At 48.1% G+C, this 69,380-nt stretch overlaps 2 protein-coding genes across 2 annotated transcripts; one reads left to right on the top strand and one right to left on the bottom strand.

Moving 5' to 3' along the window:
* The first annotated feature begins 4,971 nt into the window (after nt 1–4,971).
* Nucleotides 4,972–30,193, top strand: rab1a (RAB1A, member RAS oncogene family). Its single transcript, XM_033026332.1, has 6 exons — nt 4,972–5,172; nt 18,706–18,778; nt 22,700–22,795; nt 23,449–23,544; nt 26,519–26,650; nt 28,762–30,193. Exons 1-6 carry the CDS (start codon nt 5,150–5,152, stop codon nt 28,957–28,959), a joined length of 618 nt encoding a protein of 205 aa, XP_032882223.1. The 5' UTR covers nt 4,972–5,149; the 3' UTR covers nt 28,960–30,193.
* Nucleotides 30,194–32,220: 2,027 nt separating this feature from the next.
* On the bottom strand, nt 32,221–56,592 carry cep68 (centrosomal protein 68). The gene is made up of 7 exons (XM_033026333.1): nt 56,476–56,592; nt 51,810–52,009; nt 46,451–47,869; nt 43,903–44,025; nt 42,101–42,197; nt 38,366–38,532; nt 32,221–34,030 (listed from the first exon to the last, which is right to left on the bottom strand). The coding sequence occupies exons 2-7, from the start codon at nt 51,840–51,842 to the stop codon at nt 34,007–34,009; spliced, it is 1,863 nt and encodes a 620-aa protein (XP_032882224.1). The 5' UTR covers nt 51,843–52,009; nt 56,476–56,592; the 3' UTR covers nt 32,221–34,006.
* Between the last annotated feature and the right edge of the window lie 12,788 nt (nt 56,593–69,380).

Genomic DNA, 69,380 nt, shown 5'->3' on the forward strand with positions numbered 1-69,380 from the left:
GTCTCTTGCCCAGAGTAGGGGAATCTAGGACCAGAGGACATAGGTTTAAGGTGAAGGGGAAATATTTAATAGGAATCTGAGGAGTAACTTCTTCACACAAAGGGTGATGGGTGTATGGAACAAGCTGCCAGAGGAGGTAGATGAGACAGGGATTATCCCAACCTTTAACATAGAAACATAGAAATTAGGTGCAGGAGTAGGCCATTCGGCCCTTCGAGCCTGCACCGCCATTCAATATGATCATGGCTGATCATCCAACTCAGTATCCCGTACCTGCCTTCTCTCCAAACCCTCTGATCCCCTTAGCCACAAGGGCCACATCTAACTCCCTCTTAAATATAGCCAATGAACTGGCCTCGACTACCCTCTGTGGCAGGGAGTTCCAGAGATTCACCACTCTCTGTGTGAAAAAAGTTCTTCTCATCTCGGTTTTAAAGGATTTCCCCCTTGTCCTGGACTTCCCCAACATCGGGAGCAATCTTCCTGCATCTAGCCTGTCCAACCCCTTAAGAATTTTGTAAGTTTCTATAAGATCCCCTCTCAATCTCCTAAATTCTAGAGTATAAACCAAGTCTATCCAGTCTTTCTTCATAAGACAGTCCTGACATCCCAGGAATCAGTCTGGTGAACCTTCTCTGCACTCCCTCTATGGCAATAATGTCCTTCCTCAGATTTGGAGACCAAAACTGTACGCAATACTCTAGGTGTGGTCTCACCAAGACCCTGTACAACTGCAGTAGAACCTCCCTGCTCCTATACTCAAATCCTTTTGCTATGAAAGCTAACATACCATTCGCTTTCTTCACTGCCTGCTGCACCTGCATGCCCACTTTCAATGACTGGTGTACCATGACACCCAGGTCTCGCTGCATCTCCCCTTTTCCTAGTCGGCCACCATTTAGATAATAGTCTGCTTTCCTGTTTTTGCCACCAAAATGGATAACCTCACATTTATCCACATTATACTGCATCTGCCAAACATTTGCCCACTCACCCAGCCTATCCAAGTCACCTTGCAGTCTCCTAGCATCCTCCTCACAGCTAACACTGCCCCCCAGCTTAGTGTCATCCGCAAACTTGGAGATATTGCCTTCAATTCCCTCATCCAGATCATTAATATATATTGTAAATAGCTGGGGTCCCAGCACTGAGCCTTGCGGTACCCCACTAGTCACTGCCTGCCATTGTGAAAAGGACCCGTTTACTCCTACTCTTTGCTTCCTGTTTGCCAGCCAGTTCTCTATCCACATCAATACTGAGCCCCCAATGCCGTTTAAGGAACAGTTAGACAGGTGCATGGATAGACAAAAAAAGCTGGAGTAACTGGAGACAGGTAGCATCACTGAAGAGAATGAATGGGTGACGTATCGGGTCAAGACCCTTCTTCGAAACGAAACCTCTTCATTCTCTCTAGAGATGCTGCCTGCTTTTTGTGTTTATCTTCGGTTTAAAGAGGGAGTTAGATGTGGCCCTTGTGGCTAGAGGGATCAGGGGGTATGGAGAGAAGGCAGGTACAGGATACCGAGTAGGATGATCAGCCATGATCATATTGAATGGCGGTGCAGGCTCGAAGGGCGATTGGCCTACACCTGCACCTATTTTCTATGTTTCTAAACCAGCATCTGCAGTTCCTTCCTACACAGGTCCATGGATAGACAGGTCATAGAGTGATACAGTGTGGAAACAGGGCCTTAGGCCCAATTTGCCCACACAGTCCACAATATCCCAGCTACACTAGTCCCACTTGCCTGCGCTTGGTCCATATCCCTCCAAACCTGGATCTGGATCTGGATGTAGTACGCTGAAAAGAGCTTGGTAGGGCATCACTCAGCACTGGAAGTTGTACAATTTTATACTGGACGTTTATTTATTTTTTTTACATTTTTATCAAGCCAATTAACCTACAAACCTGTACGTCTTTGGAGTGTGGGAGGAAACCAAAGATAGACAATAGACAATAGGTGCAGGAGTAGGCCATTCGGCCCTTCGAGCCAGCACCGCCATTCAATATGATCATTACTGATCATCCACAATCAGTACCCCGTTCCTGCCTTCTCCCCATATCCCCTGACTCCGCTATCTTTAAGAGCCCTATCTAGCTCTCTCTTGAAAGCATCCAGAGAACCTGCTCCACCGCCCTCTGAGGCAGAGAATTCCACACCGGAGACTCACCACTCTCTGTGAGAAAACCCACGCAGATCACGGGGAGAACGTACAAACTCCATACAGACAGCACCCGCAGTCGGGATCGAACCCGGGTCTCTGATGCTGCATTTTGCTGTAAGGCAGCAACTCTACCGTTGCGCCACCGTGACCTGCCCTATCCAAGTACTTGTGTAACTGGTTCTTCAACGATGGAATAGTCCCAGCCTCAACTTCCTCCTGCACCCACACACAACTAACTGACTTCATCCGCTTCACCACTAACTTCCATCCGGCACTCAAATACACCTGGACCATTTCCGACACTTCCCTACCTTTTCTTGACCTCACTATCTCCATCGCAGGTGATAGACTTCTGACCGACATCCACTACAAACCTAATGACTCCCATGGCTATCTTGACTACTCGTCCTCCCACCCTGCTTCCTGTAAGGACTCCATCCCCTACTCCCACTTCCTCCGTCTACGCCGCATCTGCTCCCAGGATGAGGTGTTCCATACCAGGGCATCGGAGATGTCCTCATTCTTCAGGGAACGGGGGTTACCCTCCCCTACGACTTCCCTCCGGCAGACGTTACAAGGCCTTCTATGCCCGAACCTCCAGACTCAGGAACAGCTTCATTCCCAGAGCTATAGCGGCTCTGAACCGGCCCTGCTGAGTACCCCCCCACCCCCCCTGGACTGTCTCCCTCGGATGGTCATGTCACACAGACACATCTGCACTTTAGTCTGTTTGAACTGTTTTGGCTATTTTACTGTTCTTTTTACAATCCATCTTCTCGGGGTATCTAAATCTAAATTGTATTAGTTATTTATGTTATGACATCGGATGGAAGCTGCATACCAAATCTCGTTGCTCTTATGTGCAATGACAATAAAATATATTATTATTATTACTACTATAGATGAGGCTCTCATCAGGGTCTCTTCCATACCCCGTAACACTGCTCTCTCTCCCCATCCCCCAACAAGGGCAGAGTCCCCTTAGTCCTCACCTTTCACCCCACTAGCCGTCACATACAACAAATAGTCCTCCGTCATTTCGCCACCTCCAACGTGACCCCACCACTCGCCACATCTTCCCATCTCCCCCCCTGTCTGCCTTCCGCAAAGACCGCTCCCTCCGTAACTCCCTGGTCAATTCTTCCCTTCCCTCCCGCACCAATCCTCCCCGGGCACTTTCCCTTGCGACCGCAAGAGGTGCTACACCTGTCGCTTTACCTCCCCCCTCAACTCCATTCAAGTACTCAAGCAGTCGTTCCAGGTGCGACAGAGGTTCACCTGCATCTCCTCCAACCTCATCTATTGCATCCGCTGCTCTAGATGTCAGCTGATCTACATCCGTGAGACCAAGCATAGGCTTGGCGATCGTTTCGCCGAACACCTACGCTCGGTCCGCATTAACCAACCTGATCTCCCGGCGGCTCAGCACTTCAACTCCCCCTCCCATTCTGAATCCGACCCTTCTGTCCTGGCCAGAGTGAGCACCACCGGAAATTGGAGGAGCAATACCTCAGATTCCGCTTGGCCAGTCTGTACCCTAGTGGCATAAACATTGAATTCTCCAATTTCCGGTAGCCTTTGCTGTCTCCTCCCCTTCTCAGCTCTCCCTCAGCTCTCTGGCTCCTCCTCTTCCTTTTTACTTTCTTCTCTCCCCCCACCCTACATCAGTCTGAAGAAGGGTTTCGGCCCGAAACGTTGCCTATTTCCTTCGCTGCATAAATGCTGCTGCACCCGCTGAGTTTCTCCAGCATTTTTGTCTTCCTCCTCTGGTGTTCCATACACCTACCACCCTTTATGTGAAAAAGTTACCCCTCAGATTCCTATTAAATCTTTTCCCCTTGACCTTGAACTCTATGTATGTCTCCTGGTCCTCGATCCCCCATTCTGGGCAAGAGACTCGGTGCATCTACCTAATCTATTCCTCTCATGATTTTGTACACCTGTATAAGATCACCCCTCATCCTCCTGTGCCCCAAGGAATAAAGACCCAGCTTACTCAACCTCTCCCTGTGGCTCACACCCTCTAGATCTGGCAACATCCCTGTCGATCTTCTCTGAACCCATGACAATATATTTCCTATGACATGGTGCCCAGAACTGAACACAATATTCTAGGTACACAAAAATGCTGGAGAAACTCAGCAGGTGCAGCAGCATCTATGGAGAGAAGGAAATAGGCAACGTTCCTCCAGCATTTTTGTGTACCTTCGATTTTCCAGCATCTGCAGTTCCTTCTTAAACACAATATTCTAGTTGCGGCCCCACCAAGGTTTGGTGGGATATGGACCAAACACAGGCGGGTGAGACTAGGGTAGCTCGAACATGTAGGGCCGAAGGGCCTGTTTCCACACTATATCACTCTTTGATACAGGGGCTGGCAGGAACTGCCACGTGTTCACCGCTGACTTAATGCTAAGCTGTTGGGCCAGGACGCAGTGCCCTCTGGGAGTTGTAGTCCTAATTGCCGCGCCCTGCGTTGGTTGGCGATGCGGCATGACGTTTTATGCCTACAACTCCCGGCGTGCTGCGGGACGTGAGCCACGTCAGGGTTGCAGATGGACCGCATTGCCCTCTGGGGGATGGAGTCCGCACTGCCGCGCCCTCCGCTGGGTGGCGGGGCGAGTGACGTAATCAGTCTACAACTCCCGGCGCGCCGCGGGGCACGAGCCACGTCATGGGCTGGCTGGGGCCGCTGTGCCCCCTGGGTGTTGTAGTCCGCGACGTGCCGGGAACCGCTGGGTGGCGATGCGGGCTGACGTCACCGGCCTACAACTCCCGGCGCGCCGCGGGGCGCGGGGACCAGCCGCTTGTTATTTCCGGGTTGGAGGCGCCGCCATTTTGGGCAGTGACAGACGGGACTCGCTGTTGTCGGCCCCGCGTCCCCCTTCAGCACCGTCATCGCCACCCACGGCCCGACCGGGGCAGCAGCAGCAGCAGCCCGCGCTGATCCACACCGAACCGCACCGCACGCCGCCCACAGGACATGTCAACCATGAATCCCGAATAGTAAGTGGGGGTTGGCGCCCGCTGGGCCCGAGGCCTGAGGCCTGCAAGGGGGGGGCCGAAGCCCGAGTCCCGAGGGTGACAGTGACACTGGGGGCCCGGTCTCTCCTCTACCCGCTGCAGCCCGGGCTGGGGGCGGTGACACAGAGTGCTGGAGTAACTCAGCGGGTCAGGCAGCATCTGTAGAGAGCAAGGACAGTGTGTAGAACATGAAACGTCACCTCTCCGTGGTCTCCACAGATGCTGCCCGACCCGCTGAGCTACTCCAGCACTCTGTGTCTTATTTTGTAAACCAGCATCTCCAGCTCCTTGTTTCCGACACCGAAGCCAGAGGTAGATAATGGTAGAGAGGACAGATGGTTGGACAAAGGCCAGAGATGAAAAGACAGAAGACGTGTGACAAAAGGATTGGAGAGTTACGAATTGTGATGCCAGAGGAAGGATTTAAGTGGAAGGGGGGCAGGGAAATAGGTGTGAATCCTTGTGGGGAACTGGGATTAGGTGGGAGGGAGAGAAAGGAAGGAAGCATTACTTGTAGGTTATTGTCCCTTCTCTCAGGGGATGCTGCCTCTGTGCCTGTCCCGTTGAGTTACTCCAGCATTTTGTGTCTATCTTCGATTTAAACCAGCATCTGCAGTTCTTTCCTACACATTACTTGTAGGTTAGTTACCAAAAATTGGATAATTCAATTATTATACTTTTAGGTTGTAAGCTTACCTGAGCGGAACTACTGAGAAGTACAAGGGCCCTGAACATGGCAACACATTCGGGCAGAGCAGCGTACAAGATGTGTAGGAAAGAACTGCAGATGCTGGTTTAAATCGAAGATAGACACAAAATTCTGGAGTAACTCAGCGGGCCAGGCAGCATCTCTGGAGAGAGGGAATGGGTGGCACTTCGGGTTGAGACCAGCGTACAAGATGTTCGGCATGTTTGCCCTCATTGGGAAGGATATTGAGTATAGTAATGCAGCTGCAGAAGTTATTGGTGATATCACACTTGGAGTTCTGGCCACCCTGCTATAGGAAGGATGTCATTAAACTGGAAAGGTTATTTGGCCCATGTTCCTCGTCACCCTTCCTATCCAAATACCTTTGAAAAGTCATAATTGTTACAGCTTCTCTAGCTTCCTCTGGCAGCTCATTCCAGATGGAGACTACCTTCTGAGTGGAAAAAGTTGCCCATCTTAAATCTCTTCCCCCTCACCGTGAGCCTGTGCCCTCTAGTTTTAGAATCCTCTACCCTGGGATAAAGACTGAGTATTCATTTTATCCGTGTTGCTCATGAAATGTACACTTCAATGTTCAGCCCTCAGCCTCCGACACTTCAAATAAAATAGTCCCAGCCTGTACAACCTCCCCCTCTAATTCAAGCCATTGTGTGTGATCACACTCAGGATACTTTGTACAGATCTGCTCCCCCAGCTACAGGATAGATGGCATTATGTTAGAAAATGATGCAGTGTAGAGTTGCGGGTTTGGCAGGGTTTGTGCTCCACCCCCACCTTTAGACAGGTGCTCTGTCCTCACCCACCCCCTTTTGTCAAGTGCTGCACCCCCACCATTTCTGACCCTGGTTGTGTGTCCCCTCCCCCCCTCTTGTTTGGAGTTAGTTACACCACTCCCCCCCTCCAATGACTCCACACGTGACAGGACGTGATGGTTATCACCTGTTCTGGGTTCATGCAACACTATCCCTTAGCTGCTGACTTCCTGCTGTTGTGGTCTGGGTGCATCCAGCATTCCTCCTCATGCCTGTTGTTGCACAATAACAGATAGTGTGTCAGCAGAGCTTCGACATGTCTGAGCAAACGTCCTTCCTGAAGATCTGGGCGTCTCTGCAGGCTTGGTAACGGAAAGAGAAATGAATGAGCAACTCTTAGTTGCTGCAGATCTGGTGTATATTTGTATGGTTGTAGCTGCCTACTGCCAGATACTCAGCTTTGAGCTGAAGGTAATGCATTAAAATTCTTAGTTTTTCTTTATAAATTGTTACATGAAATGTGTGTCCACGAGCAATCCAAAACCGGTGTCTCGGCTTTGCTCGCTTCCTGTCCTTACTTAAGCTTGTCCAAGCATTCAGAGCGACTTGGAGCAGAGTTCCTGCTTGAGAAATGTGAAATTCCACATTGTGTTTGAGAAAATTGACCTTCTAGGAACATAAACATTTATTTAAAAATCTTTTCCAGTGTTCAAAGCATAAGTTCCAATCGTACTCCACAATTAACAGCCTCTATCTACTTTGTCCACATATTCGGTGTGTTCTTCCCGGCCTTTTTCAATTTGATCCACATTGGGCCACATGTAAATCAAACTTGTGTGAAATTATATAATACTATCCATGTGAGATTCAACAGGAATTCTGGAGTTACAAAGCTAGTCGGACCATTAGCAGTCAATTCTCTGCCATAGAAGGTAGTTGAGGCCAGTTCATTGGCTATATTTAAGAGGGAGTTAGATGTGGCCCTTGTGGCTAAAGGGATCAGGGGGTATGGAGAGAATGCAGGTACAGGATACTGAGTTGGATGATCAGCCATGATCACATTGAATGGCGGTGCAGGCTCGAAGGGCCGAATGGCCTACTCCTGCACCTATTTTCTATGTTTCTAAATCTATCACTAATTCATTACGTGATGAATTGGTGGTGAAATTCACAGAGATTGCAGAATTTACCTGCTGGCGATGCCAAGAGCTGGCTCATCTCTGTGCGGCAATGTAGGTGCCTCATGTACAGGCTCGTATGAAATAACCTTCCCACCGGCTATCGGATGGCAGCCAGTGCAGGGATCACTTCCCTGAAAGCAGTTAATTACAACACAGTATTAATATTTCCCAATCTGCCTCAGTTTGATGTTCAAATGGCCCAATGACTCCTTGGGTACAAGTGGTTGAAAACCAACATGCAGATGCAGCAAGCAATTCGGAAGGCAAATGGTATGCAGATTTTTATTGTGTAAGGATTTGAATGCTGGAGTAAAGATGTCTTGCTACAATTGAGTGGGGCCGCACCTGTGTAGTTTTGGTCTGCTTGCCCACAGGAGAAGCCCAGTGAAGGTTTATCAACGGGTTCCTGGAATGGCAGACTTGCCGTGTGAGTGGAGACCGTGGAGACTATTCTCACGCGTTCAGAAGAATTAAAGAAGCTCTCATTGAAACGGGATGGGTACATTTGGGAAAGGTGTTTCTTCCAGGTGACATGTCTGGCAACAGGGGGAGCAGTTACAGAATAATAGTTCGGCTCATTCCGTCTGAGTAAGAGGAAATATCTTAACTTTGAGGGTAGAATTCAGTCCTTGCTTCCTCCCTCCTTCCCATCCCCTTCCCAGCTCTCCCACAGCCCACTGTCTCCGCCTCTTCCTTTCTTCTTCCTCCCCCTCACCTCCACATCAGTCTGAAGAAGGATCTCAACCCGAAACGTCACCTATTCCTCCTTCGCTCCATAGATGCTGCCTCACCCGCTGAGTTTCTCCAGCGTTTTTGTCTGCCTTCGATTTTTCCAGCATCTGCAGTTCCTTCTTTAACTTTGAGGGTGATAATTCTTCCCTGAGGGATTGCGGAGGCTCAGCCTTTGAGTTCAAAGACGAGCTTGATGGAAGGAGACCTTGTAAAGGATCTATTTGATAGAGGGTACGTGAAGAAGAATTCCCACCCGGAGCATCACCTATCCATTCCCTCCACAGATGCTTGTAATAGAAGGAATGTTCAGGAAAGAGGAGGTTGGTTGGAGGATCAGTCATAAACCTGATGAATGGCTGAGCAAACGTGAAGAGCTTGGTGGCTTACTCCTGCTTCCAATACATCATGAAGTAGTTCAAATGCAATTTAAACAACTCTCACTTGTCATAATGTTTGGCTCCTAATTAAATGGTCAGCTCCACCGACAGACAGTGGCAGATTAAATGTGTTACGTTTGCAGAAACCCTGTATTGCTGTCAAAACTCAGCAGCAATAATATGGTATGATACATAATTCCAGGTGTCACATGGATTTGGAGGGAGAGGAAATGAATTAATCTCGGTACGAAGATTGTGGGCTGAAGGGCCTGTTTCTGTGCTGTACTGTGTTCTGTGTCCTTCAGTTTAAACTGCTTTCACGTTTCTTTTTTGGTGCTTCTGATATTGTCGCTTCCTTCTCCGTGTAATTCAGCGGATTGTCAGCTGTGATAGTGTAAACACTGACTTATGAGCCATAAACCATCGGATTCAGAAGCTAACAATGGAGCCACAGTACAATGTCTCACAGCTCAGGATCTGGGCTTGATTCTGCCCTTCAGTGCTGTCTGTGTGGACTTTGCACCTTTACCCCGTGACTGCGTGGGTTATCCCCGGCACTCTGGTTTCCTCCAAAACCCCCCCCAATGTTCCTGGTTGTTTGGATAATTCAGAGCTATACCTGCCCTGAAGGTAAATACAACACAATACAATAGAACTTTATTTATCCCAGGAGGGAAATTGATCTGCTCACAGTCATAAAAACCCAAATAAATGAAACATGAAATTAAGAATTATTGAATGGAAAGGATTGGGGATGTGCAAAGATTGGGGGGTCTGTCTCAGTCTACCCCACGACAGAAGGGGGAGGTGTTGTACAGTTTGATAGCCACAGGGAAGAAGGATCTCCTGTGGCGTTCTGTGCTACATCTTGGTGGAACCAGTCTGTTGCTGAAGGTGCTCCTCGGATGGTTGATAGTGGACTGAATAACATACCGAATAGTGAAAGGCTTGGATAGAGTGGATGTGGAGAGGATGTTTTCACTAACGGGAGAGTCTAGGACTAGAGGTTGCAGTCTCAGAAATTAAAGGATGTGCTTTTTGGAAGGAGATGAGGAGAACTTTCTTTTGTCAGAGGGTGGTGAATCTGTGGAATTCTTTGCCACAGACGACTGCGGAGGCCAAGCCAGTGGATATTTTTAAGGTGGAGATTGGCAGATTCTTGATTAGTACAGGTGTCAGGGGTTATGGGGAGAAGGCAGGAGAATGGGGTTAGGAGGGAGAGATGGATCAGCCATGGTTGAATGGCAGAGTAGACTTGATGGGCCGAATGGCCTGATTTTACTCTTATCACTTATGACCTTATGACTAGCGTGAGAGGGAATGATTTATCGGTAAGCCATTTAGAGTGGAGACGAGGAAACACTTTTTCTCACAGAGAGTGGTGAGTCTGTGGAATTCTCTGCCTCAGAGGGTGGTGGAGGCCAGTTCTCTGGATGCTTTCGAGAGAGAGCTAGATAGGACTCTTAAAGATAGCGGAGTCAGGGGATATGGGGTGAAGGCAGGAACGGGGTACTGATTGGGGATGATCAGCCATGATCACATTGAATGACGGTGCTGGGTCGAAGGGCCGAATGGCCTACTCCTGCACCTATTGTCTACAGGGAATTGGATGTGTGAGTGGCATTGCTCTCACGCCCAGCACCTGTTCAAGGGGCCGAATGGCCTCCTGTGCTGTTTGGAAGTATGGAAAGTGCTGACAGTTAACTTTGAAGCGCAGTTGGATGGAAGTTGTGAAATGTGTAACCTTTGACCAAAATGTTGTGCATCTGCAATCGTGTCAGCCCTTTGCTGCTGACACCCGTTGTTACGCATAGACTGAACATCTTGTTCATCTGGCCTCTCGTATCTTGGGTTTATCCAACAGTCACACTGTGGGAAGAGCTTGCCTACACTGGAGAGGGTGGTTTACACAGTGTGATAAACAATAGGGCTATAGCAATGAGAGGTGAATGGCACTGGTTTCACATTCGATTACACACCTTCGGCACACTCTTCAAGTACCCATCTACGTGAAATATCAAACATCTTTAGATACTGGAAACTTAATGTGAAAGCAGTCAATGTTGAATGTACTCAGCAGGTCAGGCCACTGTGGGAAGAGAAAGAGTTAACTGAAGTGTTTCTCTTAACACAGGTGTGACCTGACCTGTGAGTATTTGCATCATTGACTGTTTTTATTTTAGTCTCACCTATACGGAACACATTTCCAGCACTGGGTCCGTGACAATCTTTGCCCTGGCGATCAAACGCTCCTCTGGATAATACTAGATAATACCCAGAGAGTATCTGCCATATCTGCCTCCACCACTCACATGGCCTGTGCTTTCCAGATTAGAACCTCCCTCTGGGTGGAAAATAATCACCTTGGATTTCCTCTCAATCTATTCCTTTTCTCCGGAGATGCTGCCTGACCCGCTGAGTTACTCCAGCTTTTTATGTCTATTATCAGATGAGTTACTTCCTCTGTTTGTTTCTGCTTGGTATCCAAATTGCAGATGTTTTGTTCAGAGTGAAAACAATACAGTTAATGTGGTGTACAATATTCAGTTGGTGTAATCACTGGCTTATAATCTTGTACGTAATAATGAACATTAGGATTGAATGTGTCATCCTGCTTGAAATACTCTGGTGGTTTTGGGATAGGATGTAATAATAACAACTCGTGATAGTTTCTCTTATAGTTTTAAAAAGACTCCATGACAAGGAGTCCTTTTCACTTGTCAGATTGTGTTTACAAAATCCACCAACTCTGAGAGAATTGAAATGGATATTTTGAACTTGAGGTGGTACCAGCATTGAGTATATTGTCATGACGCTATCTGTAACCACAAACCTCTGGGCACTAGATGGGCGTCTTTTGATAATGTTGGGTAAAAGATTTGTTTACTGAATATATCCATTGACTGACCATTGTTTAAGAAGGAACTACAGATGCTGACAAATCGAAGCTAGACACAAATCTCGACCCGAAACGTCCCCAATTCCTTCGCTCCATAGATGTTGCCTCACCTGATTTTTTCCAGCATTTTTGTCTTCTATTGACCATTAGTTGCTTGGTTGGACTTCAAACGGTCTTGCGAAGTCTAAACCCCCAACTTGTGTTAACTCTGTACCAAAAGGCCCATAGTTTTGAATGACATTCAGACTCTGCAGGTCGATTCACAAGTTCTCAAGTTTTAGTAGAATTAGGCCATTCGGCCCATCGACTCTACTCCGCCATTCAATCACGGCTGATCCCTCCCTCCTAATACCATGTTCCTGCCATCTCCCCATAACCCTTGACACCCGTTCTAATCAAGAATGTGTCTCTCTCTGCCTTAAAAAATATCTACTGACTTGGCCTCCACAGCCCTCTGTGGCAATGAGCTCCACAGATTCACCACCCTCTGACTAAAGAAATTCCTCCTTACCTCCTTTCTAAAAGAGCGCCCTTTAATTCTGAGGCTGTGACCTCTGGTCATAGACTCTCCCACCAGTGGAAACATCCTTTCCACATCCACTCTATCTATGCCTTTCATTATTCTGTAGGTTCCAATGAGGTACCCCCTCATTCTACTAAACTCCAGCGAGTACAGGCCCTGTGCTGACAAACGCTCTTCATAGGTTAACCCACTCATTCCTGGGATCTTTCTTGTAAACCTCCTCTGCACCCTCTCCAGAGCCAGCGCATCCTTCCTCAGATAAGGGGCCCAAAATTGCTCACAATATTGCCAGTGCGATTATGAGGGATACCTCTATCTGCTGATCATTCTCAAGGCTGCTAACTCTACAGTACTCCCCGTTTGGCTGCAGTTCTCAAACCTTGTTCTGATGGCCTTTTATCCTTATGCCCTGCCCCAAGTTTCACCTGGTTACTTTGCAGTATTCAGCACCACTGCTATAGGTCACTAGTTTTGCCGATGTATGTAGTTTATCGCCCGCTACTTGCAAAGATATTAAAAATCTGCCATCTTAATAACTATCTAAATAAGTATTTCATCTTCCACAGTTGAGATGGTGACTTGAAACCTGTTTTATGGACTTTATTTACAGATCAGTCTGGGAGATGTCTTGCTTGAACTAACTGTCTTCTTTTATTTGCACCAATTCTTGATTAATCCCAGCGTACTTTAAGGTAGAAAGGGTAACATTGCTACTCCACAGATGCTGCCTGACCCACTGAGTTACTCCAGCACTCTGTGAAACGTCACCTATCCATGTTCTCCACAGATGCTGCCTGACCCGCTGAGTTACTCCAGCACTCTGTGAAACGTCACCTATCCATGTTCTCCACAGATGCTGCCTGACCCGCTGAGTTACTCCAGCACTCTGTGAAACGTCACCTATCCATGTTCTCCACAGATGCTGCCTGACCCGCTGAGTTACTCCAGCACTGTGCCTTTTATATCACAGACAATTAACGGTCTTGTGAGAAATTATGAAATGCGTCATGATGAGCGAGTCATTGAATGGTCCTCGAGCCTGCTCAGCCATTCACGATGATCATGCTGATGTATTCCTCATGTCCACTCCACTTTTCAGCTTTACGCCTGTAATTTTTAAATCTCCAGTAGTCTTAAAATCTCTCAGCCTTGATTATTGAGTAAATGTGGCAGATATTTCCAACTGGTCAGCATCTTCAGGGAAGAAGGTAGACAAAAATGCTGGAGAAACTGTGGAGCGAGGGAAATAGGCAACGTTTTGGCCCGAAACGTCGCCTATTTCCATAGATACTGCTGCACCCGCTGAGTTTCTCCAGCATTTTTGTATACGGGCTATTATTAGATCCTAGTTTGTTTGCTTGCAGTTACTGATGTAGAAACGTGATAAAGAGCTTGGTGAGAAAGTGAGAACACTATCAAGTACAGGATGATGTGTACACGTTCGAGTTGGATCAGAGGGCGACAGGTGGACTACATGGAGGGGAACCATGAGGTGGCAGTGGGAATAGGTGGCGGAATGTATTCTAATTGGCGGGTTATACCGTGCAGACTGATGTGGGTGTGTTGGTACAAGAAACACAAAGTCAACACACTGGCAGAGCAAGCTGTTTGTAAGGCAAACATGTGTCAGTTTGCCAAGAATTTACACAATATGTCTGGAGAATATATACGATTGTCAGAGGAATTGACAGATTATTACAGATTGGATGTAGACAAAAATGCTGGAGAAACTCAGCGGGTGAGGCAGGATCCATCTATGGAGCGAAGGAAAATAGGCGACGTTTCGGGTCGAGACCCTTCCGGGTCGCCTATTTCCTTCGCTCCATAGATGCTGCCTCACCCGCTGAGTTTCTCCAGCATTTTTTGTCTGCCTTCGATTTTCCAGCATCTGCTAGTTCCTTCTTAAACATAACAGATGGGATGTTCAGCCTCCATGCTAGGAGCATGGTCATTCGACGAGTCTGTTGCCATCTAGAATCAAGATGAATGCATTCCATATCCAGCCTCTCAAAGCACTTGATATGGATGATGCAAAGCAAAGATGGTGGATGTCAAGGCCACTGGATGGTACTCATCAAGGCGTGAGATCTTGCTTCAACACCCGGATATTGGTCTTCTTAAAGCAGGTGGGTACCTCAGAATGGAATAGGGAGAAATTAAACCTGTCCGTGAACTCTCCAGCTAGTGGTCCGCACAGCTACTAAGGACGTGGTCAGTGACTCCGTCTGGGCCAGTTGCTTTCCGTGGGTTCACCCTCAGGAAGGCCGGTCTAACTTCTGAAATAGTGACCCTGGGAAAGGATGTCATCGGCCCATTGGCCTTTTGCTCAGAGCGAGCACAGAACACTCTAAGTTAATTAAGGAGGGCCGCAGTGATGCTGCCTGACTTCACTTTGCAGCTAGTGATAGTATTCAGGCCTTGCCACAGTCTGCGGCTGTCCACGTGTTTATACCGGGACTCACGTTTGTCCGAGAATTGTCTCTTGGCATTCTTGATGCCTTTACAAAGATCATAATGGCATACTTGTACCACTCGGGATGGTTTAACTTGTATGCAGCGGTCCCAGTCTTCTACATTTCTCTCTACTAACGGTTGCCTTTCTCTTCCATTGATATTTGAAACTCTTATGGACATCATCATGTTCTACACATGCTATTCGACTAATTATACTTCAGTGTAATAGCATCCTTTTTAAAAGCTGAATCTACATGCATTATTTATTGCAAAGTCTTTTCAAGAGATTCATTCTGACATATTGTAATAATTTTGTTCTTTGAACAAAACAAACTATAATTCTTTCTGTATGTTCAATTGAATTTTCAACATTATTTTCTGAAGGCTCCAGTATCTATCAGTTTAGTTTTGAACTTTGAAACCAGTCTGAGATAAAGATATTAGTTTGGAAACAAATAGTGAAAAGAGGAGCGTGTGAGCAGAAATATCCCAATTTTTGGCCTTCTGCAAATGTTCACATTTTCAATGAATGTCATGTTCCTTATTCTGGAATGTCAGATCAGTTGCTTGATTCTACAAAAGTAGTTATGTCCTGGACATAACTAATTTGCGTAACTCATTCAGAATGGTCTGTTGTGGAATGTTAGTCATTTGAGACTTATCCAATATTTCTCGTGAAAGAATGCTAGATTGGTGCTAAATAGTAAATGGGTAAAAGTAGCATTTTCACAAAAAGGTGCAAGCTCTCAATATGTTCGAGAAGGAACTGCAGATGCTGGAGAATCGAAGGGAGACAAAATTGTTGGAGAAACTAAGCGGGTGCGGCAGCATCTATGGAGCGAAGGAAATAGGCAACGTTTCGGCCTGAAACGTTGCCTATTTCCTTCGCTCCATAGATGCTGCCGCACCCGCTGAGTTTCTCCAGCAATTTTGTCTACCTTCCAAGCTCTCAATATATTTATAACAATCGAAAACCTCTGCAAGTGTACTGAAATGTAAAAAATAATTGTGGAGCAATGTGTAATACAATTGGCTTTTGTTGAGGGTGTGCGTGTGCAGGAGGTGATTGGGGGTGAATGTGTTGAGGAATGTGGAGTTCAGTGCTTCAATTCTGGGTGAAATTGGTGTGTTTTTGAGAATTGTGATGTGGGGGAGACGGGTGGACCAGTGGCCGTTAAAGGACGGCTTCAGCAAAGATTTAGCGGGGGAAATGGGACATTGGCCATGATACTAAGGGAGAGATAGGTGAAGCAGCGCTGGTGTTGCTGATGCTTCTCGCTCCATATCATGTGCTGTTCCCCACTTTTATGAAAGAATCTCCAGCAGAGATTCACTAGACTGCTGAGAATGGCCGATCACAAACGTCTAAAAAATAGTTTGATTATTCTTTGAGATTAAGAACATTGAGGTTGATTTTATTGAAACATAAGATCCTAAAAATATAGTCAACAGTCAATTTTATTCGTCACATACACCCGAAGGTGCGGTGAAATGAATTTGGCAGCAGCGATACACTTAAAAAGAACACACAATACACAATAAGGTTTAATACAAACATTCTTCACTGTGGTGGAAGGCACAAAGTTCAGTCAGTCCTCCTCCTTGTTCACCCGTGGTCGGGGCCATAAAACCCTCCGCAGTTGTTGCTAAACATAGAAAATAGGCGTAGGCCATTCGCCCTTCAAGCCACTCAATATGATCATGGCTGATCATCCAACTCAGTATCCTGTACCTGCCTTCTCTCCATACCCCCTGATCCCTTTAGCCACAAGGGCCACATCTAACTCCCTCTTAAATATAGCCAATGAACTGGCCTCAACTACCTTCTGTGGCAGAGAATTCCACAGATTCACCACTCTGTGTGAAAAAAAAAATTCTCATCCCGTTCCTAAAAGACTTCCCCCTTATCCTTAAACTGTGAACCCTTGTTCTGGACTTCCCCAACATTGGGAACAATCTTCTTGCATCTAGCCTGTCCAACCCCTTAAGAATTTTGTAAGTTTCTATAAGATCCCCCCTCAATCTTCTAAATTCTAGCGAGTACAAGCCGAGTCTATCCAGTCTTTCTTCATATGAAAGTCCTGCCATCCCAGGAATCAGTCTGGCAAACCTCTGTACTCCCTCTATGGCAAGAATGTCTTTCCTCAGATTAGGAGACCAAAACTGTACGCATTACTCCAGGTGTGGTCTCACCAAGACCCTGCAGTAGAACCTCCCTGCTCCTATACTCAAATCCTTTTGCTATGAATGCTAACATACCATTCGCTTTCTTCACAAAGGAATAGCATGTTAGAACTAGAGCAAAAAAGGAGCTGCTGGAGGAAGTGGACTTTGTGAAAGGCCCAAACCAAGATGTTGTTTGTCCATTTCCTCCATAGACTAGTGGCTTCATTCTGAAATGAGCTGTGAATGAGCTTGTACATTGCATCACTGAGTAAACTTCCCATGTCTGACCTTATGTTCGAGGGTAGGTTTGAAAGTGTTTGGAGTAGGTGTGGGTATATACAGCCCTGCTGACCACCTGTGGGGATGTAGCAGTGATGACCACCTGCAGTGATGAAGCATTGGAGTAGGTGTGGGTATATACAGCCCTGCTGACCACCTGTGGGGATGTCATGCGGTCAAGGTGATTCAATTGCATCTTCCATTGTGCAAGGCTTCATTCCAGCCAGCAGCAAATCGCTGCCTCAAAAAGGCTGGCAGTATCATCAAGGACCCACATCATCCTGGCCACACACTCATCACCCTGCTACCTTCAGACTGCAACATCCAGGTTCAGGAATAGCTACTTTCCCACAGCCATCAGGCTATTAAACTTGGCTCGGACAAAGCTCTGAACATTAATAGCCCATTATCTGTTATTTGCACTTTATCAGTTTATTTATTCATGTGTGTATATATACAATGGTATATGGACACACTGATCTCTTCTGTATTCATGCCTACTATGTTCTGTGTGCTGAAGCAAAGCAAGAATTTCATTGTCCTATCAGGGACACATGACAATAAACTCTTTTGAATCTTGAATCTTGAATCTTTCTCTTCAAGCCTTGACTTCAGTTGTATTTGGGCTCCTGGCCACTGTCCTCTTTGAACAAGGCTGTTTCCAACATTGATATCTGATTTGACCCTGATCTAAGTGAACCACTCTGCATCCTCTTTGTTGCAAAGATGACATATGCCCATCAGACAGGTTTCAAACCCTGGGTCTCTCAATCCAATAATCTATCAAGTGAAAGCTATTCACTCAATAGACAATAGGTGCAGGATTAGGCCATTCGGCCATTCAAGCCAGCACCGCCATTCAATGTGATCATGGCTGATCATCCCCAATCAGCACCCCGTTCCTGCCTTCTCCCCCTATCCCCTGACTCCGCTATCTTTAAGAGCCCTATCTAGCTCTCTCTTGAAAGTATCCAGAGAACCGGCCTCCACCACCCTCTGAGGCAGAGAATTCCACAGACTCTACAACCTAACCCTTCAATACAGGTCGCCAGACTCCCATGTACGGTATCGTCACTGTAATGAGGTACAATAGTTTGTTTAGGAAGGAACTGCAGATGCTGGTTTACAAGGATGATAGACACAAAAAGCTGGAGTAACTCAGTGGGTCAGGCAGAATCTCCGGTTAGAAGGAATGTCTTTCTTCTATCCAGAGATGCTGCCTGTCCCGCTGAGTTACTCCAGCTTTTTGTGTCTATCTACAATGGTTTGTTGGTGTCCACAGAAGCTGTTGTACAGGAGGGGAGAACAGTATGTTTGTGCGGGCACAACAGCAAGTAACATGCTGTAAATGATGCAACCTTGTTCAATGCTATATGTTAGCTCTGACTGGTGCATGCACAATGCAGCCTTATGATAACATTTTGTGTGTCCATCTCTTTTTAGTGACTATTTATTCAAGCTGCTGCTCATCGGAGACTCTGGTGTTGGGAAATCTTGCCTTCTCCTCAGATTTGCAGTAAGTAACGCTTTCACTTTGAGCCATGGGATTTCATTGATCAGTTCTATAAAAAGTGACCGATTGCTAATGTGGTATTTTGCATTCAGTGCTCTGAAAGATGGATAGCGTTCTGCAGTGGCACTTGAAGGAACGCGCAGCCATCTCACTCAGATTTCTTGTAGGAAGGAACTGCAGAGGCTGGTTTAAACCGAAGGTAGATACAAAACGCTGGAGTAACTCCGTGGGACAGGCAGCATCTCTGGACAGAAGGAATGGGTGACGTTTCGGGTTGAGACCCTTCTTCAGTCATGGCTGACCTCTGCCTCCTAACCCCATGCTGAGTTACTCCAGCATTTTGTGTCTATCTTTGGTTTAAGCCAGCATCTGCAGTTCATAGAAACATAGAAACATAGAAATTAGGTGCAGGAGTAGGCCATTCGGCCCTTCGAGCCTGCACCGCCATTCAATATGATCATGGCTGATCATCCAACTCAGTATCCCGTACCTGCCTTCTCTCCATACCCTCTGATCCCCTTAGCCACAAGGGCCACATCTAACTCCCTCTTAAATATAGCCAATGAACTGGCCTCGACTACCCTCTGTGGCAGGGAGTTCCAGAGATTCACCACTCTCTGTGTGAAAAAAGTTCTTCTCATCTCGGTTTTAAAGGATTTCCCCCTTATCCTTAAGCTGTGACCCCTTGTCCTGGACTTCCCCAACATCGGGAGCAATCTTCCTGCATCTAGCCTGTCCGACCTCTTAAGAATTTTGTAAGTTTCTATAAGATCCCCTCTCAATCTCCTAATTTCTAGAGAGTATAAACCAAGTCTATCCAGTCTTTCTTCATAAGACAGTCCTGACATCCCAGGAATCAGTCTGGTGAACCTTCTCTGCACTCCCTCTATGGCAATAATGTCCTTCCTCAGATTTGGAGACCAAAACTGTACGCAATACTCCAGGTGTGGTCTCACCAAGACCCTGTACAACTGCAGTAGAACCTCCCTGCTCCTATACTCAAATCCTTTTGCTATGAAAGCTAACATACCATTCGCTTTCTTCACTGCCTGCTGCACCTGCATGCCCACTTTCAATGACTGGTGTACCATGACACCCAGGTCTCGCTGCATCTCCCCTTTTCCTAGTCGGCCACCATTTAGATAATAGTCTGCTTTCCTGTTTTTGCCACCAAAATGGAGAACCTCACATTTATAACCTCACCTTCCTACACAGATCATTGAGTCTCTCAGGTACATTATAAACACTGGAGGGTTCTACAAAGATTTCTAATCAAGCCCCGACAATCACGGGCTTATAATCAACATACATAATCTCTAGTGCAGGAAGGAACTGCAGATGCTGCTTTAAACCGAAGATAGACACAAACTCTGGAGTAACTCCGTGGGACAGGCAGCATCTCTGGAGAGAAGGAATGAATGACGTTTCAGGTTGAGACCCTTCTTCAGACTGAGTGAAGGCCCAGAGATACTGCCTGTCCCACTGAGTTACTCCAGCATTTTGTGTCTATCTCAGTCTGGGTTCTTCCGGAATCCGTTAACACAGCAGTGTTGTCATTAAGATCGGAGACATGAGCGAAGGCACAGCGTGTGCTTAGCTTTGAACAGAGTGAAATGTGGGCTAGTGTAAATAGCACCAAGCAAGGCCAGCTTTAATGAATCTGACGGAGAGAACGTTCTGAGCCCCAGACCAGTAACCCCGAGTTCTTGTGGGTTTAAGTGTGACCAACAACGAAGGGAAATCATCAAAAAAAGAGCAATTATAGAGCATGTTGTTTTTCTGTAGGTTTTCATGTTCATGTTCAAGTTCAAGTTACATTTATTGTCACATACACCAATTGGTGACAGTGAAATTTAAGTTTGCATACAGCCACACAAATAGAATAAAAAGAATACAACACTACAGAATTTAACATGAACATCGGAATCAACGTTTTCCCACTTAGGGAAGGCACTGTGAGGGAAGTGATAGGAGCAGAATGAGGCCATTCGGCCCCATCAAGTCAACTCCGCCATTCAATCACGGCTGAACTACTTTGGCAACCTTCCCCACCCCTGATAACCTCCTCTTTGGGATTTGGTTAGAAAGTGGGCCCAGAATATATTGTCAATCACTGGAAAGGAACAAGGGTAGACTAAAAATGCTGGAGAAATTGAGCGGGTGAGGCAGCATCTATGGAGAGAAGGAATAGGCGACGTGTCGGGTCAAGACCCTTAAAAATGCTGGAGAAACTCAGCGGGTGAGGCAGCATCTATGGAGGGAAAGAATAGGCGACGTTTTGGCGCGCGCGCGCACACACACACACACACACACACACACACACACACACACACACACACACACACACACACACAGACACACAGACACACAGACACACAGACACACAGACACACACACACACACACACACACACACACACACACCCCCCCCCCCCCCCCCCCCCCCAGGATGACCAATTGATGGACACTGGTTACAGAATAGGTGGCTGAAACAGCATGCCACCATATCTGGAAGCTCCAATGTGGCGTGTGCGATTGAAGTAAGCGGCCAACAGCACGTGGCAGATCATATCCCACAGGAACAAAGGTCACTCATTATCTGCTGGAGAAACTCAGCCAGTGAGGCAGCATCTATGGAGAGAAAGAATAGGCGACGTTTCGGGTCGAGACCCTTAAGAATCATTGCGTGGGTGATTCTGGCTGCTCTTCCCATGCCTGCTCGATCTCCACTCACAGCTGCTTGTCACACACACACACACACACACACAGACAGACAGACAGACAGACAGACACACACACACACCCCTTTTGGTCATTGTCAATTTACAGAGAAGTTCTCGGGGACTGACTGCTTTCATAACCCGGGGAGAAGACAGGAACGGGGTACTGATTGGGGATGATCACCCATGATCGCATTGAATGGCGGTGCTGACTCGAAGGGGCCGAATGGCCTACTCCTGCACCTATTGTCTACCTGCCTGTAAAACCAGCTGGCAGACGGGAGAAGATGCCACCTCTCTAGAATTCCCCCTCTAACCCAACTCCAGGATGTCCAATTGATGGACACTGGTTACAGAATAGTTGGCTGAAAACAGCATGCCAACATATCTGGAAGCTCCAATGTGGAGTGTGCGATTGAAGTAAGCGGCCAACAGCACGTGGCAGATTATATCCCACAGGAACAAAGGTGACTCATTATCTTGTTGCCAAGGTGAACAGACAAAGATATCTTTAAGAAGGAACTGCAGATGCTGGAAAATCAAAGGTAGACAAAAATGCTGGAGAAACTCAGCGGGTGAGGCAGCATCTATGGAGCGAAGGAAATAGACGACGTTTCGGGTCGAGACCCTTCTTCAGACAAAGCTTTTTCACTTTGCTTTCTGGAAACATGTATCGTCCGCTTTCAGCAAACTGTCACAGACTGATGACAATTATCACCGCCCTTTTATCCCCAGCCAAGTCCAGCAACAACTTCAACTGTGCTGTTTGATGCAAGATTGGCTTTCCTCTCCTTCCTCGGCTGAGATGAGATTCAGAACAGGCTGGAATCTCACCGTTTAATTTTTAAACTGCAACAGGCGACTTGCAGACCATCTTGGATATTGCTTCTCTACAAAAAGACCCAGAGTGCTGGAGTAACTCAGCGGGCCAGACAACATCTCTAGAGAACATGGCTAGCTGATGTTTTAGGTCGGAACTCTTCTTCAGACTCGAGTTAACCATTCTGCACTTTGTTGTACCAGTCTGAAGGAGGGTCCCGACCTAAATGCTGCCTGACCCGCTGAGTTACTCCAGCACTCGGTGTCTTTTTTTCAACATAATTCTAATGCTGAATGGAGATATCAAGTGTTTGTTGCATTTTGCTTGGACTGTAGGTAATATTGCACTAGCTTTATTTGATATTGAATATTATGTTCATTTACAGGATGATACATACACAGAAAGTTATATCAGTACAATTGGTGTGGATTTTAAAATCCGAACAATAGAGTTAGACGGCAAGACCATCAAACTTCAAATAGTGAGTATTTCTAACCACTCAGATGATTGAGTTACTCATAAATGGAAAGACTGGACATTTGCAAGAAACCTGTGCTATGTTTTATTTTCTTTATAAAAAAAAATGTGCAAGTTTGTCTCTATATATCGTGAACAATAGAACCACTTGGACAGGTGCTTGAACAGGAAAGGTTTAGCGGGATGTGGTACCAGGTACAAGTAAATGAGACGGGCGTAGAAGGGGTATGGACAAGTTGTGCGCAAGAGCCTGTTTCCGTGCCGGATGATTCTCTCATTTGTTTGGACTTACACACGGTTAGAAACACACAAGTTATAGCTCGCACCGTTCAGTATCGGTGAAATGACGCAAGACTTTTGAGCAGGGGTGTCCAACTCAATGCGACTTCATGCGCGCCGGATCGCGCCAACTCAGTCCCATCCGGCACCGCAGGCAGCTGCAGACCGCTCTGGCATCGGGGAAATCATCCCGCGGGCCGGATCGGTCCCCTTCACACTTCACCCGGCTTTTGAGGGAACTATAAAATGGGAAAAACAACACTCAAAGCATTGTCGAGTGTTCTTGTGTCCGCGGAGTATGTAACTGGTGATGGAATTGGTGGAAGTTTGCAAACCACCACCCAGACTTGAAGATAATGATTGTTATCTTGCTTCCAGTGGGACACAGCTGGCCAGGAGCGGTTTCGAACAATCACTTCCAGTTACTACAGAGGGGCACATGGCATCATCGTTGTGTATGATGTTACAGACCAGGTAAGTGGCATCTGATGACGGGAAGACCAAACACAATCAAGATGGCAGACACTTACACATCTCTTCTGGTGCTTGCATCAAGCTATTTCTGTCCTGAAATGTCAACGCTGGGATAGCATAGAATCAGTGTGTGAACGAGTGGTCAGCATGGACTCGGTGGGCCAAAGGGCCTGTTTCCATGCTGTATCTGTTAACTTGTAACAACCTGATTTTTGATGGATACCTCTCTCCCCTCCCATCCATTATATTTAATCGCATAATGCAGGATGTGATCATTCTGTTACCAAATTTTAACTTCAATACCCCATCAAATGTAATAATAATTTAAATCTATGTTTATTACCTTTAGCGCATTATTTCAAGGCCAGTTAGAGCTGGGAGTTTACAAACAGGAGTGTGAGGTTACAGACTAATCAGCTGCATGGTTTGTCGGTGTGGGGACATTTGATGTGGAGAGGCTGCGCTGATCTAAGGCTTGGATTGTGGTTGCTCAATAATAATTTGTTAGAATGTTTAATGTTCTATTGTAGTCTAGCACGGCACATTCATTGTTTCAGCGTGATGAACTGAATATAGCCCTGAGATCAGACGTATTTAGAGCATCGCGTCTTGGGGCCAGATGATAAGTAGGCCAGCTGTATAAATGAACGTGGGCAGAGTTATATTTTACCATCTATTTCTAACTCTTCTCTCTTGGGTCACCAGTACTGCCATGAATTAAGCCCGACTTCCACATGATTTGACACTGTGAAAGGCAGACTCAAACTCTCCTCAGGAAGAAACATCAGCTTAGCCCAGTCAATACAGTCATTAAACTTCATAATTGGTTCTAGACTTTAGGAGAGCTCCCCCTCCCCTCACCCCACTCACCAGCAACAACACCACAGTCACATCTGTGGAGTCTTTTAAGTTCATGGGAACCATCATCTCCAAGGGCCTTAAGTGGGAGGGCTACCATCGACTCCACAGTCAAAAAAGGCACAACAGAGGATGTACTTCCTGCGGCAGCTGAGGAAGCACAATCTGCCACAGGCAATGATGGTCCAATTCTACACGGCCATCGTAGAGTCTGTTCTCACCTTCTCCATCATGGTCCGGTTTGGCTCGGCCACCAAGCACGACATCCGGAGGCTGCAGCGAATCGTTCGATCAGCTGAGAAGGTTATTGGCTGCAACCTTCCCTCCATTGACGAACTGTACACTGCAAGGGCCAGGAAGCGAGCGGGCAAGATCATCTCTGACCCCTCTCACCCTGGCCACAAACTCTTTGAATCACTTCCCTCTGGAAGGCGACTCCGGACTGTCAAAGCTGCCACAGCCAGACATAAAAACAGCTTTTTTCCACGAGTTGTTGCTCTACTCAACAGCCAGCGGGCGGAGCATCAAGGCAAATTCCTTGTATGTGAATACTTGGCCAATAAACTTATTCATTATTCATAATAAGTACTTTAATAAGAATACATACAGAGACCATAGCAATAGGCACTGTAGGCACGAAGTCTTAGGTAAAACTAAGCAGTATGGGTGCTGCATTCCACAAGATGACATAGTGGAAACCCCGACATGGATTGTGGATCGGGCCAACTATAGCAAAACCAGACATGGATCAAATCAGCAATAGTGATTTGTCTACAGTTTCTAGCTAGGTTAATGTTGTGAATTTAAATTCCACCTGTGTAATGGGGAATATAATGTTGCAGTTGAAATGTTATACCCTCGTGTTTGAGGTGGCACCTTTCTCCGGTGTCTGTTGAGGTGGGTTCTCATGAAACTACTGAAGGCAAAAACAGGAGGTGCAACATTCCTTTCCACCAAAGCAGGTAAGTTCAGCATTGGTATGTTGAAGATGCACCCTGTTTTCACTCAGGTTTCCCATGTGGATGTGTTCTAGGAGGTGCAGCACTGTTTTTCAAACGGCACAGCCCACAGCTAACAATTTGATAACCTCACTGCTTGATGTTAGCCAGGATACAACGACCTCTCTGCTGTTTAATGTAGAGCCCATGGCCATCACCGGTTTATGACCCATCACCGGTTCCTCGCTCCCCTCCATTGAGTCTGTCCAGAGCAAGCGATGTCTGCGAAGGGCGCTCAGCATCGTCAAGGACTGCTCTCACGCCAACTACAGACTGTTTACCCTCCTCCCATCTGGGAGGCGCTACAGCTCTCTCCGTTGCCGGACCAGCAGGTTCAGGAACAGCTTCTTCCCTGCGGCTGTTACACTACTTAACTGTGCACCTTGGTGATTGCCAGTCACCCCCCCCCCCGGACACTCCTTCCCCCAGTGATTGATCTTCTCCCCCCCCCCCGAAAACTGCACTACTGTTACTGTATATACATTTATTTTTTTTAAGTTCCATTATTCTGTGTTCGTACTTCTGGGACGATGCTAACTGCATTTTGTTGTCTCTGTACTTGTACACAGCACAATGACAATAAATTTGAGTCTGAATCTGAGTTACCTGAGAGAGCTCAGCTTATCATTGTGCCCGAGACTGAATGCTGCAGTTTCCATTACCTTGAAGATACACACAGAATGCTGGAGTAATAACCCTGTCCCACGGTGCGAGTTCATTCCAAGAGCTCTCCCGAGTTAAAAGAAAATCAAACTCGTGGTAAGCACGGAGACTGAACATAGCGGGTACGTCGGAGCTCGGGGACGTCTCCTAGCGCTAACGGCAGGTACTCGGGAAGACTCGCTAACGGCAGGTAAGCTCGGGAAGACTCGTGAAGATTTTTCAACATGCTGAAAAATGTCCACGAGAGCCCCGAGTACCGACGCGCGGCCATTACCGTAAATCTCCAAGTTCGAATCGGGGCAAACTCGGGAGAGCTCTTGGAATGAACTCATACCGTGGGACAGTGGTTTTACTCAGCGGGGCAGGCAGCATCTCTAGAGAGAAGGAATAGGTAACGCCTCGGGTCGAGACCCTTCTCCAGACTCTCACCATCAACCTTGTTCCTCTTCTTTCAGGAGTCATTTAACAATGTAAAGCAGTGGCTTCAGGAAATAGATCGCTATGCCAGTGAAAATGTTAACAAGTTATTGGTAGGAAACAAGTGTGATCTGACAACCAAGAAGGTGGTGGATTATACAACAGCAAAGGTATGTTGTGTCTTGTTCATCTCTAACATACGTGATTGCAAAACCAGCGTTGCTTTGCCATTTGCATCTTAATCACAGCATTACTGGGTGCGTTTGTAGAAATATGTGGAATATGTTCCCCATGTTGGGGGAGTCCAGAACCAGGGGCCACACAGTTTAAGAATAAGGGGTAAGCCATTTAGAACGGAGACGAGAAAACACTTTTTCCTCACAGAGAGTTGTGAGTCTGTGGAATTCTCTGCCTCAGAGGGCGGTGGAGGCTGGTTCTCTGGATACTTTCAAGAGAGAGCTAGATAGGGCTCTTAAAAATTGCGGATATGGGGAGAAGGCAGGAACGGAGTACTAATTGGGGATGATCACCCATGATCACATTGAATGGCGGTGCTGGCTCGAAGGGCCTACTCCTGCACCTATTGTCTATCGAATCCGGCAGCGAATCATCAAAGAGTGGTCTCCATGGCCCAGTCTGAATCAGAGCAGCCACTTCCCCGTCTGTTAATACCAAATTGTTACTCGTTACTCAGTCGAACATTCTGAACGTTTCTGGTATTGGTTCAAATATTTCGTCTGTCAAATATTTCATCACCATGATTGATGGTGTTAGAAGTGGTCTGTACACTCTTATTTGGGAGATGCAGGACCATTGAAGTAAGTGTGCACCCGCTCTCCCCATTCAAACATGACTCAACTCGGTCTTGTGTTTAAGAAGGAACTGCAGATGCTGGAAAATCGAAGGTAGACAAAAGTGCTGGAGAAACTCAGCGGGTGCAGCAGCATCTATGGAGCGAAGGAAATAGGCAACGTTTCGGGCCGAAACCCGGAAGGGTTTCGGCCCGAAACGTTACCTATTTCCTTCCGGGTTTCGGCCCGAAACGTTGCCTATTTCCTTCCGGGTTTCGGCCCGAAACGTTGCCTATTTCCTTCCGGGTTTCGGCCCGAAACGTTGCCTATTTCCTTCGCTGCATAGATGCTGCTGCACCCGCTGAGTTTCCTCAGTACTTTTGTCTACCAACTCAGTCTTGTGTTCACATGACATGCCTTGTGACAACTGGAGCGCAGACAGCATCCTCACTCAGTCATCTGTGTCGTGGTTTCAGTCTGTCAACTGGAGTGTATTTATAAATATGGCTTGTGTAGCAAAAAAACTGCAGATGCTGGTTTACACCGAAGATAGACACAAAATGATGGAGTAACTCAGCGGGACAGGCAGCATCACTGGAGAGAAGGAATGGGGGTGACGTTTTGACCCTTCTTCAGACTGAGGGTCAGGATGTGAGTCTATAGGTGCAGGAGTAGGCCATTTGGCCCTTCGAGCCAGCACTGCGAGGGAGACACAGAGATAAGGAAGGATAAGGTGTGAAAACGATACATGAAAGGAGATAAGGATGTTGAGGAAAATGTCGAATAGAACATTGTTAGCTAGAAGGTGACAAAATGTGCAGAGATCACATTTAATTGGAGGGAGGGGAGGGGGGACAGTAGCTTAATAATAATAATAATAATAATATATTTTATTGTCATTGCACATATGTGCAACGAGATTTAGTATGCGGCTTCCATCCAATGTCATAACTTAAACAACTAATAACATTTAGATTTAGATACCCTGAGAAACATGATTTATAAAAAGAACAGTAAAACAGTCTAAAGTGCAAATGTGTCTGTGCCGGGTTGATGTGCGATGTGACCATCCGAGGGAGACGGTTCATGGGGGTGGGGGACACTCAGCAGGGCCGGTTCAGAGCAGCGATAGCTCTGGGGATGAAGCTGTTCCTGAGTCTGGAGGTGCGGGCGTAGAAGGCCTTGTAACGTCTCCCGGAAGGTAGTAGTTCGAACAGACTATTACAAGGGTGTGAGGAGTCTTTGTGGATGCTGACGGCCTTCCTGAGGCACCGTGTGTGGTAGATGCCCTCCAAGGCTGGTAGCGGTGTCCCAATGGTCTTCTGCACTCTGTGGACATTTATACGTGCTGTGTGAGGTTGCTTATTAAGTGTACGTGCAAGATAAGCAGTTTGGTGAGGGGTGTGTGCTAGTGGGATGCAGAGGAAGTTTCGGGCGACTTTCTGGAGCTCCCGCTGGATAACCCGCTCGTCTTTTTTGTCGGCCGACAGGAATTTGCAGATTCCCTGGGGATCCCGTTTTTGGAAACCAGCGCAAAGAATGCGACGAATGTAGAACAAGCCTTCATGACGATGGCTGCCGAGATCAAGAAGCGAATGGGTCCGGGCGCCACTTCCGGCGGCTCGGAAAAGTCGAACGTAAACATCCAGAGCACGCCGGTCAAGTCGTCCAGCGGCGGCTGCTGCTAAGAATTTCCACCATTTCCAAAAAATTTGATTTAAAAGGCCCAAAAGTAAGAACCGTCGCCTGACCCGTACTGTAAGTAGACACACTACTGCAGACTCGCCCCTCCCCCACTCCACCCCCTCCCCCCACCCCCTCCCCCCCACTCTCCTTTTCACACACACACACACACACACACACACACACACACACACACACACACACACACACACACACACAGAGACGCACACACACGCACACACACGCACACACACACACACACAATCAGGCACTGAAGAGCCAGTATTGGCTGGGATATCCAACTCAAGTCTAACTTCATTTTCAGAACTGTTTTAAACTTTAAAGTGTGCAGGTCATTAATAATGTGCATAAGTCTCATGTTAGCAGATTTTCATGCAGTTGGTTTATATTATAAAGAAATGATTTTTGTTTCTAATGGCATGTTTTAAATGTCAGCATTGGATGGTCTCTGAGGGTGAAGTTTAGTCACGGCCAGTGTTTTGTCTTATTCATTGCCATCAATAAAATTTAGTCATGTTATGTTGGATCTGATTTTGCTAGTACTTTCTGTAGAGACACAACCACACTGCATTCCCTTCATACTCTCTGCGTATAACTTGTGGCTGCAGGATATTGTAACTTGTTGCACATGTATAACATTAAACAACTGAAATGTTTAATAATATTGTACCTAGACTTAATTTAGAACTAACCCCGGTGGGCCAGAACGGTCCGCCAAGCGTCAAGGTCTACAAGATCAACGGGCTCGATTACTGCAGAGTGTAACTGTCTTAATTTATTCTGCATTTCTCATGTGTTGTATCTCGTTGTAGAGTTTTGGTTGTGGATGAGAGAGTACAGTCTGTAGATCACTGCTGTTATGATTCCCATTTGCCTTGGAGACGCCTTGTATTTATGTGGCACGTTGAACGCTGGGACTTTCTGCACACCGAACAAGGGGCTGCTCCAAACCGATCACATTTTTACCCATGAATTTCCTTTTATTTTGTGTGGAATTTTGGAGACTACATCTGGATGCTGCGTTGACTACATCTGGATGCTGCGTTGACTGCAGAGAGATTGGTAATAGTCGCCATTATCAGGCATGCTAACCACTTCATTTTAGAGCTAGTGTAGGGACCCATATAATTTAAAATATTTTAAGCATGGTGAAGGGTGATTTAACTCAAATTTATTTTTACTCATTCTAAATAAAATGCTTCATGGCACTTTCCTCCATATTTCTGGTTTTATTTTTGTAAGTGTTCAATGTAAACTTTGATAGGTGCTCATCTTGAATTCCATACTCTTCCTCCCTTGATTTGTAGCCAGGACGGAGAGTGTGAAGGACAGAAGGACACACAAGTTGCTAACAAAGTCTTTTTCAACAGCAGCAGCTTTGCCCTCTTGGCCATTCCGTAGCAAGGGTAACTCCTGGACTGCTTCAAGCCACAATCCCATGTCGACATCATCTGTTTTACCCTAATTTGCACTAAAACATTTTAAAACTATTTTCTTAATTCCCTGGCTCAGCGGTAGAGTTGCTGCCTCACAGCGCCAGGGACCCGGGTTCCATCCCGACTACGGGCGCTCTCTGTACGGAGTTTGTACGTTGTCCCCGTGACCTGCGTGGGTTTTCTCCGGGTGCTCTGGTTTCCTCCCACACTCCAAAGACAAGCAGGTTAATCGGTTTCCGTACGATTGTTCTGTAAATTGTCACTAGTGTGTAGGAGGTGATCGCTGGCCGGCGCGGACTTGGTGGGCCGAAGGGCCTGTTTCCGTGTTGTATCTCTAAAGTCTAAAGTAAGATCTAATGCGAGTAAAAGCATTGTTCTGCGTGCTGTCCAAACAGATCAGATAACACAATGAAGCCAAACTCACACTCCAAAGACGCGCAGGTTTGTAGATTAATTGTCCCTGGTGCATGCAGGATGGTGCTAGTGTGCGGGGGATCGGTGGGCCTGTTTCTGCACTGTATCTCTAAACTAAACCTTGCCTTAAAATTAAATGTTGCAACAAGTCCAGGTTCAACTTGGACACCAGTGGCGTTTGTGTGAGAGCGAGGTGTACCAGCACGTCCAAGCTCAGCATCTCATCTTCTGACCACAGGACATGTACAGGTGGGCAGAGTTGTCTGCACCTCAGGGCATCATTAGCAGAGTAGGCAGACGTTTAGCCTCACACACTCCAATGACGTACTGGTTTGTAGTTTAATTGGCTTGGTATAAATGTAAAATCGTCCCTAGTGTGTGTAGGATAGTGTTAATGTGCTGGGATCGCTGGTCGGCACGGACCCGGTGGGCCGAAGGGCCTGTTTCCGCGCTGTATCTCTAAAACTAAAACAGCTCTTTCACAGAGAATGTCAGAGCTTTTCTCCTGTCTTGGTCCTAAATTGCTGACCCCTCGTAGAAATCTATCTTAGGGAAATCCACCTTCCAAGTAATTCCATTCTGGTTCTTCTTTGGATCCTTGTTCCTATCAGAATCATACTTTATTAGCCAAGTATGTTTTGCAACATACGAGGAATTTGATTTGTTGTAGTCATACCAATAAAAAGCAACAGGCCACACAAAATACATTTTAACATAAACATCCACCACAGTGACTCCTCCACATTCCTCACTGTGATGGAAGGTGAACAAACGTTCAATCTCTTCCCTTCTTTGTTCTCCCGCATTTGGGGGCCTCCAGCCCTCCCATTGACGGACGATCATGGTCCCGTAGCCGGCGATCGGGCCCTTTGTGTCGGGGTGAACAGCTCCTGCATCGGGGGGGGGGGATGTCAGCTCCCCCGTGCCGGGCGATCCATCCCCACACCGGGTCGGGGCTGGTCGAACCTCCTGCAACTTTGGAGCTTCCCGAGACTGCGAGCTCCTCGATGTTGAAATCTGCAGGCCGTAGTTGGAGCGTCGATCCCAGGCAAGGGATCGCAGGCTCCGATGGTTGGTCCACGCCCGCGGTGGGGCTCAAAGTCAGTCCTGAACAAGGCAGCCAGCTCCACGATGTTAGGCTGCAGAGCGACGAGATCCGATCCGGAAAACAATTGCATCTCTGGCAAGGTAAGAGATTGAAAAAAAGTTCCCCCGACCCCCACATAAAACAAAAGAGAACATTAACATAAATTTTTAAAAACACTAAAAAATAACAAAAAAGACACAGACTGTTGGCGAGGCTGCCATTGTTGAAGGCGCCACCCGGTGGAATATGAAGGTGTGGACTATAATTCATTACTGTCCCGCCCTATAAAATGTATGCAGACTAACGGATTAAAAATAAAACATTTTATTAAAAGCATTGCAAGTCACTTTTCTTAAGGCGTGAGTGTGATTTCGCAGCGGCACAGGTTGCATCAAACCACCAAACATTACATTTTCAGATTACAAAAAACATCAAAATTACCTGCACAATGGCACAGAATTGCCGTGGTTGAGTTGCAAATTGTTTTTATCAACCACATAACATGTTACAGGAACGGTACAAAAGCTAGTATCAAAAGTGTGGGCATACAAAATGTCGCCACCTTCCACTGTGTTGATGTCACACCAACACTGGAGGTGGCCATTGGGGTAAGCTGCTGCCTGGGGTGTGGAGTGGTGGTTCCACACAGGGTTGAGGTGGACTGACAGCAATGCCTTGCCATTTCCACTCTTGCTGAAGGGTTGAAGTGAATGAATAAGTTTATTGGCCAAGTATTCACATACAAGGAATTTGCCTTGGTGCTCTGCCCGCAAGTGACAACATGACATACAGTGACAGTTAGGAATGACACAAAAAACATTAAGTGTGAGTTAGTTCAAGTTTGTTTCTAATCCACACCTGTGCAATTCCCAGGGGGAGAAGAGAGGGGAGGATAGATCAGCCATGATTGAATGATGGGGGTAGACCTGATGGGCTGAATGGCCTAATTCTGCCCCATGAACATATGGGATTCTGGAGGAGAACTGGTTTTAAACTACACCTACATCAAATACGATTCTTGTTCACCGATTGTATAAGATCATGAGAGGAATAGATCGGGTAGATGCACAAAGTCTCTTGCCCAGAGTAGGGGAATCGAGGACCAGAGGACACAGGTGTAAGGTGAAGGGGAAAAGATTTAATAGGAATCTGAGGAGTAACCTTTTACACAGAGGGTGGTGGGTGTATGGAATGTGCTGCCAGAGGAGGTAGTTGAAGCTGGGACTATCCCAAAGTTTTGGAAACATGTGCATGGATAGGACAGGTTTGGAGGGATATGGGCCAAATGCGGGCAGGTGGGACTAGTGTAGCTGGGACGTGTTGGTCGGTGTGGGCAAGTTGGGTCGAAGGACCTGTTTGCACTCTATATTGCCCCTGTCCCACTTAGGAAACCTGAACGGAAACCTATGGAAACTTTGCGCCCCACCCAAGGTTTCCGTGCGGTTCCCGGAGGTTGCAGGTGGTTGCCGGAGGTTGCAGGTAGTGGAAGCAGGTAGGGAGACTGACAAAAACCTCTGGGAACCGCATGGAAACCTTGGGTGGGGCGCAGAGTCTCCAGAAGTTTCCGTTCAGGTTTCCTAAGTGGGACAAGGGGCATAAGACTGCAGGATTTAAGTGGGTGCTGTATTAATAGTCTTCAAGTCCATGGGAGCCAAGTGCATCATCTGGAACTGTCGGGCAAGGAGTAACTCTTAGACTCCCACCTCACGCCACTGTCTATCTTGAAATCCTCACAATACACAAGTTATTGGCTAACAATAGGTTATGGCACTAGCTGCTATTCAAAAGTTTAAATTATTTTTATCCCACACACCTCTGGTCAACATGAATTGGACCAGTGCAGAAGTTGAATTAAAATTGTTATAACATTGAAAGTAAACAGCACTTGACTGCGTAAAGAGCTTTAAAACAAAGTTAATTGCAAGTATATGCCTATGTACTTCACAGGTATGAGATTTCTTTTCCCCCCCAAATCAAATAGGAATGTACAAATGCAAAAACAATTGTCAGAGTTGAATACTGAGGAGCTGCAATGTGGTGGTTGGTTCACTGGGTGTATCCAAGCTGGCGTGCTTTCCCGCGATGAGATCTTCATCAATGCCACTTGCAATCTTCAGCCTGAAACACAAAATGCCACACAAGGAATGACTGCAGATGACGCGATGCGTACCCTGTAAACAAGTGTGGATTTCGAGACCTCAGTGTTACATTTGTCAAAGCACACAGCAGTTATAAATATCCCAGACACTGTGACTGGGTGTAGAGTGACAAACATTATTCACATGTTATCCAGCCGGTCGCAAGAGGAAGTGTTGATAAACTGACCCCCACACTGTTTACCACTTGCAGAGCAGCTGTGAAAGTCAGTGTTCAAGAAGGAACTGCAAACGCCTCCGTTGCCATGCTGTGAGAACGGAGAGGTTGAGAAAAACATTTTTCACAGAGTGGTGAATCTCTGGAACTCTCTGCCACAGAGGGTAGTTGAGGCCAGTTCATTGGCTATATTTAAGAGGGAGTTAGATGTGGCCCCTTGTGGCTAAAGGGATCAGGGGGTATGGAGAGAAGGCAGGTACAGGATACTGAGTTGGATGATCAGACTGATAGGGGGTGGCGGGGAGAAGGAAGGAAAAAGGAGGAGGAGGAGCCCGGGGGCTGAGGGATGGGAGGAGACAGCAAGGGCTAACAAAATTGGGAGAATTCAATGTTCATGCCTGCAGGATGCAGACTCCCCAAGCGGAATATGAGGTGCTGTTCCTCCAATTTCCGGTGTTGCTCACTCTGGCCATGGAGGAGACCCAGGACAGAGGGGTCAGACGGGGAATGGGAGGGGGATTTGAAGTGCTGAACCAGGTAGGTTCTTGTGGACCGAGCGGAGGTGTTCGGCGAAACGGTCGCCCAACCTCTGCTTAGTCTCACCGATATAGATCAGCTGACATCTAGAGCAGCGGATGCAATAGATGAGGTTGGAGGAGATACAGGTGAACCTCTGTCGCACCTGGAACGACTGCTTGGGTCCTTGAATGGAGTCCTTAAATGCTTACTTTCATTGACTGATGAACAATGAACACCCAGGCCTCGTTATACTCCCCCTTTTCTGAGCATTTGCTTTGGAGGAAGACATTTTACTTGGGCCTTTTCAGTGTTTGAAACAAGTAGTTGAGAAAGCTTTAGAGTGATAGAGCGTGGAAACAGGCCCTTCGGCCCAACTTGCCTGCCCCGACCAACATGACCCACCTACCTGCGTTTGGCTCAGATCCCTCTAAACCTGTCCTATCCATGTCTAAATGTTTCTTTGCTTTGCACACTATCAGATAAACCGATCGGTTAATGCTGTAGAAAAGGACACAAAGTGCTGGAGAACACAGATAGGTGATATTGTGGGGAAAGTATGGGCTGTGACCCTGAACGTCACCTATCCATGTTCTCCACAGATGCTGCCTGACCCGCTGAGTTACTCCAGCACTCTGAAACGTCACCTATCCATGTTCTCCACAGATGCTGCCTGACTCGCTGAGTTACTCCAGCACTCTGAAACGTCACCTATCCATGTTCTCCACAGATGCTGCCTGACCTGCTGAGTTACTCCAGCACTCTGTGAAACGTCACCTATCCATGTTCTCCACAGATGCTGCCTGACCCGCTGAGTTACTCCAGCACTCTGTGAAACGTCACCTATCCATGTTCTCCACAGATGCTGCCTGACCCGCTGAGTTACTCCAGCACTCTGTGAAACGTCACCTATCCATGTTCTCCACAGATGCTGCCTGACCCGCTGAGTTACTCCAGCACTCTGTGAAACGTCACCTATCCATGTTCTCCACAGATGCTGCCTGACCCGCTGAGTTACTCCAGCATTCTGTGAAACGTCACCTATCCATGTTCTCCACAGATGCTGCCTGACTCGCTGAGTTACTCCAGCACTCTGAAACGTCACCTATCCATGTTCTCCACAGATGCTGCCTGACCTGCTGAGTTACTCCAGCACTCTGTGAAACGTCACCTATCCATGTTCTCCACAGATGCTGCCTGACCTGCTGAGTTACTCCAGCACTCTGTGAAACGTCACCTATCCATGTTCTCCACAGATGCTGCCTGACCTGCTGAGTTACTCCAGCACTCTGTGAAACGTCACCTATCCATGTTCTCCACAGATGCTGCCTGACCCGCTGAGTTACTCCAGCATTCTGTGAAACGTCACCTATCCATGTTCTCCACAGATGCTGCCTGACTCGCTGAGTTACTCCAGCATTCTGTGAAACGTCACCTATCCATGTTCTCCACAGATGCTGCCTGACCCACTGAGTTACTCCAGCACGCTGTGAAACGTCACCTATCCATAACCCCTGACACCCGTAATATATCGTGTGCAAGAAGGAACTGCAGATGCTGGAAAATCGAAGGTAGACAAAATTGCTGGAGAAACTCAGCGGGTGCAGCAGCATCTATGGAGCGAAGGAAATAGGCAACGTTTCGGGCCGAAACCCTTATGGGTTTCGGCCCGAAACGTTACCTATTTCCTTCCGGGTTTTGGCCTGAAACGTTCCCCATTTCCTTCGCTCCATAGATGCTGCTGCACCCGCTGAGTTTCTCCAGCAATTTCTGTGTACACCCGTAATTTATCAACTGACTCTACAACTGTCTACGGCGATGAACTCCAGACATTCACCACCCCATACAGTCCGTTCAAACACACATACAATAGATAGAGCAAGGAGGAAATTTGACACGTCATCCATAAAACTAGTCGCCTTCCCCGGCTTTCAAAGAATACATTTGCAATTGATTACACTTCCATTTTGTGGTCAGCTCACTGCTCTGTGCTGCCCTCCAGTGGCATTTACTTGTACGTAAAAGCCAAGTCTTTTTAGACCAAGGGATATGAGTGGCGCTGAATTTAAAATGCCTTCTTACTTTGGGCAATTACTGAGAAGGGACTAGGGCTCCATTTAATCATCACCCTGGAGATCACAACACGCTATCATGTATCTATACACTAACTGGCTTGAATGTAATCATTGTATTGTCTTTCCGCTGACTGGTTAGCACGCAACAGTTCGCTGGATGTTTTCAAGAGAGAGTGGGCCTGTCCCACTTAAGAGACTGCCAGGGACTAGTTTTACCTACAGCACCTGGCGACAACCTACAACAAAAATTGTCGCCACTGGCACTGAAAAATTTTCAACATGTTGAAAAATTTAGCTCCTAGGGCTAACAAAATCAAGGGATATGGGGAGAAAGCAGGAACGGGGATGATCAGCCATGATCATATTAGAAACATAGAAATTAGGTGCAGGAGTAGGCCATTCGGCCCTTCGAGTCTGCACCGCCATTCAATATGATCATGGCTGATCATCCAACTCAGTATCCCGTACCTGCCTTCTCTCCATACCCTCTGATCCCCTTAGCCACATCTAACTCCCTCTTAAATATAGCCAATGAACTGGCCTCGACTACCCTCTGTGGCAGGGAGTTCCAGAGATTCACCACTCTCTGTGTGAAAAAAGTTCTTCTCATCTCGGTTTTAAAGGATTTCCCCCTTATCCTTAAGCTGTGACCCCTTGTCCTGGACTTCCCCAACATCGGGAGCAATCTTCCTGCATCTAGCCTGTCCAACCCCTTAAGAATTTTATAAGTTTCTATAAGATCCCCTCTCAATCTCCTAAATTCTAGAGAGTATAAACCAAGTCTATCCAGTCTTTCTTCATAAGACAGTCCTGGCATCCCAGGAATCAGTATTGAATGGCAGTGCTGGCTCGAAGGGCCGAATGGCCTACTCCTGCACCTGTTTTTCTATGTTTCTAATAGCTGACAATACACATGACAATAAAGTGAATTGGTAGTGTGCACGACCTCTTTGGACAAACAGGATATCTGTTCCTAATCTCATGGAGGCAGTGCAGCGTAGGTTCACGAGATTGATCCCTGGGATGGCAGGACTGTCACATGAGGAAAGATTGAAAAGACTAGGCTTGTATTCACTGGAGTTTAGAAGGATGAGGGGGAGGTATCTTATAGAAACATATAAAATTATAAAAGGACTGGACAAGCAGGAAAAATGTTCCCAATGTTGGGCGAGTCCAGAACCAGGGGCCACAGTCTTAGAATAAAGGGGAGGTCATTTAAGACTGAGGTGAGAAAAAACTTTTTCACCCAGAGAGTTGTGAATTTGTGGAATTCCCTGCCACAGAGGGCAGTGGAGGCCAAATAACTGGATGGATTTAAGAGAGAGTTAGATAGAGCTCTAGGGGCTAGTGGAGTTAAGGGATATGTGGAGAAGGCAGGCACGGGTTATTGATAGGGGACGATCAGCCATGATCACATTGAATGGCGGTGCTGGCTCGAAGGGCCGAATGGCCTCCTCCTGCACCCATTTTCTATGTTTCTATAAGTGGACAGATTGAACACGTTGCACAATTTGGGCCACATTGAGTGTGTAGTTGGTGGTTCATTTACCAGTGATAGCTGCCTCTCCACACCGTCCGCCTCCAGTTCCAGTTGCTTGGCCTGCAGGTCATCTTTGACCATGCTCATGGCCGTGAGGATGGACGAGTACAGGTGGGCGGCATGTCCGTTCAGCCTCTTCGATTGTCTTGCGATCAACTGCAGCGTCTCCCTGAGGACTGACATCACAACAGAAATTAGCAGCAATCACACCAGCAGTCCGACCCAGGCATGGAAATGGCGATCAAAACATGGGGGGGGGGGATGGACACACACAATGCACACGCGCGCACACACAAACACGCAAGGCTTTGGCCGTGGGCCCTGTGCACGGCAACATCAGGAGCGGTGTACAGAGAAGGTTCACCAGACTGATTCCTGGGATGTCAGGACTTTCATATGAAGAAAGACTGGATAGACTCGGCTTGTACTCGCTAGAATTTAGAAGATTGAGGGGGGATCTTACAGAAACTTACAAAATTCTTAAGAGGTTGGACAGGCTAGATGCAGGAAGATTGTTCCCAATGATGGGGAAGTCCAGGACAAGGGGTCACAGTTTAAGGATAAAGGGGAAACCCTTTAGGACATAGATGAGAAAATATTTTTTTACACAGCGAGTGGCGAATCTGTGGAATTCTCTGCCACAGAAGGTAGTTGAGGCCAGTTCATTGGCTATATTTAAGAGGGAGTTAGATGTGGCCCTTGTGGCTAAAGGGATCAGGGGGTATGGAGAGAAGGCAGGTACAGGATACTGAGTTGGATGATCAGCCATGATCATATTGAATGGCGGTGCAGGTTCGAAGGGCCGAACGGCCTACTCCTGCACCTATCTTCTATGTTTCTATGAGCTGTCCCGGTTGGTGACCGACTCCGAACTCCAGCAACAGCAGCTTCGTCAGTCCCGAATCGTGGGGCTTGAATCAGCCCGTTCGCGGGGCCTTTCATCGCCCGGCGGGGGCTTCAACATCGGGAGCCTCGATCGCCATGACGCAGCAGTTTGATTGTAAGCCGCGCCGGGCGCTGAAAGGCTCTACGAACGGGCCGATTCAGCCCTTAGAAAGCGGCTGATGAAGTCCGGATTACAAAACATGGGGGGGGGGGGATTGTCCCCCACCTCTCAAAGCAGGGTGGGGGGGGGGGGGGGGGACGTGTCCCTACTGTACCCCCCAAGGATTTCCGCCCATGGTCTAACCAGAGTTATGGAGTCGAGGGTTAGGAGAATTTACAAGAATGATCCCAGGAATGAGTGGGTTAGACGGTTGACCTTTTTGGAACTTACACAATCATGAAAGGCATTGATGGAGAGGATGTTTCCACTGCTGGGAGAGTCTAGGAGCAGAGGTCACAGCCTCAGAATTAAAGGGCGCTCTTTTGGAAAGGAGGTGAGGAGGAACTTCTTTAGTCAGAGAGTGGTGAATCTGTGGAACTCATTGCCTGTGGAGGCCACAAGGCAGTGGATATTTTTAAGGCAGAGATAGACAAATTTTTGATTAGAACGGGTGTCAATGGTTATGGGGAGAAGGCAGAATGGGGTTCGGAGGCAGAGATAGATCAACCGTGATTGAATGGCGGAGTGCACTCGATGGGCCGAATGGTCTAATTCTACTCCTATAACTTGTGAACCTGTCTCTATCGCCATGAAACATCATCAAGAGCAGATTACAAATATCATTCATTCATGTTAGGAATTGTTTGATTGATTTATTGAAAGATACAGCACGGGAACAGGCCCTACGGCCCACCGAGTCCGTGCCGACCATCGATCACCCGTCCACACTGGTTCTACACGATCCCACTTTCTTATCCACTCCCTGGGCACCAGGGGCAATTTACAGAGGGCCGATTAAATCCTCGCGTCTTTGGAGTGTGGGAGGAAACCGGAGCACCCGGAGAAAACCCACGCTGTCACGGGGAGAACGTGCAAGCGCCCGTGGTCAGGATTGTACCCGGGTCTCTCTGGTCTCTGGCACTGTGAGGCAGCAACTCTACCGCAGCGCCAACGTGTCGCCCATAATCCCCTCAATAACTACAATAAAATGGGGGGGGGGGAAGAGGATGGCCATTTTTTTTACCTTTGAGAAATAAGTCTGTATGGTGGTGGGGGACAAGTCTGCGAATCCCCCCCCCCCCGCCCCCCGCAACTGTCCCCCATTTTATTTTCAGTCCTTTGTATTTTAGAGATTCTGAAAGTAAACAAAAAATGCTGGAGAAACTCAGCGGGTGCAGCAGCATCTATGGAGCGAAGGAAATAGGCAACGTTTCAGGCTGAAACCCTTCTTCAGACTGATGTAGGGTGGGGGGGGGGGTGGGTTAAGATGGTAGAAAGTAAAAGGAGTGGCCCGAGGGCTGAGGGAAAGCTGAGAAGGGGAGGAGACAGCAAGGGCTACCGGAAATTGGTGAATTCAATGTTTATGCCGCTAGGGTGCAGACTGCCCAAGTGGAATATGAGGAGCTGCTCCTCCAATTTCCGGTGGGACTCACTCTGGCCATGGAGGAGGGCCAGGACAGCGAGGTCGGATTCGGAATGGGAGGGGGAGTTGAAGTGCTGAGCCACCGGGAGATCAGGTTGGTAAATGCGGACCGAGCGGAGCTGTTGGGCAAAACTGATCGCCATGCCTACGCTTGGTCTCACCGATGTAGAGATTCTGAAATCTCAGCGGCATTCTCGAACAACATTCCAGCAGCATCATTCCCACAAAACACAGCAGACATTCTTGTGGAATAAAAGGTCGCGGTGTGTACATCAATCAGGCGACATTGATCAACAATTTATACCCGACTTGTTAAATAACCGAACACTCTATTGAACAAATAAATGTTGTGATCCAATGTGGAGGCCAAGTCAGTGGATATTTTTTACGGCAGAGATATTTAGATTCTTGATCAGTACGGGTGTCAGGGGTCACGGGGAGAAGGCAGGAGAATGGGGTTAGGAGGGAGAGATAGATCAGCCAGGATTGAATGGTGGAGTAGACTCGATGGACTGAATGGCCTAATTCTGTTCACTTATGATTCACGTATGTTATCTATTAGCTTATAGACTCGTGTGTGGTTAGGAGTCCAAGTACACCTTGCTCACACGATACGAGTTTGCCAACAGTCATAACACACCACAAAAGTGACGAGTGGAAAGGAGTTTAGAAGGATGAGAGGGAATCTCATTGTAACATATAAGATTGTTAAGGGCTTGGACACGCTAGAGGCAGGAAACATGTTCCCGATGTTGGGGGAGACTAGAACCAGGGGCCACAGTTTAAGAATAAGGAGTGAGCCATTTAGAACGGAGACAAGGAAACACTTTTTCTCACAGAGTGGTGAGTCTGTGGAATTCTTTGCCTCAGAGGGCGGTGGAGGCCGGTTCTCTGGATACTTTCAAGAGAAAGCTAGATGGGGCTCTTAAAAATAGCGGAGTCAGGGGATATGGGGAAAAGGCAGGAACGGGGTACTGATTGTGGATGATCAGCCATGATCACATTGAATGGCGGTGCTGGCTCGAAGGGCCGAATGGCCTACTCCTGCTGTCTATTGTCTATTGATTGGGGAATGTGCAAGGATTGGGGGGGGGGGGGAGTCAGTCTCAGTCTACCCCACGACAGAAGGGGGAGGAGTTGTACAGTTTGATAGCCACAGGGAAGAAGGATCTCCTGTGGCATCTTGGTGGGACCAGTCAGTTGCTGAAGTTGCTCCTCAGGTTGACCAGTGTGTCACGGAAGGGGTTCCCGCTCTGCTACAGACCCGTGACTATACCTGGGGTGGTGTCCACCACTGATTTCAGCAGGATTTCTCCAGATTTCAACACAGAATCGGTTAGCTCTTGGTGTTCCTTCACATCATTCTTAAACGCCTGCAAACAGAATACACCAGAAACGCTCACATTTGTCGTAGATAATCATTTACATTTATTTCTGGGGGGGGGGAAAAAAAATCATACCACCAGCAACGCAGGGTTAAAACTCAAAACTATTATTGAAGTCAAGGAGTGTCGAGAGTTTTATTGCTACATGTTCCAAGGCAGAAGGATTAAATTCTTGCTTGCAGCAGCACGACACTGCACTCCGTAATAAACAACAAGAACCATTCAATATGTACATAACATACGTACAGACGTCATTCAGTGAAAGGACATCATATAAACTCATCCACACAGAGTGCTGGAGTAACTCAGTGGGTCAGGCAGCACCAAGGCAGATTTTTGCCTCCACCACAGTGAGGAGGTGCTTGGAGGATACACTGTGGTGGTGTTAATTTGTGTTTATTGTTGTTTATTATTGTATGATTGTATGTATGACTGCAGGCACGAAATTTCGTTCAGACCGTAAGGTCTGAATGACAATAAAGGTATTCAATTCAATTCAATTCAATCTGGCAGCCACGGTTTAAGAATAAGGGCTAAGCCATTTAGAATGGAGACGAGGAAACATTTTTTCTCACAGAGAGTGGTGAGGCTGTGGAATTCTCTGCCTCAGAGGGCGGTGGAGGCCGGTTCTCTGGATACTTTCAAGAGAGAACTAGATAGGGCTCTTAAAAATAGCGGAGTCAGGGGATATGGGGAGAAGGCAGGAACGGGGTACTGATTGGGGATGATCAGCCATGATCACATTAAATGGTGGTGCTCGCTCGAAGGGCCGAATGTCCTACTCCTGCACCTATTGTCTATCTGTGGAGAACATGGATAGGTGATGTTTCACAGAGTGCTGGAGTAACTCAGCGGGTGCAGCAGCAGCTATGGAGCTAAGGAAATAGGCAACGTTTCGGGCCGAAACCCTTCCGGGTTTTGGCCCGAAACGTTGCCTATTTCCAGAAGGGTTTCGGCCCGAAACGTTGCCTATTTCCTTAGCTCCACAGATGCTGCTGCACCATAACTCAGCGGGTCAGGCAGCATCTGTGGGGAACATGGATAGGTGACGTTTCACAGAGTGCTGGAGTAACTCAGCGGGTCAGGCAGCATCTGTGGAGAACATGGATAGGTGACGTTTCACAGAGTGCTGGAGTAACTCAGTAGGTCAGGCAGCATCTGTGGAGAACATGGATAGGTGACGTTTCACAGAGTGCTGGAGTAACTCAGTAGGTCAGGCAGCATCTGTGGAGAGAAGGAATGGGTGACGTTTCGGGTCGAGACCCTCCTTCAGACTTAGAGTCAGGGGGGAGGGAAAGGAGAGATATAGACGATGATATAGTGAGATATAGAACGAAAGATATGCAAAGAAGTAACGATGACAAAGGAGACAGGCCATTGTTGGCTGTGGTTGAGGTGAAAACCTGTTGCAGACAATGAGACTCAACAAGACGTTCTTTTAGGCAGGAGAATGGGGTTAGGAGGGAGAGATAGATCAGCCGTGATTGAATGGCAGAGTATGGACTTGATGGGCCGAACGGCCTAATTCTACTACTATCACTTATGACAAGACGCTGGTAGGACTAGGGTGGGGGAGGGGATGGAGAGACAGGGTTACTTGAAGTTAGAGAAGTCAATGTTCATACCGCTGGGGTGTAGGCTGCCCAAGGGAAATATGAGGTGCTGTTCCTGCAACTGTGACAGACAGACTCACCGTGCAGATATCGAGAGAGGACTTGATGCTGCCCATGTCGGGCAGCGGTGGGACCCAGTTGTCCATGGTCTCTGCCACCGTGTACAGCCACTGCACCATCTCCTCCAGCTTGCCACCAAACTCCTGTATCGTACAACAGACAATAGACAATAGTTGCAGGAGCAGGCCATTCGGCCCTTCCATCCAGCACCGCCATTCAATGTGATCACGGCTGATCATCCCCAATCAGTACCCCGTTCCTGCCTTCTCCCCATATCCCCTGACTCCGCTATCTTTAAGACCTCTGTCCAACTCTCTTTTGAAAGCATCCAGAGAACCGGCCTCCACCGCCCTCTGAGGCAAAGAACACACAGGGAAGCTAAACGCTCCACACATCCACACTAAAAACAAACTGCTGGAGACAGCGGGAGGCATCTGCGGAGAATCATTCAGCTCCAGACCCTTCAGAGAGACTGAAGATAGACACAGAATGCTGGAGTAACACAGCGGGACAGGCAACATCTCTGGAGAGAAAGAGAGCCGACTTCAGAGAGACTGGCTCTTTCTACCAGAATGCCATTCCTGTTTCTCTCCCTCCACGCCCGCTGCCCGTCCTCTCGTGTATTTACACCGTTTTCTGATTTTAGATCTACTACCCGTGAATTAGACAATAGGCAATAGGTGCAGGAGTAGGCCACTCGGCCCTTCGAGCCAGCACCGCCATTTAATGTGATCATGGCTGATCATCCCCAATCAGTACCCCGTTCCTGCCTACTCCCCATATCCCCTGACTCCGCTATCTTTAAGAGCCCTATCTAGCTCTCTCTTGAAAGTATCCAGAGAACCGGCCTCCACCGCCCTCTGAGGCAGAAAATCCCACAGACTCACAACTCTCTGTGTTGAAAAGTGTTTCCTCGTCTCCGTTCCAAATGGCTTACCCCTTATTCTTAAACTGTGGCCCCTGGTTCTGGACTCCCCCAACATCAGGGGATGTTGGGAAGTCCAGAATTGTCCTTATTGTATTAGTGTGCGGGGATCACTGGTCGGCACGGACTAGGTGGGCCGAAGGGCATGTTTCTGTGCTGTATCTCTAAACTAAAGAGTTCTGTGACACACTCCCCTTTTTGTCCACCCACCCTCCAATCAAACCCTCCTCACCTGTATCCACCCATCACTCGCTCGCCTTTGTCTGGCCATCCAAGGACCCAAGCAGTCTTTCCAGGTGTGACAGAGGTTCTCCTCCAACCTCATCTATTGCATCCACTGCTCTAGGTTTCAACTGCTCTACATCGGTGAGACTAAGTGTAGGCTTGGCGATCGCTTCGACCAACACCTCCGCACAGTCCGCAATAACCAACCTGATCTCCCGGTGGCTCAGCACTTCAACTCCCCCTCCCATTCCCCATCTGACCTCTCTGTCCTGGGTCTCTGCCATGGCCAGAGTGAGTCCCACCGTAAATTGGAGGAGCAGCACCTCATATTTCGCTTGGTTAGTTTACACCCCAGCGGTATGAACATGGACTTCTCCAATTTCAGGTAGTCCCTGCTTTCTCCCTCCTTCCCCTCCCCTCCCGAGCTCTCCCACAGCCCACTGTCTCCGCCTCTTCCTTTCTTTTCCCCGCCCCCACCCCGACATCAGTCTGAAGAAGGGTCTCCACCCGAAACGTCGCCTATTCCTTCGCTCCATTGATGCTGCCTCACCTGCTGAGTTTCTCCAGCATTTTTTGTCTACCTTCAATTTTTCCAGCATCTGCAGTTCCTTCTTAATCATTTTGTCTGGCCTCCACTCTTTTCCAGCTCCACCCCCCCCCCTCAGTTTAGTTTATTGTCACGTGTACCGAGGTACAGTGAAAAGCTTTTTTGTTGCGCGCTAACCAGTCAGCGGAAAGACAATACATGATTACAATCGAGCCGTCCACAGTGTACAGATACATGATAAGGGAATAACGTTTAGTGCAAGGTAAAGCCAGCAAAGTCCGATCAAGGATAGTCCGAGGGTCACCAATGAGGTAGATAGTAGTTCAGCGCTGCTCTCTGGTTGTGGTGGGATGGTTCAGTTGCCTGATAACAGCTGGGAAGAAAGAGGTGGATAGAAGTTCAGATGTGTAGGGAGGAACTGCAGATGCCGGTTTAAACAAAATGCTGGAGTAACTCAGCGGGACAGGCAGCGTCTCTGGAGAGAAGGAATGGGTGACGTTTTGGGTCGAGACCCTTCTTAAGACTGGTTCAGGATAAGGGAAACGAGAGATATAGACGGTGATGTGGAGAGATAAAGAACAATGAATGATAGGAGTTCAGGACCTGTCTCTAGTTAGGGTTGGATGGTTCAGCTGCCTGCTGACAGCTGTGTAGACATGATGGTGGTAGTGGTTAAATGTTTAAGAAGGAACTGCAGATGCTGGAAAATCAAAGGTGAACAAAAGTGCTGGAGAAACTCAGCGGGTGCAGCAGCATCTATGGAGCGAAGGAAATAGGCAACGTTTCGGGCCGAAACCCTTTTTTCAGACCCAATCTGATGGAAGGGTTTCGGCCCAAAACGTTGCCTATTTCATTCGGTGGCGGTGGTTACCTGGATGTGTGTGAGGAGTCCGTCATTGTTGAAGCTGTCGTGGTTGAGTGGAGGTAGGTGGTGGTCAGGGTCATAGCGGGGCCAGTGTCCGAGCTTGCGGATGAAGTCAGTGGCCCTCCGTAGCTCCACGATGGTATCGTCACTGGTCAGGCAGCGCTGGACGCTGGTGGACTGCGTGCCGAGCCGGTGGTAGAGCTGGCCCCGGTCGCCGGCGATGGTGGTGTGGGGATGGGGGAGGGAGCGCTGGTCGTCCCCCTCCTCCACGTCCCCGTCCCGCAGTCTGGCCGTCTGGGGGCCAGACTCGTCTAGACGAGCGGACAGGCCGTGGATCTGCCGGGCCAGATCGTCCAGTTGGCCGAGCCGGCGGGGGAGGTGCAGGAACTCCGGCTCGCTGTCCGATTCCGCGGTGGCGGGCAAGGCGCCGCCGGAGAGGTCGCTGGATGGCGGCCGCAGGGAGAACTCTTCACTCGAGTCCTTGGAGAGGAACCCGGAGTCGGTGACGGAGTTGCCCAGCGTGCAGTCGGAGGTGATGGTGCTGGTGAACGGGCTGTCGGCTAGCTGCGTCCGAGACTCCTCGCCACGCCGCGGGCCGGACCCGGGCGCTGCCGGCAGGGGGCTGGAGGAGAGGCGGGGAGCGGGCACCGCCAGCTTGGCCAAGAGCCAGCTCTGGTCAGCCAGTTGGCCGCTGCAGCCCGGCTCAGCGGGAGAGGACGAGTGGCTTCGAGCGGTCAGTGTGTGGTCAGCGGACATGGAGCCGTCCTCCAGCACTTCAGACACATCCAAACACGACAGCTCCGCGCAGAGATCCTCACTGCCCAACACGTCCCTGGAGTTGAAGCTGAGGGGCCGTAACGGGTAGGTGAAGTCCAGCAGGGCTTGGTACTCCTCATCGGGGTCCCAGTCGGGCAGCGAGCGGTCCCGCACTGCTTTAAAGTAGTCGGGCATTCTGCCCGCCCAGTACTCGGAGATACAGGGCAGCTGGCGTGTCCGTAACTCAGTGGCCTGGTCAGCGTGGCGGCAGGGCGTCACGCCACGAGTGTCCAGGGTGGTCTTCCCCTTGGGCAGCAGCAGGGAGAGGGGGTCCAGACTGGGGCCGAGGCCGAGCTGCCGGGAGAGGGTGGGGGGCGGGTCCAGGCTGGGGCAGTGCCGGGCAGAGGAGAGGGACCACTGCCTGCTTGACCACTCGCCATGGATGCTGTTGCCGGCAGCAGCGGGCAGGCTGTTGCGTCTGGGCACCGTGCCGCCCAGCGGGCCCACCGCGGGGCAGTGAGCTCGGGCCGCTGGCGGGGGGGAGAAGGTCCGGCACGTGTTGCTGGTCGGGGAGTCGGTGCCATCGGCGCTAGGGCGTAGCGTTGGTACCCACGACAAATTGCCCGTAGGGGCAGTGTAACAGTACTTGCCCTCCTGCATACCAACACCCTGCAAGATTCACACAACACACAGCAGCATCATTATTATAGTCTCAGCGTTAGATCAGTATTATACTCAGCACAGAAAATATACATCACTAACACAAAACACACATGCTCATAGAAACATAGACAATAGGTGCAGGAGTAGGCCATTCGGCCCTTCGAGCCTGCACCGCCATTCAATATGATCATGGCTGATCATCCAACTCAGTATCCTGTACCTGCCTTCTCTCCATACCCCCTGATCCCTTTAGCCACAAGGGCCACATCTAACTCCCTCTTAAACATAGAAACATAGAAACATAGAAAGTAGGTGCGAGAGTAGACCACCAGGTCCGTCGAGCCCGCACCGCCATTCGCTCATGGCTGAACACTAAACAGACACACTTACCCACAAACAGTAGACACAAGACACAGAACACAAGACACTACCCTCCCCTTTATACCGCTATCACCCCTCTCCACCCCAAGAACCGCGTGATCTCCTGGGGGAGGCAAAAAACCGGATAAAAACCCAGGTCCAATTCGGGAAAAAAATCCGGGAAATTCCTCTCCGACCCCAATCCAGGCGATCGACACTTGTCCAGGAGATCACTCAGGTCTACTATACTAACCATACCTAGGTCCATATCCCTGCCCTCTCCCCGTAGCCCCTTATCCCCTTGGCAGCTAAAAAACCATCTATTTTAGACTTAAATATATTGAACGTTTCTGCTTCCACTGCTCCCTGGGGCAGTGAATTCCATAAATTAACCACCCTCTGGGTGAAGAAGTTCTTCCTCATCTCAGTTTTAAAAGAGCCCCCCCTTATTCTGCAACTATGTCCCCTAGTTCTAGTTTCCCCAATCATTGGGAACATCCTCGGTGCATCCACCCGATCAAGGCCCCTCACGATCTTATATGTTTCAATGAGATCGCCTCTCATTCTTCTAAACTCCAAAGAGTAGAGTTCCAGCCTACTTAACCTTTCCTCATATGTCAATCCCCTCATTGCAGGAATTAATCTTGTAAACCTTCGCTGCACTGCCTCCAGGGCTAGTACATCCTTTCTTAAGTATGGACCCCAGAACTGTACACAGTATTCCAAATGTGGTCTCACTAATACTGTGTACAGCTGCAGCAAGACCTCCGTGTTTTTATACTCAATCCCCCTAGCAATAAAGGCCAAAACTCCATTGGCCTTCCTGATTGCTTGCTGCACCTGCATACTAACTTTTAGTGATTCATGTACTAATACCCCTAGATCCCTTTGCGTTGCATTACAACGCAGCTCCTCCTCATTTAGAAAATAACTTGCCCTATCATTTTTTTTCCCCCAAAGTGAATGACTTCACATTTATTAGTATTAAATTTCATCTGCCAAGTTGTTGCCCACTCACCTAGCTTATCTATATCCTTTTGCAGACTCTTCCTACCTCCTCATCCCCTACTTTTCCTCCCATTTTTGTATCGTCCGCAAATTTTGATATATTACACTTGGTTCCCTCCTCCAAATCATTTATATAAATTGTGAACAACTGGGGTCCCAGCACCGACCCTTGCGGAACCCCGCTAGTTACCGGTTGCCATCCCGAGTATGAACCATTTATCCCCACTCTCTGCTTCCTATTTGTTAGCCAATCCTCTACCCATGCTAATATATTACCCCCAATCCCATAATTTTTTATTTTTAGCAATAGTCTCTTATGTGGCACCTTGTCAAAAGCCTTTTGGAAGTCCAAGTATACCACATCCACCGGTTCCCCTTTATCCACCCGGGTTGTTACTTCCTCAAAGAATTCAAGCAGATTCGTTAAACAGGACTTCCCCTTCACAAAACCATGCTGGTTCTGTCCGATGAAGTCATGTTTATCCAAATATAGCCAATGAACTGGCCTCAACTACCTTCTGTGGCAGAGAATTCCACAGATTCACCACTCTCTATGTAAAAGTACTCATTACTGATAGGAGCAGAATTAAGGGGCTGTCCCACTTGTGCGACCTAATTGGCGAGTTTAGAAGAGTTTAGGAGAGTGAAAAAATGTCATGTTATATAGACAATAGGTGCAGGAGTAAGCCATTCGGCCCTTCGAGCCAGCACCGCCATTCAATGTGATCATGGTTGATCATCCCCAATCAGTACCCCGTTCCTGCCTTCTTCCCATATCCCCCTGACTCCACTATTTTTAAGAGCCCTATCTTGCTCTCTTGAAAGCATCCAGAGAACCTGCCTCCACCGCCTCCTGAGGCAGCGAATTCCACAAACCTCCTTAAAGACCTCCTTCGACTATGTAGAAGACCAGCTACGACTAGCTTCGGGAAAATTGGACACCGAATAGTGGAGATTGAAGACGACCTCCTTCAACCTCCCTTCGACTATGGTGAAGACTATCTACGACTACCCTAGATTACCTACGACTAACATGCCGATCTACTACGACTAAACCTACGAGTAAAAAAAGTATCGATTTTTTCCCCATGGCGACCTTTTTTTACTCGCGGGCATTTTTTAACGTTGAAAAATATGCCGCGACCTAGCTGAGGCTTCGAGTACGCGGAGACCACTCTCGAGCATGAAGGAGAGTTACGGAGACCTGCTACAACCTCGTGTCGACCATGCTGCGAGTATGAGTCGAGGGCAAACTCGCCAATTAGGTCGCCCAAGTGGGACAGGCCCTTCAGCCCATCAAGTCTACTCCGCCATTCAATCATGGCTGATCTATCTCTCCTTCCTAACCCCATTCTCCTGCCTTCTCCCCGTGACCTTTGACACCTGGGTGTCGGCATAATATACAGGGCGTCACGGTGGCACAGCGGTAGAGTTGCTGCCTCACAGCACCAGAGACCCGGGTTTCATCCCGACCACGGGCGCTGTTTGTACGGAGTTTGCACGTTCTCCCCGTGACCTGTGTGGGTTTTTCTCCGAGATCTTTGTTTTCCTCCCACACTCCAAAGACGTGCAGGTTTGGAGGTTAATTGGCTTTGATAAACATTGTCCCTAGTGTGTGTCGGATAGTGATAGTGTGCGTGGATCGCTGGTCGTTGCGGACTCGGTGGGATGAAGGGCCTGTTTCCGCGCTGTATCTCTAAAGTGTAGAAGAAAAGTCTTTTTTTTTAAATTTTAAATCAGCATTTCAGGCCAGTTTCTTTCTCAAAAAAAAAAAGCCAGACCCATACAGGCCATTCGGCCCAACTCATCCATGCCACTCGCCCCCATTTGTTCTGGACGTTCTGGATGGTAAATGCAACATTTTTTATAAAGAGCAAATTACTCTCCAAATTAAATAGCAACCAGCTATGGTGGGATTTTGGTCCTTAAATTCAACAGATATCTTTGTTTTCTATTGGGATGAATTTAATGACTTAAAAAACCCCAACTATATTACATACAGTACAGACACACACACATATACACATATATACACACACACACATATATACACACACATATACACATATATACACACAGAAACACACACATATATATACACACACACAAACACACACACATAAACATATATATATACGCACACACATATACACAGAAACACACACATATACATACACACACACACACACTATACACACACATGTACACACACACATATATATACACTACACTCACACACAATACACACATATGTACACACACTACACACGCACACTATACACACACTACACACTATACACACACACACAAACTATACGCACACACACACTATACACACACACATTATACACACACGCATATATATATATACACACTACACACACACACAATACACCCACACTACACACACACACATGTACACACGCACACTATACACACACATGTACACACACTATACACACACGCATATATATACACTACACACACAATACACCCACACTACACACATGTACACACACACACTATACACACACACACGTATACACACACAGACAGACACACACACAGTATTTCTCACCCGTGGTCTAGACGTTACACTATAGTTGGACATGGGTGCGGGGCGACAGTCCAGTGATCATTTACAGCTTTCCCCCAGTGGATGTGGGGTGTGGTTGCGCACAGTGTGATGTGGACATCGCTCCTTGCTCCAGCTTCTCGTCATTCAAGCACCGCGCCACTCGCCCTCAGTCTTTCACAGTCGAAGGAATTCACTTATTTCTTGGAGATAAATCAAAGGTGTTAGAAAACAGTGACAGTGTTTCTATTCCAGTGGTCAGTGACTGTCCGTCCGGTGGCCAGTGATTCTGTCCATGGTCAGTGACGCTGGGGGCGGGCTGGTGACCAGGGGAGAGGAGAGGTGGGCGGCTGTGTGCAGGTGCAGCCCAGACTGGGGATTGATGGGACGGGAGAAGGGGGTGGTGAACCGGCCGGTGAGTTGCTGGCACCTTCGGTTGCCAGGCACAGATTAGCCGGAGCCGACACACACGTACACACTCACTCGCACACACTCAGCTTCCTCCTGCTCCCGCGGTGAGGATTATCTCGCCCCTACATCAGTAACTCAGTGGATTCATGCACACCTGAGTAACTGCTGACAAAAGATTCTTCTGTTGTGAGGAGCAACACAATGGACTTCCCTCTCCAGTAGACAAGCTGGGACTTGCCTGGGCCAGGACTTCAGGTAATCAGGAGGGGTGGTGGGGGGTGGGACAGAGCTGATCCATTTATACTTAAGCTCCAAATTCCACCTGTAATTAGACCCAAAGCAAACAATCCTCATCCAAATAAAGACTAAAAGCTTCCTTTACACGTTGTCATTCAATCTCCTCTCCCCCTTGGTCAAAGGTAATCAGGTTATAGAACTGGACAAGCAGCAGCCAGCCCGAGAACATAGCACATAGAACAGTACCGGCCCTTCGGCCCACAATGTCCACGCCCAAGATGATGCCGTTAACGGTCCCAGAACACTAATGCAATAATCAAGAAAGCTCATCCGCGCCTCTACTTCCTGAGAAGATTACGGAGAGTCGGTTTGTCAAGGAGGACTCTCTCTAACTTCTACAGGTGCACAGTAGAGAGCATGCTGACCGGTTGCATCGTGGCTTGGTTCGGCAATTTGAGCGCCCTGGAGAGGAAAAGACTACAAAAAGTAGTAAACACTGCCCAGTCCATCATCGGCTCTGACCTCCCTTCCATCGAGGGGATTTATCGCAGTCGCTGCCTCAAAAAGGCTGGCAGTATCATCAAAGACCCACACCATCCTGGCCACACACTCATCTCCCTGCTTCCTTCAGGTAGAAGGTACAGGAGCCTGAAGACTGCAACAACCAGGTTCAGGAATAGCTACTTCCCCACAGCCATCAGGCTATTAAACCTGGCTCAGACAAAACTCTGAACATTAATAGCCCATTATCTGTTATTTGCACTTTATCAGTTTATTTATTCATGTGTGTATATATTTATATTATGGTATATGGACACACTGATCTGTTTTGTAGTCAATGCCGACTATGTTCTGTTGTGCTGAAGCAAAGCAAGAATTTCATTGTCCTATCAGGGACACATGACAACAAACTCACTTGAACTTGAACTTGAACTAAACTCATCCCTGCCTGCACATGATCCATATCCCTCGATATCCATGCGTCTATCTAAAAGCCTCTAAACCACCACTATCGTATCTGCCTCCACCCCCACCCCTGGCAGCACGTTCCAGGCACCCACCACCCTCTGTGTAAAAAACCTGCCCCCCCACACATCTCCTTTAAACTTTACCCCTCTCACCTTAAAGCTCTCTGGTATTTCATATTTCCATTCTGGGAAACCCTTAAAGATAGCAGAGTCAGGGGATATGGGGAGAAGGCAGGAACGGGGTACTGATTGGGGATGATCAGCCATGACCACATTGAATGGCGGTGCTGGCTCGAAGGGCCAAATGGCCTACTCCTGCACCTATTGTCTATTGAAAACAATTCTGACTATTGACCCACAAGATGTGAGTTTACTAAAGACACAGAGTGCTGGAGTAACTCAGCGGGTCAGGCAGCATCTGTGGAGAACGTGGATAGGTGACTTTTCACAGAGTGCTGGAGTAACTCAGCGGGTCAGGCAGCATCTGTGGAGAACATGGATAGGTGACGTTTCACAGAGTGCTGGAGTAACTCAGCGGGACAGGCAGCATCTGTGGAGAACATGGATAGGTGACGTTTCACAGAGTGCTGGAGTAACTCAGCGGGACAGACAGCATCTGTGTAGAACATGGATAGGTGACATTTCACAGAGTGCTGGAGTAACTCAGCGGGTCAGGCAGCATCTGTGGAGAACATGGATAGGTGACGTTTCACAGAGTGCTGGAGTAACTCAGCGGGTCAGGCAGCATCTCTGGAGAGAAGGGATGGGTGATTTTTCGGGTCGAGACCTTTCTTCAGACTGAAAGCCAGGGGAGAGGGAGACACAGAGACAAGGAAGTGTAAGGTGTGAAAACGACACATCAAAGGAGAGGCATGTTCAGTGCAGTGTGGTTTGCCAGCTGGAAGGTGCGTTGTGTGCCGCCACTGCCTGTGCCAGGCCCGGCTCCTACCTGGTTAGAGCAGATCCACGGGCTGTTGTCCACCCTTCACAGGTGGGGATGCCCATGGTGCCACTGGTCCATGCCAGGGCTTCAATGACACCACACGCCACACAGACATTCCAGGGTGCACATCAACAGTGCCGCAGCAGCAGCACCACCCCCTGGGGTCAGACTCTGCCTCTGGGGGAGGGGACAGGCGGTGGGTGGATACAGAGGTGAGGAGGTTGGTGACCGGGCAGTGTTAGCAACGTGGCAATGGCTGTGAGCTAGTGGCAGTGAGTGGTGGAGACCACAGACTTGTAGCACCCCCACCCCCACCCCCGCCAACACTTAGCCCCCCCCTCATTGTGACGTCATTTCCATCACGATGCCACACGGACCTGGTTGGCCGTGCCAACGGAAGGATTGTGTGTCGGGGCTTTGGCCACATCCGGCCCTGGGTCTCCGCGGCTAGGAGACGGCCTCTTCCCGTCGGCACTCACTCTCCGCAGATCCCACTGCTTCATCACAAAGGAGGCTGGCAGCACCTTGACCGAGCTCCACCAACGCACGGCCGCACCCAGGTACCAATAGACAATAGGGGAAGGAGGAGGCCATTCGGCCGTTCGAGCCAGCACCGCCATTCAATGTGATCATGGCTGATCATCCCCAATCAGTACCCCGTTCCTGCCCTCTCCCCATATCCCTTGACTCCGCTATCTTTAAGATCTCTATCTAGCTCTCTCGAAAGTATCCAGAGAACCGGCCTCCACCGCCCTCTGAGGCAGAGAATTCCACAGACTCACAACTCTCTGGGTGAAAAAGTGTTTCCTCATCTCAGTTCTAAATGGTTTACCCCTTATTCTGAAACTGTGGCCCCTGGTTCTGGACCCCCAACATCGGGAACATGTTTCCTGCCTCTAGCATGTCCAAGCCCTTAATAATCTTCTATGTTTCAATAAGATGCCCTCTCATCCTTCTAAACTCCAGAGTGTACAAGCCCAGTCGCTCAATTCTCTCAGCATTTGACAGTCCCACCATCCTGGGAATTAACCTGGTGAACCTACGCTGCACTCCCTCAATAAGCGAGCTTGGTATTCCGAAAAACGCAAGGAATCAAGGGATTTGTCAAAGGTCACTCGCGATAAACACTCGCGGCAACCGTGTCACCGCGTGCACACAGACCTGCGCCACATCCGCAGTCAGGATCGAACCCGGGTCCCCGGCGACGCAAGCACTGCCGAACCGCCAGTGGGCCGTCCCCGGGAGGGGGACAGGGAAGGCCCAGCTGCAACTCAACAGCGCCCGCAGCGCCGGAGACCCAGGCCTGACCCCGACCACGGACGGAACGCAAGTCTGCACACACGCAGCAGCACAGCCACCCAGAATGTTTATCGCGAGTGGCCCGTGTCCTGGGCATGTGCAGTCGGAATACCGAACTCACTTATAGCAAGAACGTCCTTCCTCAAATTTGGAGACCAAAACTGTACACAATACCAAAGATTATAGAGCGGAGACTACAGGTGTGGTCTCACTAGAGCCCTGGACAACTGCACAAGGACCTCTTTGCTCCTATATTCGACTCCTCTTGTGATGAAGGCCAACATGCCACTAGCTTTCTTCACTGCCTGCCGTACCTGCACCAGTGGCCGGGGTCAGAGGGTCTGGGGGCTAGTGTCCAGGGTCTGGGGGCCAGTGGCCAGGGTCTCGTGTCCAGTGTCTGGGGTCTGGTGTCGTGTCTGGTGTCTGGGGTCTGGCGTCCAGTGTCTGGTGTCTGGGGTCCAGTGTCTGGTGTCCAGGGTCCGGGGGCCAGTGGCTGGGGTCTGGTGTCCAGGGGCTAGTGTTCAGTGGCTAGTGGCCAAGGTCCAGTGTCTGGGGTCCAGTGTCTGAGGTCCAGTGTCTGAGGGCTAGTGTCTGGTGTCTAGGGTCCAGTGTCTGGGGGCTAGTGTCCAGGGTCCGGGGGCCAGTGGCTGGGGTCTGGTGTCCAGTGTCCGGGGGCTAGTGTTCAGTGGCTAGTGTCTGGGGTCCAGTGTCTGGTGTCTAGTGTCTGGTGTCCAGTGTCTGGGGTTTGGTGTCCGGTGTCCAGTGGCCGGGGTCCGCGGGCGGGCGGGGTGGGGGCGGGGACCGCACTCACCGTCCTGTCCCGGTTCCTCGCCGCTCCCCGCCGCCTCCAGCTCCAGCTGTGGGTCCCGGCTCCGGCCGCGGCCTCCACTACTCGCCGCTCCCCGCTGCTCCAGCTCCCGGCCCCGGCCCCGGCCTCTCCGCCCCAGCCCAGACTCCAGCCTCCAGCCCCCAGACCCCGGCCCAGCCCCCAGGCCCCAGGCTTCTCCCCCTCTCTCCCCGCCCCGGGCCGGTGTGACGACAGCGGGCTGCGCCGTCTACAATCTCCCCGCAAATAAATAAACTCTGTGTAAAAACTCAGCGACGATCAGCAAAGACAAAGTAAACTCCCCGCCCCGCCCCGCCCCCAGTGTGTGTGTGTGTCTGTTCATCCAATGTTACAGCCTAGAGTGTCAGCACCACACAATGGCCACTGGGTTAGTTATAGGCCTGTCCCACTAAATGGGGCTGTCCCACTTGGGCGACCTATTTGGCGAGTTTAGAAGAATTTGAAAAAATGACATGTAGAAGATCTCCTTCGACCTCCCTCGACTATGATGAAGACCAGCTTCGACTAGCTATTATGACTAACTTCGGGAAAATTGGAAACCCGAATAGTGGAGAGTGAAGACGACCTCCTTCGACCTGCCTTCGACTATGATGAAGACTATAGAAACATAGACAATAGGTGCAGGAGTAGGCCATTCGGCCCTTCGAGCCTGCACCGCCATTCAATAGGATTATGGCTGATCATCCAACTCAGTATCCTGTACCTGCTTTCTCTCCATACCCCCTGATCCCCTTAGCCACAAGGGCCACATCTAACTCCCTCTTAAATATAGCCAATGAACTGGCCTCAACTACCTTCTGTGGCAGAGAATTCCACAGATTCACCACTCTCTGTGTAAAAAATGAAATTCTCATCTCGGTCCTAAAAGACTTCCTTTCCACTTCCCCAAAGTGGATAACCTCACATTTATCCACATTATACTGCATCTGCCATACATTTGCCCACTCACCCAACCTATCCAAGTCACCTTATCCTTAAACTGTGCCCCCTTGTTCTGGACTTCCCCAACATCGGGAATAATCTTCCTGCACCTAGCCTGTCCAACCCCTTAAGAATTTTGTAAGTTTCTATAAGATCCCTCCTCAATCTTCTAAATTCTAGCGTGTACAAGCCGAGTCTATCCAGTCTTTCTTCATATGAAAGTCCTGCCATCCCAGGAATCAGTCTGGTGAACCTTCTCTTGTATGGCAAGAATGTCTTTCCTCAGATTAGGAAACCAAAACTGTACACAATACTCCAGGTGTGGTCTCACCAAGACCCTGTACAATTGCAGTAGAACCTCCCTGCTCTTATACTCAAACCCTTTTGCTATGAATACTAACATACCATTCGCTTTCTTCACTGCCTGCTGCACCTGCATGCCTACTTTCAAAGACTGGTGAATCCCCTTTTCCTAATCGGCCACCATTCAGATAATAGTCTACTTTCCTGTTTTTGCCACCAAAGTGGATAACCTCACATTTATCCACATTATACTGCATCTGCCATACATTTGCCCACTCACCCAACCTATCCAAGTCACCTTGCAGCCTCCTAGCATCCTCCTCACAGCTAACACTGCCCCCCAGCTTAGTGTCATCCGCAAACTTGGAGATGTTGCATTCAATTCCCTAATCCAGATCATTAATATATATTGTAAATAGCTGGGGTCCCAGCACTGAGCCTTGCGGTACCCCACTAGTCACTGCCTGCCATTCTGAAAAGGACCCGTTTACTTCTACTCTTTGCTTCCTGTCTGCCAGCCAATTCTCTATCCACATCTACCACTACCTTCGACTACCCTCGATTACCTACGACTAACATGCCGACCTACTACTACTAAACCTACGAGTAAAAATAAATATTTTTTCCCCATGGCGACCTTTTTTTACTTGCAGGCATTTTTCAACGTGTTGAAAAAAATGCCGCGACCTAGCTGAGGCCTCGAGTACGCGCGGACTACCGTCTAGCATGAAGGAGAGTTACAAAGACCTCCTACGACCCCGTGTCGACCATGCTGCGAGTATGTATCGAGGGCAAACTCACCAGAACTCGCGGATTAGGTCGCCCAAGTGGGACAGCCCCTTTAGGCGACTGTTTCGGCGACTGCAGGAGACTTTGCAGTGGCCACATGTTCGCGGGTGGTTGCCGGGGAGTCGCCTTCATGGTCGCGAGGAGTTCCCACATTCTCGTACCTCGGCACAATCCCTAATTTGTACATGGTTCACAGAAATACTCCACTGACACCCACCTACATGTAAGAGTCGCAAGGTCCAAGGTGCAGACCAGTCCGCGCGCTGGGTCTCATGGAGCGGGGCGTCGATCCAGGCGAGCCCCAGGCTGCTGCAGGGCCTCCAGCTGCCGCCTCCGTCCAGATTGTCCGGCGAACCGTCGGCCTGTGGTCATCTCCCGCCCCCTTGTTTGAGGCAGATTCTTAAAGGATTGGACAGGCTAGATGCAGGAAAAATGTTCCCCATGTTGGGGGAGTCCAGAACCAGGGGTCACACAAAGTTTAAGAATAAGGGGTCGGCCATTTAGGACTGAGATGAGGAAACACTTTTCCACCCAGAAAGTTGTGAATCTGTGGAATTCTCTGTTACAGACGGCAGTGGAGGCCAATTCTCTGGATGTTTTCAAGAGAGAGTTAGATTTAGCTCTCAGGGCTAACGGAATCAAGAGATATGGGGAGAAAGCAGCAACGGGGTACCGATATTGGATGATCAGCCATGCTGGATCAAAGGGCCGAATGGGGTGTGTAGCCATCGGACTCTACCCCTCAATGTAAGTAAGTAAGTTTATTGGCCAAGTATTCACATACAAGGCAGAGAATTCCACAGACTCTCAACTCTCTGTATCTAGCTCTCTCTTGAAAGCATCCAGTGAATTGGCCTCCACCGCCCTCTGAGGCAGAGAATTCCACAGACTCACCACTCTCTGTGAGAAAAAATGTTTCCTCGCCTCCGTTCTAAATGACTTACCCCTTATTCTTAAACTGTGGCCCCTGGTTCTGGACTCCCCCAACATCAGGAACACGTTTCCTGCCTCTAGCTTGTCCAAACACCAGCAATCTTTAACAATCCCCCCACACTCCAAAGGCGTGCAGGTTTGTATGTTAATTGGCCTGGTATAAATTTAAATTGTCCCTAGTGCGTGTAGGGTAGTGTTAGTGTGCGGGTGATCGCTGGTCGGGATGGACTCGGTAGACCGAAGGGCCTGTTTTCGCACTGTATCTCTAAACTAAACTAAACTAAAAGTCCGTTTGTTTTGCAGCTCATGGTGAGATATTGCAGCACATCTAATTCGCGAAGTTGAGAAACATTACAATCTACTTCGTGACGTTTCAGTATGCAGCTGTTGCAGTTCTGCGTATCCTTGGCTCACGAGTTGCCCAAAAGTCACGTTTTCATGATAAATCCTCAAGGACAAACAGTGATACTACAAAAACCGTGCAGCCCGGAAAAATATAATTCATAATCCCTCCCCCCTCACCCTCACTCCGATGAAGGGTCTCGACCCACAACATCACCCATTCCTTCTCTCCAGAGATGCTGCCTGTCCCGCTGAGTTACCCCAGCTTCTTGTGTTTGTCTTCAGTTTAAACCAGCATCTGCAGTTCCTTTCTACGCAAAACAAATCAGCTGACTGTCTGTGTCAATGCATGTTGCACAGTTGAGGTCATCCTTGTGGATTTTACTCACGTTATGGACAAGCTTCACGGGGTCTGGGTCTTAGTGGCAACTTGAACTGGCAACTCTGTCTCTGTGTCTCTCTGTCTCTGTCTCTGTCTCTCTGTCTCTGTCTCTGTGTCTCTGTCTCTCTGTCTCTCGCTGTGCCTCTGTCTCTGTGTCTCCGTGACTGATTCTCTGTGTCTCTGTCTCTCTCTCTGTCTCTCTCTCTCTCTCTCTCTGTCCGTCTCTCTGTCTCTGTCTATGTCTCTGTCTATCTGTGTCTCTCTGTGTCTCTGTGTCTGTCTCTCATTCTCTGGCTCTGTCTCTGTGTCTCTGTCTGTGTCTGTGTCTGTGTCTCTGGGCTAGTCTGACCTTGGGTGGAGTTACAAAGACAGGCTGAGCTGGGTAGACATCTCCCATTGCCAGTGTTACCAGGGGAGAGTTCAAGCATGCAGGACCAACTCTGCAGTCTGCATCTAAACTCCGTTTCTGTACAAGCGATGACTCTTTGCTTTTGTTACAGTTTGGCCCCGTTCTCGTTGGGTAACGGGATTTCACATTATGCTTCTTGGCAGCAGCTCTGGCACCAGGATCAACAAACTCATCAGGAAGGCTGGCTCCGTCCTGGGGGCTGGAGTTGGAGTTGGATTCATGGTAGGTTGGTCTTGGAGGGGAGGACACTCCTCAAACCACAGATCCTATAGCAGAGCAAGATAGTGCACTCGACGAAAAAGCCATAGTAGGGTCATGGGTAATCTTCGGCACCATTTCCGTAACCGGCTTCCGTCCCCGCACCAAAGATCCCATAGCGGAGCAAAGATACTAGTGCGGAGACGGAAGCCGGTTACGGAAACATCCTCGTAAACATCTTTGGACAAAATATTCTCCTCATTTTCTTTCTGTCTCTCTGCCTCACAATAAAAAGCAAAAAGATGCCTATGTTCCTTTTCCGGGGAGTCTGGCCCGGATCAGCACGGCTGGGACACCAGGGTAAAGTTGCGGGGAGGTTTGCAATGTATTTTTATGTAATGTTGTTCCTTGTCTGGGCCTTGAGTCCGAAATAAAGTTCATCATTATATATACAAATCTGGAGAAATATATATGTGTGTGTTATATGATTATATACATCTATATCACATTCATGTATGTGTGTTCTTTCCTACACAATCTAATCAGTTGTATGGTCGCTGAATAAAATCATCCTTAAGTTATACATCATTTGTAAATCTTGCTCAAAACAAATTTTGTTTTGTGAAATACTTCATTTAGATAACCCCACCATTACAGACAGATCTCATTCCACTCTCTGGCTATTGGGAAGACCAGATCCATTTTACTGTTGAAAAGCAATTCCATAGACACAAAAAAACATTGAAGGGCCTGTCCCACTTGCATGCGATAGCATGCGTCTGGCACGACCAAACGTGGTCGCTTGAGGCGTACGTGCCGCGCGGGGCCGGTCCCACTTCCAAGCGCGGAGGCGTATGGAGTTGTGCGGGACTGGCTCCGAAAATCCCGCACTGTCCGAAAATTCCGCGCGCCAACGGCCTGTCGGCCCGCAGGCGCATTGAGGACGTACGCAGCATCTTGACGGCGTGTGCAGCGTCTTGACGGTGTACGCCTAGCGCGTGGGGTTGCGCGATGACGTCACTGCCCGACGCTGTGCGATGCCCAAATTCAGTCGGCCCGCCTCCTGCCCAGCTGATTGGTAAGTATGACGCAAATTACGTCACGCGCGAACTTAGCGCGAACTTAGTGCGTACTTAGCGCGTACTTAGCGCGAACTCCGCTTCCGTTTGGTCGCGCCAAACGCATGCAATCGCATGCAAGTGGGACAGGCCCTGAAGGAACATTCAAGAGTAGAGCAACTGGAATCTTCATGTTGCTATTATTTTTCCAAATACCGCAGTTATGAACAGTGTGATTAGATGAATTACAGAGTGCAAGTGTAATACAAACATCAACTCAAACACAGCACATGAGCCATTTAAAAATATTTAAAAAAACATTAAAAAAGAAAATTAACAGAATTATAATTTATTAACATATTAATCATTAACAAAAAAAGAACAGAATTATGAATTATGAATCTAACACTATATCACACACACAAACTGTTCCCCCGCAACGTTGATTACACTGCAAGAGGGATAACCAGTCGGGTCGAGCTTACTGAAATGGCTGAAGAAAACGCCCACGTTCCGCTCCGTTGCGTATTACACGTCAGCCCTTTGGATTTAGCAGGAGTGGATTATCCTGCTCGCTATAGGATCTTTGCCTCAAACTGCGGAGCATCCTGGACAATACAGCTCACCCCCTCCGTGACACACTGGTCAACCTGAGGAGCACCTTCAGCAACAGACTGGTTCCACCAAGATGCAGCACAGAACGCCACAGGAAATTCTTCTTCCCTGTGGCTATCAAACTGTACAACTCCTCCCCCTTCTGTCGTGGGGTAGACTGAGACTGACTCCCCCCCCCCCCCTCCCCCAATCCTTGCACATTCCCCAATCAAAAGTCAGTAGACAATAGACAATAGTTGCAGGAGTAGGCTATTCGGCCCTTCGAGCCAGGCTGATCATCCCCAATCAGTACCCCGTTCCTGCCTTCTCCCCATATCCCCTGACTCCGCTATTTTTAAGAGCCCCATCTAGCTTTTTCTTGAAAGTATCCAGAGAACCTGCCTCTACCGCCCTCTGAGGCAGAGAATTCCACAGACTCACCACTCTCTGTGAGAAAAAGTGTTTCCTTGTCTCCGTTCTAAATGGCTAACTACTTATTCTTAAACTGTGGCCCCTGGTTCTGGACTCCCCCAACATCGGGAACATGTTTCCTGCCTCTAGCGTGTCCAAACCCTTAACAATCTTATATGTTTCAATGAGATAACCTCTCACCCTTCTAAATTCCTTTCCACTCGTTACTTTTGTGGTGTATTTATGACTGTTGGCAAATCGATTTCCCTCCTGGGATAAATAGATAGATATAGATAGATAGGCCATTTATTGTCACTATACATGTACAATGAGATTAAAAGCAGCTCGTACTCAGTGCATACATATAATTTAGTACAAAAAACAAGAAACAGAAAACAAAACAAGTGGGGGGGGGGGATAGGTGCACAATTCTGCGGCGCTATATACATATCTATAAAGGCAAAATGGTGAAGGATGAATAGGTAGTATTCTTAGACAGATTTTTAAAGTTATATTAAAATATTAAAAATTATTTTAAAAAATATTAAAAATTACAATTACAATACATATTACAGTTCCAAATTTCAGTACGTGGATGGAGTAGATGGAAGTCCGGGTGTTGGGCTTTGAAGTCAGTGCATGTGTGAGTTAAGAGTAGTTATGACTTTCGGAAAACAACTGTTCCTGAGTCTATTTGTCCTAGTTTTGATGCACCTATAGCGCCTTCCAGAGGGCAGCAGGTCGAACAATCCAAACGCAGGATGGGAGCTGTCCTTGATGATATTCTTTGCCCTGCTAAGGCAACGGGAGGTGTAAATATCCATCAGGGAGGGGAGAGGGCAACCAATGATCTTCTGTGCTGTCCTAGTTACCCTCTGAAGCCTCTCCCTGTCTGCCATGGTTCAGCTGCCGTACCATGCTGTAATGCAGTATGTCAGCAGGCTCTCGATGGACGAGCGGTAGAAGGTCAGCAGCAGGTTAGAGTCCAGGTTGTGCTTCCTGCGAACCCTCAGGAAGTGCAGCCGCTGCTGAGCCTTCTTGATGACCGCTGTCGTGTTGTCTGTCCAGGAGATGTCAGCAGAGATAAGGACGCCGAGAATGTTCTATCGTATCGTATAGTATGCTTTAAGACAGACTAGTCAGTATTAGTGTGATGAGAGGGCCTATCGTAGGGAACTACCCTTTAAGGCACCAGACTGTTAACTTTACCGCTGCTCCACCGTGCCACCCATTCATTGATCTAGCAGTGGGCAAAATATGTTAACCCCCCCCCCCCGTGCTACAGAGAGAGGCATCGTGACCCCAATGTTAATGGTGTCAAAAATAGCAACGTTAAATTATGATTAAACTTTTTTTCAGACTCAAGGTCCAGACAAGGGACATCATTACATAAACATAGAAACATAGACAATAGGTGCAGGAGGAGGCCATTCATCCCTTCGAGCCAGCACCGCCATTCAATATGATCATGGCTGATCATCCAACTCAGTATCCCATCCCTGCCTTCTCTCCATACCCCCTGATCCCTTTAGCCACAAGGGCCACATCTACCTCCCTCTTAAATATAGCCATTGAACTGTGGCCTCAACTACCTTCTGTGGCAGAGAATTCCACAGATTCACCACTCTCTATGTGAAAAAAGTTTTTCTCATCTCGGTCCTAAAAGATTTCCCCCTTATCCTTAAACTGTGACCCTTTGTTCTGGACTTCCCCAACATCGGGAACAATCTTCCTGCATCTAGCCTGTCCAACGGCCCTTAAGAATTTTGTAAGTTTCTATAAGATCCCCCTTCAATCTTCTAAATTCTAGCGAGTACAAGCCGAGTCTATCCAGTCTTTCTTCTATCTATCAGTCTATCAGTCTTTCTATGAATTAAAATGCAGAATAAAAAAGAAAGACCAGTGTCCTACAATGAGACAGCGATACCAGTGTCTCCACAACTGGGATTGGTAGTGTGTAGTTCTAAACCTTGTGTTTGTCAGGGCCACAATAATCGCATTTTTAGAGTCATTTATCCTGCAAATGAATTTATACATATGGTTTCTTCGGATAGCTTCTAAAGTACTGACTCCTGCAGCCACGAACATGTTACTAGGTTTCCTTAGCAGTGTTCCCATGGCATCATTATAGGCCGCCTTTAGTCCCTGTAAACTTCTCTTTCCGTAGTTTGACCACAGGAAAAAGGCTGACCATCACCACCAGCTGTTACACCTCCTGTAAATTAAGTTGTTAAAGATTTATAATTGCTTGGAAGGTCACTGTTTATGGAACTGATGCGCTACAATGCTGAGAACTATATCCTGCTCTCTTCCCCTCTGTTATCAGGCTTCTGAACGGCCCTTCCATAAGCTAGGGTACTGTCCGATTCACCTCTACCCCATTGCGGACATTGGACTTTGTCTGTGGAACTGATGCGCTACAATGCTGAGAACTATATTCTGCACTCTGTCTCTTCCCCCTTGCTCCACCTGTTGGACTGGAGTTTGTATTTATGTGTAGTGTTATCTGATCTGTTTGGACAGCACGCAGAACAAAGCTGTTCACTGTACCTCGCTACAGGTGATTCCTGCTAGCTGTGTATCCATCATGGCATCAGTGTGTAGGAAGGAGCTGCAGATGCTGGTCTAAACCAAAGATAGACACAAGGTGCTGGAATAACTCAGCGGGTCAGGCAGCATCTGTGGAGAACATGGATAGGTGACGTTTCACAGAGTGCTGGAGTAACTCAGCGGGTCAGGCAGCATCTATGGAGCTAAGGAAATAGGCAACGTTTCGGGCCGAAACCCGGAAGGGTTTCGGCCCGAAACGTTGCCTATTTCCAGAAGGGTTTCAGCCCGAAACGTTGCCTATTTCCTTAGCTCCACAGATGCTGCTGCACCATAACTCAGCGGGTCAGGCAGCATCTGTGGAGAACATGGATAGGTGACGTTTCACAGAGTGCTGGAGTAACTCAGCGGGTCAGGCAGCAATTCTGGAGAGAAGGAAGGGGTGACGTTTTGGGACATTGCTCATTCCCCTCCGACAGAAAACACCCACGTTTCTGAAACTTCCCCCAGCCCACGCAGGTCACGGGGAGAACGTGCAAACTCCGTACAGACAGCACCCGTAGTCAGGATGGAACCCGGGTCTCTGGCGCTGTGAGGCAGCAACTCTACCGCTGCGCCACCGTGCCACCCTCATACATATACATTTGCTCCAGCACCTGCCAATGCAACATATGTATTAGTATAAACATATACATATATATTTGTTCTACATATTCACCACCTCTGAGCGTCCAATGAAGCAAAGTCAGTGAAATGAACACCAGATGAACGTAAATGGAAACATCTCTCTCACCCCCTATTGCTCCTTTCACTATTCTAAGTTTCAATGAGGTCCCCCCTCATTCTTCTAAACTCCAGCGAGTACAGGCCCAGTGCCGACAAACACTCATCATATGTTAACCCACTCATTCCTGGGATCATTCTTGTAAATCTCCTCTGGACCCTCTCCAGAGTCAATAGACAATAGACAATAGGTGCAGGGGTAGGCCATTCGGCCCTTCGAGACAGCACCGCCATTCAATGTGATCATGGCTGATCATCCCCAATCAGTACCCCGTTCCTGCCTTCTCCCCATATCCCCCTGACTCCGCTATCTTTAAGAGCCCTATCTAGCTCTCTCTTGAAAGCATCCAGAGAACCGGCCTCCACCGCCCTCTGAGGCAGAGAATTCCACAGACATCATGCACATGCTGGGCAAGGTGAAGGGTGGGATGTCATGATGCAGGCGTACAGGTTGGTGGGACCTCACCTGAGGACCATCTTCATTTAGTTTAGTTTAGTTTAGAGATATAGCACGTAAACAGGCCCTTCGGCCCACCGAGTCTGCGCCGACCAGCGATCCCCGCACACTAACACTATCCCACACACCCTAGGGACAATTTATACCAAGCCAATTAATCCTAGTGTGTGTAGGATAGTGTTAGTGTGCTGGGATCCCTGGTCGGTGCGGACTCGGTGGGCCGAAGGGCCTGTTTCCACGCTGTATCTCTAAATTAATTAAACTAAACTAAACTAAAGAAGAAGGGTCTCGACCTGAAAGGTCACCAATTCCTTCTCTCCAGAGACACTGTCTGTCCCGCTGAGTTACTCCAGCTCCAAACGAAAGAAATATTAATTCTCACATATATTGAAAACCGTGACATTTCTTTATCCTGGCAACAAAATTGTAATGGTAAATTAGCTGAATATGTACCATTTTAATAAGGATGTGGATGAATTGATTTGATTTCCAGATGAGTTTAGTTTCAATGTAGTTTGAAAACTATATTAGTTTCCGTGTGCTGAGCTGCACCGGTCTGCACTAACCACCAGGTGGCAGACAAAGACTGTGCTAACTTGCAGGCGCCTGCAGCAGAGACAGGGAACTGCAGGTGATCTGGTCCAAAGCACAAAGTGCTGGAGGATCTCGGTGGGTCAGGCAGCATCTGTGGAGAGAAATGGACAGATGATTAGAGAAGGACCCAGGAATTCCAGACCCAGGAATGAGTGGGTTGACCTATGATGAGCGTTTGTCGGCACTGGGCCTGTACTCGCTGGAGTTTAGAAGGATGAGGGGGTACCTCATTGAAACGTACAGAATAGTGAAAGGCCTGGATAGAGTGGATGTGGGGAGGATGTTTCCACTAGTGGGAGAGTCTAGGACTAGAGGGCACAGCCTCAGAATTAAAATACATTCCTTTAGGAAGGAGATGAGCAGGAATTTCTTTAACCAGAGGGCGGTGAATCTGTGGAATTCATCGCCACAGAAGGCTGTGGAGGCCAGGTCAGTGGATATTTTTAAGGCAGAGATAGATAGATTCTTGATTAGTGCGGGTGTCAGGGGTTATGGGGAGAAGGCAGGGGAATGGGGTTAGGAGGGAGAGATAGATCAGCCAAGATTGAATGGCGGAGTAGACTTGATGGGCCGAATGGCCTAATTTTATTCCTATTCCATATGTTCTTATGAAACGTTACCTATCCATGTTCTCCACAGATGCTGCCTGACCCGCTGAGTTACTCCAGCACTCTGTGAAACGTCACCTATCCATGTTCTCCACAGATGCTGCCTGACCCGCTGAGTTACTCCAGCACTCTGTGAAACGTCACCTATCCATGTTCTCCACAGATGCTGCCTGACCCGCTGAGTTACTGCAGTGAGGTTGACATTTGTATCTCTGGGTGGTAATGGGCTATAAGGAACACTTTCATGCTCCAGGCTAACGGCGTGGTGTTGTCTGTTTTATAGATAACGGGAATATTAAATCTGCATTGATTTGGGATGGATGTGCTTGAGAGGCGTATGAGGCACAAGGTGCAGGTCATCCTGAAAAACCCCGGGCATCCCCTCCATGTAATTCTGGAGAGTCAAAAAGAGCACTCGGAACAACAACCGGCTCCTCTCCCTGCCCTGTAGAACGGAGCGGTTCAGGAGATCCTTCACCCCTGCAGCCATTAGATTTTATAATTCGGACCTGCTAGGTTGTAGGGGGATGCATTTTGCAATTTTTAATTTTTAATTGTTAATTATTGGTCTTTTTAAGTATTTATTGCTCTCAGGTAGTGTCCACATTGTATTCTATGTATTTTCTGTCTGCGTTCGTTTTGAATCTGTGGGGGGCTTCTGGACATCTGAATTTCCCTGAGGGGATCAATAAAGTATTTATTATTATTATTATTATTATTATTATTATTATGATTATTATTATTATTATTATTATTATTATTATTATTATTATTATTATTATTATTATTATTATTATTATTATTATTATTATTATTATTTGATAGTAAATGGCATGTAATACGCGAGGCAGTGATGTTGCCAAGGTGGGCAGTGGAAGCAACGTGTGCTTTTATGGGTCATTTATGGGGAAATCAGTGTGAAGTTGGCAGTGGCTAGTCGTGCCATAAAGTTAAATAGCTGCTTTTTATAGCTTGTGTAAGAAGGAACTGCAGATGTTGGAAAAATCGAAGGTAGATAAAAATGCTGGAGAAACTCAGCAGGTTAGGCAACATCTATGGAGCGAAGGAAATAGGCGACGTTTCGGGTCCATAGATGCTGCCTCACCCACTGAGTTTCTCTTTGTCTATTATAGAAACATAGAAACATAGAAAATAGGTGCAGGAGTAGGCCATTCGGCCCTTCGAGCCTGCACCGCCATTCAATATGATCATGGCTGATCATCCAACTCAGTATCCTGTACCTGCCTTCTCTCCATACCCCCTGATCCCTTTAGCCACAAGGGTCACATCTAACTCCCTCTTAAATATAGCCAATGAACTGTGGCCTCAACTACCTTCTGTGGCAGAGAATTCTGGAGATTCACCACTCTCTGTGTGAAAAATGTTTTTCTCATCTTGGTCCTAAAAGATTTCCCCCTTATCCTTAAACTGCGACCCCTTGTCCTGGACTTCCCCAACATCGGGAACAATCTTCCTGGATCTAGCCTGTCCAACCCCTTAAGAATTTTGTAAGTTTCTATAAGATCCCCCCTCAATCTTC

Source organism: Amblyraja radiata, chromosome 8, assembly GCF_010909765.2.
Source record: "Amblyraja radiata isolate CabotCenter1 chromosome 8, sAmbRad1.1.pri, whole genome shotgun sequence".
In the NCBI taxonomy this organism is placed as follows: domain Eukaryota; kingdom Metazoa; phylum Chordata; class Chondrichthyes; order Rajiformes; family Rajidae; genus Amblyraja; species Amblyraja radiata.

What these genes read in the sequence shown, in the direction of transcription:
- cep68 (XM_033026333.1), bottom strand. Translation starts at nt 51,842, where the DNA reads ATGTCCAACTATAGTGTAACGTCTAGACCACGG. An exon ending in CCTCTCTCGATATCTGCACG is followed by an intron (nt 42,198 to 43,902) that starts GTGAGTCTGTCT and finishes TTCTGTTTGCAG; the next exon opens with GCGTTTAAGAATGATGTGAA. An exon ending in TGGAGAGGCAGCTATCACTG is followed by an intron (nt 34,031 to 38,365) that starts GTAAATGAACCA and finishes TTTGTGTTTCAG; the next exon opens with GCTGAAGATTGCAAGTGGCA.
- rab1a (XM_033026332.1), top strand. Translation starts at nt 5,150, where the DNA reads ATGTCAACCATGAATCCCGAATA. An exon ending in AGACCATCAAACTTCAAATA is followed by an intron (nt 22,796 to 23,448) that starts GTGAGTATTTCT and finishes TCTTGCTTCCAG; the next exon opens with TGGGACACAGCTGGCCAGGA. An exon ending in TGTATGATGTTACAGACCAG is followed by an intron (nt 23,545 to 26,518) that starts GTAAGTGGCATC and finishes CTCTTCTTTCAG; the next exon opens with GAGTCATTTAACAATGTAAA.